Raw genomic sequence first — 72,089 nt, 5'->3', positions numbered from 1 at the left:
TCTTGTTACCACTTTACCTAGCGCTTCTAATACCTACAATTCCTAATCTTTCCTCATCCTTCACTTTCCCTCATCTCACCTCATCAAGAACTGTAAATAAATCTGCTGAATTCATCACTGCATCATCATTCTGGATTACCACGTGCAGGTCATGAGGAACAGAACCGCAGATCAGTGAGTTGACGCTATCTGCCATTGCTTATACAGAGATCTGTGTCACATCCCTCATACACATCTCGCCCCACGTACATCGGTGGCAGAATAGTAACAAGACACCTAAGTCTTCAGTATCTGTGTGCATATGCAAGTCTGCTAGCAAGTCTACCATCTTAGCTAAAGCATGTCTACAAAAGGCACAGTGGATCCATCTGTGGGAGAAGCACATCATGTTCCTGACACCACAGATGCTCCAGGAGCAGAGTCCACACTTACTGCAGAGCAGGATGTACGACCACAACGAGTAACCAAGCCAACACAAAAGGTCATAGAGAACCTGGAGACAACCAGAGATGAGCTCCATGATAACATAGATTATTTACGGGGCAGAGTTGAGCACTATTTAGCAGCTCTTCCACGTGCTAACAATGACGCAGCAGATTTAACCGCCAAATTGAAGAGTTTATCTGCCGCCTATGATCGCTACCAGAGACTGTCTGTTAAGTACATTGCATTCCCGAGTAACTGTGATATGGATGATGCCCCAGCAGAGCTGAAATGGAGACTCTTCTCCAAGAAAAGACCGTATTAGTGTGAGATGCCCAGGATAAGGCAGAACTCCGCATCGCACACCTCCAAGAGGTTAGATCACATCGTACAGCCTTGACCAAAATCACATCTCGGTCTTCCAGATCATCTCAGTCCAGGAAGTCAACATTGTCTGACAAGATACTGGAAATACGTGCATCTGCTGAGGAAGCTAGAGTAAGAAGCTCCTTTGCTAGGAAGGAGGCTGAAGTAGAAACCCAATTGAAAAAGCAGGAAGCTGAGATGGAAACTCAATTAAAAATACGCCAAGCAGAAAGGGAAGAAGCAGCAGCCCTCGCTAAACTGAAGGTCCTTGAACAAGCACTAGTTCAAGATGCTAATATGGACTGCTTTATTCCAGGAGAAATGGAGGACCCAGCTGATCGCACTACAGACTATGTGCTAAAACATTTACCATCTGTACCAATGCCACCTCCAATCCACCACACGGATGCACCCGTAAGCCAAGAAATGTTGCCACCTACTGCCGACAAGGTAACTTCCAGCACTATCCCACAATTTAGGCCGCAGCCAGCAGATCCTATAGAGACTAAACCACAACTTAACCCTCATGCCACATCATTCCGTCCTGACCTGTCTCAGTCATATAAGCCAGAGAATTTACATTCCCCAGGGATACCACAAGTTAATCCTGCAACTATGACTGGGAGGTCGGACATGTCTGAATTCGCCAGATATATGATTCGCAGGTAGTTAATAAACATCAGTCTCTCAAAGTTTGATGATTGTGCCGAAAATTATAGAGCCTGGAAATCAACCTTTCAAGCAGTAATCCAAGACCTTAATCTCACCGGCAAGGAACAACTTGATTTGCTTGTCAACTGGTTAGGCCCTGAATCAGCGGAGCGCATCGAGACAATAAGGGTAGTTCATGTGGACTATTCAGATGCAGGTCTTATTGCAGCATAGGAGAGACTGGAGCAAACCCACGGCAGCTCAGAAGCCATAGAGTATGCCTTATTTAAGAAACTGCAAGCCTTCGCAAAAATAACTAACAAGGACAATCGAAAACTTCAAGACCTGAGTGACCTGCTAAAGGAAATAGAATTGGCAAAATTAGACCCACGTCTTTCAGGACTGAGCTACCTTGATACTGCTCATGGCGTGACTCCAGTAATTCTCAGGCTGTGTGCCCACTATGCGTTTTTCAAGCATTTATGCTGCGGAATTTCCGCGGCATAAACGCTTGGGAAACACTTGGTAATCCGCCCCCCATGGTCCCCCATGACAAGCCGCACTGTTAATGTCCATGCTGCGGATTTTTTCGCAGCGTTTATGCTGCGCTCAAAAATCTGCAGCATGTCCATTAATTTTGTGAACACGCAGCATAATCGCCGCCATTGACTTGCATTGGACCGCGTCATATCCGCATCACAGCATCTCCACAAGCGGATATCACATGGTTCAATGTGCGGATGGTACCCAGGTCTGGAGGAGAGGAGACTCTCATCCAGACCTGGGTACCATTGTACCTGGAAAAAAAAGAATAAAATAAAAAATAAAGATTATATTTACCTTCTGGCGGCCCCCGCAGCGCTTGTTCTCCTTTGTCAGCAAATCGCGAAGGACTGAAGGACCTGCGCTGACGTCATAGTCATGTGACGGCAGGTCTTTCAGTGTACGGCGATCTCCCAGCAGCCAGAACGGAGCGAAGCAAGACACCGGGGACTGTCAGAAGGTAAGTATAATATTTATTTTTTACCATTCTCTCAGGTCACACTATATAAATCCATGCCGGTTGCATGCATTTATATAGTGTGACCAAGTTGTCAAGCACTTTCCAAGTGATGCTAAAATCGCTTGGAAAGCGCTCGACACCCGCATGCGGAAATGCATGTGAAGAACGCTTCATTTCCGCTTGTCCCTGGCAGGAAAAACACATGTACAATCTGCATGCGTTTTTTTCTGCCAGGGAGATGCAGAAATGCTGCAGAAATTTTCTGCTTCATTTCTGCATCGTGGGCACATAGCCTCAAGTTGCCAAAATGCATGCAGGATAAATGGGCAGACCATGGCTCACGGTATAAAGGACAGCATAATGTGTCTTTTCCTCCCTTTTCATATTTTTCCAGGTTCGTCAGTGATCAAGCTTGGAAGAAGAATGATCCCAGCTTTGACTTCACTGAACCTACTCCACCAGCTTCATCATCATCATGATCTACAAGGTATGATAACAATATCACCAAACGTAAAGAGATAAGGAGCACAGTATCTGTGAGAAAGACTGACGTTCCCCTTACTGCACCCTCTTTTAACAAAACAAACGCTGTTGCTCCTAAAACTATCACCCACTTAAGGAATGCCGTGGATTCAGGGCAAAGACTTTGCAGGAATGCAGAGATACTCTCAAGGAGCTAGGGATATGTTACAAGTGTTGCACCTCCTCAGACCACCTTGCTAAGGACTGTAAGGCTGTCATTAAGTGCACTGAATGCAGTAGTGACAAACACGTTACATCTATGCATCCCACACCAGCTCCACACAATTCACAATGCAGCACCCAATCCTGCTCAAAATCATGGCGGGGAGCCACAAGTTTCTGATCCAGCTGCAACTGCTGTTTCCTCCTCATATATGGAAGTATGTGGAGAAGGGACTGGTCCTAAATGCTGCGCTAAAGTATGTCTGGTCAAGGTCTATCCAGAAGGACAACCCGACAAGGCCTCTAAAATGTATGCCAAAATGTATGCCATAATAGATGAGCAAAGTAACAGGTCTCTAGCAAAGCCAAAACCCTTTGAGATCTTCAATATAAAAGGACAAACGGCTCCGTAACCCCTCATCACCTGTTCTGGTCATATTGAGACTTCTGGTAGGAGAGCCTCTGGGTACATTATCTCTTCAATCAAGGGGAACATGCACATACCCTTGCCAACTTTAATTGAATGTGACCAGATACCTGATAACATGGAAGAAATTCCCACGCTTCATCATCCCCACTTGAGGCACTTAACTAACGAAATTCCTCCTCTGGACACGAATGCTGATATTCTAATCCTACTGGGGAGAGACATTCTAAGGGTCCACAAAGTGCGCCAACAATGCAATGGCCCAGATGATGCTCCATACGCCCAAATACTTGATCTAGGCTTGGTAATCGTGGGCAATGTATGTCTGGATAAGAGTCACAAGGCATCCGAAGTCAACTCCTTTAAAACGTATGTACTTCAAAATGGTTGCACAACTCCCTTCAAACCATGCTCTCATCACTACGAGGTGAAAGAAAGGTTCTCTGACTTCATCCAAGAGCCTGACATCATTCCCACTCCCTATGGTGACGACTTAGGGAGAACAGTGTTTCGCACAACACAAGATGACAACAAGGTCGCCTTATCCATAGAAGACAAGGAATTTATTAAAATAATGGACAGTGGATTCTTCAAGAACAAATCTGACCATTGGGTCGCTCCCTTACCCTTCAAGGGTACAAGGGCCATGCTTGCTAACAACCAAGAACAGGCCTTATCAAGGTTCACCTCACTGCAGAGAACATTGCGAAATAAGGCTGAAATGAAGGACCATTTTGTAGCATTGATGGAGAAGATATTTCGCAATGACCACGCAGAGCCAGCTCCACCCTTGCAAGCCTATGAAGAATGCTGGTATCTACCTTCCTTTGGAGCATACCATCCAAGAAAGCCTAAACAAATCAGAGTGGTGTTCGATTCAAGCGCCAAACTTGATGGTGTATCTCTGAACGATGTTCTCCTCACTGGTCTCAACCTGACTAATAACCTGGTGGGAGTGCTCATGAGATTCAGAAAAGAGCCAGTCGCCATTACTGCTGACATTGAACAAATGTTCCATTGTTTGATCGTGCGACAAGATCACAGAAATTATCTCTGTTTTCTATGGCACCGAGACAATGACACCAGCAAGGAAATAGTTGAATACTGCATGAAGGTGCACGTGTTTGGAAACAGTCCTCCTGCAGTTGCTACATATGGCCTACGTAGGACCGCCTCTGATGGTGAAGCAGAATTCGGGAAGGACGCCCAACAGTTTGTTGAAAAGGACTTCTACGTGGACAACGGTCTCAAATCCCTGCCCACAGCGGACGAAGACATAGATCTGCTCAAATGGACACAAGGTATGCTTTCTAAAGCTCATTTAAGATTGCATAAAATTGCCTCCAATAGTGCTGTTGTCATGAAGGCCTTTCACTCTAATGATCATGCTTCAGAATTCAGAGACTTGAATCTAGGTTCAGACAACCCACCAGTACAGAGAAGTCTGGGCTTGAGATGGAACTTACTAAAGGACTCCTTCAGTTTTCAGGTTAGTGGTACAGAAAAACCATTTACTAAGCGTGGAGTTCTGTCAGTGGTGAACAGTCTATACGATCCACTCAGGTTTGTTGCACCCCTGACTATACAAAGCAACTTTCAGAGTCTATTAAGGACTGGGAAGCACCACTCCCTGCTGCCAAACAACTAAAGTGGAAGTCATGGAGGGAATCTCTTTGCGCCTTGGATAAAATCCACATACCACGTTGTTACACTCCAGCATCTCTTGCTATGAGTCAAAGGAAAGAGATCCATATATTCTCTGATGCCTCTACTGAAGCTATTGCAGCTGTTGCCTATTTGAAGGTTATAGACTCTAACAATGAAGCCCATGTTGGATTTCTATTTGGAAAGGCTAAATTGGCTCCTAAACCCGAGCACACCATACCCAGACTTGAGCTCTGTGGGGCTGTACTAGCCATGGAGATTGCAGACTTCATACAGAGTGAACTAGCTTTTCACGTGGTTGACATAAGATTCTACACAGACAGCAAGGTTGTTCTGGGCTACATATACAACCAGAAAAAATGCTTCTATGTCAGTAACCACGTTGAAAGGATCAGGAAATCCCCTAAACCTGAGCAATGGCAGTATGTTCCAACCCATCTTAACCCTGCTGACCTTGCTACTAGGCCAGTGTTTGTTGGTGCCTTCGTAAACTCTTCTTGGTTAACAGGACCGGAGTTCCTTTGCGACCAGTGTGAAGAGACTGCCGTTGAAGACAACTTCAGTCTTCAGGATCCAGATGTTGACCCAGAGATCCGTCCTGATGTCAGCACCCTCATCACCAATTCCAAGGAAAAGGATGGCTTGGACTGTCGGCGATTTGATCGCTTCTCCAGATGGACAAGGCTTGTTCGTGTTATTGCAAGGTTAGTCCACATCGCACAATGCTACTGCAATAAGGACAGTAACGCTGAGTGTCGCAGTTGGCACATCTGTCATAAGCCTCTCTCTGCAGAAGACATTATTCTGAGTGAACTGTTTGTGATACATAATGTGCAGCAATGAAATGGAATGTATACTTAAAAAGCAAGATGTCCCTTAAAACAGCCCTATTGTCAACTTAAATCCCGTAATTGATAAGAAGGGTTTACTGAGAGTCAGTGGTCATTTAAACAAAGCCAAGTTGGAGGAGGCAGAAAAGAATCCTCTAATCATTCCTGGCCATCACCACTCTGCTAATATGACATTACCATGAAAAGGTCAAACATCAAGGCAGACACTTCACTGAAGGTGCCTTAAGAGTTGCAGGCCTCTGGATTGTGGGAGCAAAGAGACAAGTTTCCCATTTAATTCATCTTTGTGTTCAGTGTCGCAAGGCAAGAGGAAAACTGCAACAACAACAGATGTCTGATTTGCCTGCTGATAGGACAAGCACAGAGCCACCGTTTACCTATATTGGTTTGGACGTTTTTGGCCCGTGGGAAGTCACTGCATGTAGGACTAGAGGCGGACATGCACAAAGTAAATGTTGGGCAGTGTTGTTCACATGCATGAGTGTACGAGCAATACACATAGAAGTAATAGAATCAATGGATTCCTCCCAGTTTTATCAATGCCTTAAGACGATTCCTCGCCATACCAGGACCAGTCAAGCAAATAAGGTCTGATTGTGGAACAAGCTTTGTAGGTGCCTGTCGAGAACTACAATTAGATTCAACAGCAGTCCAGGATTTCTTGGCAAACAATGGCTTTTCGTGGGTCTTCAACCCTCTTCACGCTTCCCATATGGGCGGATCATGGGAAAGAATGATAGGCATCACTCGTTGGATACTGGAGTCTATGTTGATGGACTCAAACCTCTCGAGACTCAGTCAAGAGACCTTAACCACTTTCTTAGCAGAAGTATCTGCTATTGTAAACTCAAGACCACTTGTTCCCATATCTATGGATTCGGAATCTCCTGCTATTCTTACACCAGCAACTCTCCTCACTCAGAAACTTGGAACCCTTCCTAACCCACCTGAAGACTCTGTGTCCGGTAACAAATATTAGAGACGTTGGAAACACGTGCAACATCTGGCTGTTTCTGGAGTAGATGGAAGAGGGAGTACCTTAATCTTCTTCAAGGACAGAGAAAATGGCAACAAGTTAAACCTAGCTCACAAGTAGGAGATTTTGTTCTCATGAGACCAGAAAGCAAAAAGAAACGCATGGCCTATGGGACTTATATCGAAAACCTTTTCAAGTGAAGATGGCAAGGTGTCCAAAGTGGAAGTAACAGTCAAGAAGCAAGGTGACCCCAAATCTTTCATTAGGCCTATATCAGAGGTCATCTTACTTATGTCAGTTGAGAATTAAGGACTATCCATTCAACCACAAGGAACTTTCCAAGAACTGTAACCACTGGATTACAATTGGGTTGGAGACAGTTTGGCCTAGTGCGGCTTCTCCAATCCGAAGATGGGCATCCTTTGGATTGCTTCAGGAACTGTTATAGACATTCGTCTACCTCGTTTGTTATTTGTTATTGTTGCTTTGTTGTTGTTTGTCTTTCAGGTTGAGGTATCCCTCAGTACTTCAGGAAAACACCTTCACCTCAAGACATTTAATATAGTGAAATCCAGGGATTTCAGACGGAAAGTGTGCTGTCCAGCTCTTTGTTTGAAAAGACTTTCAGCCATTTTGGGCATTACATAATGATTATTGTATTGTTGTGCTTTGCTGCCATCTACTGGCCATTGTTATAACATGTATTATTCCTGTGTTTTACCCACAACACCTTTCGGTCTGTAACTCCTCCTACCTCCTGCTCCTCACTTCCTTCTTCTTCACATCCATCTTGACTACACATGCTGCAGGACTGGAGAAAGGATTCTCTTGTTACCACTTTACCTAGCGCTTGTAATACCTACAATTCCTACCCTTTCCTCATCCTTCACTTACCCTCATCTCACCTCATCAAGAACTGTAAATAAATCTGTTGAATTCATCACTGCATCATCATTCCGGATTACCACGTGCAGGTCATGAGGAACAGAACCGCAGGTCAGTGAGTTGACGCTATATGCCATTGCTTATACAGAGATCTGTGTCACATCCCTCAGACACATCTCGCCCCACGTACATCGGTGGCAGAATAGTGAGTATCATTAATAGTTTAGTTTCTTCATGTATTTTGTCAATCCAAGGTTGAGATGTGAGTGTCCAGAGAGAGAGGTCCTCTTCCAGTTTCATCCACTGCTTATTTTCCATAGACCTAAACCAGTCCACTGTTCTCATAAGAATCGAAGATTGATGGGATTTTTTTTTTAGATCTGGCAGATTAGTACCCCATTTTATTCTTTGGGACGACACAATATTTTAACATGTATCCTAGGCCTTGATGTTCCCCATACAAACTTGCTGTTAGAATTGTTGAGATGGGAGAAAAAGGTCTGAGGAACGCAGCACGGAACGGTCTGGAATATATAAAGATTTGCCAATTTTTATCACATTAAAACGTCCAAACCAGGACAAGAGTTTTAAGTTCTAATTAATTAGATTTTGAATTGTTTGTTCAAGTATGGGGGATATAATTTAAATGATACAGATCATCCAAGTTCACCGGAATTTGTATACCCAGGTACTTTCTAGCATCTTTCTGCCACTTAAAGGGAAAGTTAGAAATAAATTATTGCGTCGGTTCAGCGTTAAAAGTTATGTTCATGGCTTCTGTTTTAGAGTAGTTGACTTTAAAATTGCTTACATGGCCGAATTCTTTTAAATCCTTTATTATAGAGGGAAATTAGATAAGTGGGTTTGAAACATAGAGCAACAAGTCGTGTGCATGGAGAGCTAATTTATAGTGATGTGAGTCTATAGTAACTCCACTAATATCTAGATTTATATGTAATGCTACCGTGAAATGTTCCATCACCAATGTGTATAGGAGAGGTGATAAGGGACACCCTTGTCTCGTCCCCTTTTTAATAGAAAATGTGTCAGATAGAAGGCCGTTTACCCTATCGCTTTAGGGTCAGTGTATAAGGATAGAATTTTAGATAACAAGAAAGAGTCCAACCTAATTTGTGGTAGGGTGCTCTTCAAGAAAGTCCAATGCACTGTGTCGAATGCTTTTTTAGTGTAGACAGAAACAAGGCTCATTGGGATCCCCTGGGCTTTTGCATGTGAATTTAACAACAATGTTTTATCTGTAGTATCACGAGCTTCTCTACCCTAACAAAACTAACCTGATCGTTGCTAACAATTGAGGGTAGATAGTGGGAGAGCCATGTTGTAATTATTTTAGAAAATATTTTGACGTCTACATTAATGAATAATATTGGATGAATATTAGGGCAGGTACAGTATTTGGTCCTTTTCCAGGCTTTGATAAAACCATTATATAAGCTTCAAGTGATTGGGGGGTAAAGTCTGCTGAGATTTTATTGAACACTTTAGTTAAAAAGGTAATAACAGAGGTGCAAACATGTTATAAAATCTATTACTGAATCCATCTGGCCCAGGGCTCTTCCCGATAGGAGAGGCCATTAAATCATTCCCTATCTGTTGTTCAGTGAAAGCTTTGTCTAGTATCTCCTGCTCAGGGGTCTGTAAGGAAGGAAAGTCAGTGTCCATAATATATTTGTAAATTTTTGTTTCAAGAGTATTAGTGGTATTGTCCATGAATATTATATAGCGAGCTATAATAGCAATGAAATGCTTCCGCTATGTCAGAGGGGTTATGAATTTATAGCCGCGGTGCTCCTTTTATTTTGGATACGTATGTCCTTTGCATCCGTGGATGTAACCTCCTTGTCAATGAGAGACCACATTTATCTGTGAATTCATACGAGAACCTTCACATGCGATCTTGATATTTTGTGTACGTTTGATCTAGTAAAGACCTTCGCTCCTTTCTTTTTTTCAATCAGATCATTTTTATTTAACAAAAGAAAGACCAACATTTTGTTTTTGTCATATAAACTTTGTGACAAAAAAAAATAAAAAGAAAGAAAAACCAGTAAACAATACAAGAACCGGTTTACAATGATATAAATCCCAATATCGCTCTATAGTACAATGTTTTGGAATAGTAATTTTACATTTGTACATAAATATCTGAATACTTCCTGACGGCTTATTTTTTCCCCTATTGGGACATCAAAAGAAAAAGAATATATCTAAGAAGGGGCAATTGTGTGGACTGAGACAATTATTATTATTTGCTGACGCCTTCGGTATAAAGGATATAAATTCCTGGTTTACTGCAGGGATATGTACAAATGGTCCAGTATAGTATTTCTGAAGCAATACCTGGGGTAATTAACCATTGCTCCCATACGTGTATGAGTTTCTTGAGAGCGTTCCTTTTTATATAAGCTCCACTTTCCAAGCATAGAGTGTTATTTATCCTGGGTTTTAGTTCTGTTATCGTTGGAGGAGAATTGTCTATCCAGTGTAGGGCCAACAACTTTCTGGCTTGGAATAATATTATTGAGCTATCTATTGCCATATGGGAGTCAGGATCTACGTCCTCTCCCAGGAGTCCTAGGATACAGATTTTAGGTTCCAACTGAAGTAATATCCCAAATACAGATAGTACAAGAGCGATCACCCCCGTCCAGTAGTCGCCAATATTTACACATTCCGACGTCATATGCATCAGGTGCGCGTCCTTTTAACCACATCTAGGACATGTGTCATCCATTTGTATTTCAATTTTAAATAAAATACTTGGGGATCTATATACCCTATGAATGAGAAGAATTCGGGACAATCTTTGTGACTCTGACAATGAAAGTTTCGGCGTCAAAATCCAGTATTTCCCCCATTGCTCCTCAGATAAGGGACCCACATCCTCCTCCCATTTTGTCTTAACCATCAAAGGATATTTATCCAAATGTAACATAGTGAGATGTAGGTTTCCATGTAAGCAAGTGATGGCTTATTAAGGAAAAGTCTCTACAACTATATGTATTGTGTAAAGGAGAATAATACGTACAATCCTTTAAGTCTGGATGTAGTATCCTCCATACATCGACCAGTTGGAAAGAAAAGAGCATGTTTAGCAAAGCTTTTGATTGTGATTTAGATTGGTGATTCCGGTGCAGGGATGCATCTAAAGAAGGATCCAAGACAAAATTTAAGTCACCTCCAATGATGATAAGGTCCTTAGCAAAAAGTAAGTATTGACGGCCTGTCTTAATTTGGTCACAATTTGGGACATAGTTTACCAAAGTCAAAATTTTGGAGTAGAGATCTTAAACACATACCTCCTCTCCGTGTCAGAGTGTTTCTACAATAGTATGCGGCAGTGATATGTGCCGGCCTATACTCAGCACCTTAGACTTCGAAACAGCATTTTTCTGGGACGCCAAGATGAATAATATCTGTTAGAAAACTGAGGTACAGTATATGATCGCCTCTAAAGTGTGACTCCTGAAGAAAGAGAAAATGTACGTGTTGTTTATGCCTACGATAAAACACTTGAGCTCCTTTCTCTGGAACATTAAGTCCTCTGACATTTAATGAGCAAGTTTTCAGTTGTCATATTACAGTTATATGAAAAAGTTTGGGCACCCCTATTAATCTTAAGATTTTATAAAAATTGGTGTTTTTTCAACAGCTATTTCAGTTTGATATATGTAATAACTGTTGGACACAGTAATGTTTCTGCCTTGAAATGAGGTTTATTGTACTAACAGAAAATGTGCAATCTGCATTCAAACAAAATTTGACAGGTGCATAAGTATGGGCACCCTTATCATTTTCTTGTTTTAAATACTCCTACCTACTTTTTACTGACTTACTAAAGCACTTTTTTTGGTTTTGTAACCTCATTGAGCTTGGAACTTCATAGCCAGGTGTATGCAATCATGAGAAAAGCTACTTAAAGTGGCCACTTGCAAGTTGTTCTCCTGTTTGAATCTCCTCAAAACAACTGTAAAATGATCTGAAAACAAAGATTATTCAACATAGTTGTTCAGGGGAAGGATACAAAAAGCTGTCTCAGAGATTTAACCTGTCAGTTTCCACTGTGAGGAACATAGTAAGGAAATGGAATAACACAGGGACAGTTCTTGTTAAGGCCAGAAGTGGCAGGCCAAGAAAAACATCAGAAAGGCAGAGAAGAAGAATGGTGAGATCAGTCAAGGACAATCCTCAGACCACCTCCAGAGAGCTGCAGCATCAACGTGCTGCAGATGGTGTCACTGTGCATCGGTCAACTATACAACGCACTTTGCACAAGGAGAAGCTGTATGGGAGAGTGATGCGAAAGAAGCCGTTTCTGCAAGCACACCACAAACAGAGTCGGCTGAGGTATGCAAAAGCACATTTGGAGAAGCCAATTTCTTTTTGGAAGAAGGTCCTGTGGACTGATGAAACCAAGATTGAGTTGTTTGGTCATACAAAAAGGCGTTATGCATGGCGGCAAAAAAACACAGCATTCCAAGAAAAACACTTGCTACCCACAGTAAAATTTGGTGGAGGTTCCATCATGCTTTGGGGCCGTGTGGCCAATGCCGGCACCGGGAATCTTGTTAAAGTTGAAGGACGCAAGGATTCCACTCGGTATCAGCAGATTCTGGACAATAATGTTCAAGAATCAGTGACAAAATTGAAGTTACACAGGGGATGGATCTTTCAGCAAGACAATGATCCAAAACACCGCTCCAAATCTACTCAGGCATTCATGCAGAGGAACAATTACAATGTTCTGGAATGGCCATCCCAGTCCCCAGACCTGAATATCATCGAACATTTGTGGGATCAGTTGAAGAGGGCTGTCCATGCTCGGTGACCATCAAACTTAACTGAACTGGAATTGTTTTGTAAAGAGGAATGGTCAAAAATACCTACATCCAGGATCCAGGAAATCATTAAAAGCTACAGGAAGCGACTAGAGGCTGTTATTTTTGAAAAAGGAGGATCTACTAAATATTAATGTCACTTTTCAGGTGAGGTGCCCATACTTATGCACCTGTCAAATTTTGTTTGAATGCAGATTGCACATTTTCTGTTAGTACAATAAACCTCATTTCAAGGCAGAAACATTACTGTGTCCAACAGTTATTACATATATCAAACTGAAATAGCTGTTGCAAAAAACACCAATTTTTATAAAACATTAAGCTTAAGATTAAAAGGGGTGCCCAAACTTTTTCATATAACTGTATATGAAAAAAAGGGGGGAGGGGAGGAGAGAAAGATTAAAAGAGGAAGTATAGACGGTAGATAGTAACGTCTACCTCTCAGTGTCTAAGAAGTATAGATTATGAATATATCGAAACAGTAGGAAATTGCGAAACAAGCAGATCCCAATGCAAGTCCCTAACTGGGGGTTGTCTTTACAGGCGTAAGTCAAACCTTCAGTCCTAGGCTTCCTATTAGTGGAAACCATGGAATACATAGCGAGTAAAGTAATACAGCCTGATATTACAGTAATATAATGTGAAGTCAACTTAAATGCCGTTCTAAGATATGAAAGGAGACATTATGTATAGAGGAAGAGTGGCACCTAATGCTCTATTTACATATATCTTATATGCTTAAAGAAATAAGTAAGCATCGGCAAACTGTCTCTCATCAGGGAAGACAAGATTCATTTCAGGAGCTCATATGATTGGCAGGTTCCTTTCTCGTCTGGGTGCATCACCATAAAGTTCCTGATCCATTGAACACCTTCTGTGACGTGCTGGAACGCTCTGTGGCAATGGTGGAGCAGGTGGCCAGTCAGATATATGGATTCTGGGAATGTCCAGGACATCACAGAAAGGTCTCGTCACTTTAATCTTTCAAAGTATACAATGTTCCATTTTTTTTGGACCTGCAGCTGGAAAGGTACCACAGGGGTACATCCGGCCATTTTCCCGGATGGCATCAAATAGTGGTTTCAATACCCTTCTTTTAGCAAGTGTCATTCAGGATAGATCTATGATCGATTGTATACGTTTTCCATTGAAAATCACCAGGACCCAACTCCGCTGCTTTCCTCACTACGGCCTCTTACATTGAAAAAAATGTATGTGACAGATAATGTCCTTTGGATGCTCAGGATCTGAACCATAATTGCCTAATGTATGGTGCGCCCTGTCGGTCTCCAGCTCCTTATCAATAGGATCACCAAGGATATTATTGATTAATGTCAATAGTGTTGGCATAATCACTTGTGCATTGATGCTTTCAGGTATACCCCTTATCCAGATATTATTGTGATTTTCATGGCCATCAACCAAATTAAACAGACTGTTTATTTATGAGCATTTTGATGGTCCACGTCTTGTAGGACATCAGCCTCTAATCTCTGTACCTTGTCAGTAACCTGTGACAGGCTAGAAGTGAGGGGACGTATTTCAGTTTTGTATGTGGTCTCCAGCCTTTGTATATATTGCTGCATCTATTGTTTAGTAGGGATAGACGCAATCTGATATACAAATAAGTTATGTTGTTCTCCATATCAGAATTCCCTGTGGCTGGGGGGTAAATGTCCCTGTGAAGCAAGCACTGCTCAGTATGTGGGTTTCGGTGAGAGTACAGGGAGATTTATGGAGCTGTCTGGCATCATGAGGGTTAAGACTGCTTCTTGCTGAGCTGAGGCAGTAATAGCTCTGGAGCAGGAACATAAGACCTTCCATAATAAACTGCATACCAGACATGCTGACAGAGGTGGAGGACCTCAGATTAACCTCTGATCTCTTCTTTCTTTCCTATATCAGACGTCATGTTTGAGGCTGTAAATTGCTTATAATTCCCCCAGGAACACGGTCTGAAGAGAGTGTTTTCATTGTGTGCCTTCTCTCGGTGCTATGTCCATGCCATGTCCTTCCTGTTGATGTTCAATACATCCAAAGGTGGCGTTGATTGGAAGCAGGATTGTGTGATGTAAGAACCTTATGTGAGCACTGGAAACACAAGTGACACCAATGGAACGGTGCCAGAATGGGAGGTGCGTATCATTGTTTTTTATTTTAACATGGCCAAACATGAGGAATGAGAAGGAGTCGTCCTAGTAGTGGAAAACCCCTTTAAAAAGATACAATTTTAGATTAGAATGAAAAACGCCTCTCCCCTGTGTGACTTCTCTGAAGTTTAAAAAAAGTTGATTTCCAAGGAAACCATTTCCCACATTAAGAACATAAAAATGTCTTCTCTCATGTGTCTGTACTTTGGTGACTAAGAAGTGATGATTTATTCACAAAACATTTTCCACATTCTGAACATAAAAAGGCTTCTCCCTTGTATGAGTTCTCTGATGCTTGTTAAGATATGATTTATCAGCAAAACATTTCTCACATTCTGAACATGAAAAGGGCTTCTCCCCTGTGTGAGTTCTCTGGTGATTAACCAAAACTGACTTCTGGATAAAACATTTTTCACATGCTGAACAAGAAAAAGGCTTCTCCCCTGTGTGAGTTCTCTGGTGATTAACCAAAACTGACTTCTGGATAAAACATTTTTCACATGCTGAACAAGAAAAAGGCTTCTCCCCTGTGTGAGTTCTCTGGTGATTAACCAAAACTGACTTCTGGCTAAAACATTTTACACATTCTGAACAATAAAAAGTCTTCTCCCCTGTGTGAGTTCTCTGGTGATTAACCAAAGCATATTTCTGGCTAAAACATTTTCCACATTCTGAACAAGAAAAAGGCTTCTCCCCTGTGTGGGTTCACTGGTGTTTAACCAAATCTGATTTCCGGCTAAAACATTTCCCACATTCTAAACATGAAAAAGGCTTTTCCCTTGTATGAGTTCTCTGATGCTTGTTAAGAGTTGATTTATCAGCATAACATTTTCCACATTCTAAACAGGAAAAAGGCTTCTCCCCTGTGTGACTTCTCTGGTGTATAACCAAACCTGATTTCCGGCTAAAACATTTCCCACATTCTGAACAGGAAAAAGGCTTCTCCCCTGTGTGAGTTATCTTATGTCTGATAAAACTTGATTTCAGCTGTCCCTCTGATCTGCTGGTACAGTCATCTGGCAAGAATAAAATCAATCATTATTTATGAATAACATATCCTTAAAATTTATATTGATGAATATTTCTACTTCAACGCTCTTCAAAAATGCACTTTATGTAAAAGTATCATTATCTACCAAGAAAACATCGCAGAAAAATCAACCTTACCAACACCAATCAGATAACAAATGCACTAGCAATTTAGTGTTTGTTGGGTGTACTGGGGTGTCTGTCCATGTGGGGTGCACTTATATAGTGCTGGACAGCCCCCCTGATCTAATAGTATGGGCATCATCACTATCCTAAGCCAGACACTGCATCACACCTACCTGTGTGACTGGCGTCCTATGCAAGCTTCATCTGTGTGCATCTTTAATACTAGGCAACCACCCTCTCCATGAATTGGTAGGTTTGTGAGTGGTAGCTTCATCAGTATTTTGCACCTGCGCTGCCCCCACCTTTATCATGGGGGTCTTCGGCATCCTGTAGCATTTGTTATATGATTTGGTGTTAGTAAGGCTGTATCTTTTTCTGTGATTTTTTTAATTTTGCCCTATGTTAGCCGTCATTATTCACCAAGACAATAACAGTTCACAGTGTAATAGAAAACCTCATAGGATGAACCAGTGGATCGTAGTGTCCAACTGTTTGTTAATTCTGCCTCCCAAATATGGAATAAAAAGCCACCAAACAATGTTATGTAGGCAAAAATAATATCAATAAAAACTTCTACTAATCTCACAAAAAACAAGTCCCCACTCAGGTCCATCACCTGTCAATGGAAAACCAGAGGTTTCCACATTATTAGTGGCTCAAAGGCTTTTGAAAAGCAACATGGCTTCCATAAACCAATCCAGCAATATCCGCTCCCCCAAAGTCAGATCTCCCCCTCACTTCTGAGCCTTGCAGTGCGCCCAAAACACATTTAGCATCCATGTATTTAACATTACTATAGTGAGAAGAACCCACTTAATTGATGGTGTGTGTCTCCTGGAGCACAATCTGGTCACTAAGTGTTGGGTAATGAAACTATATATTTGTAATTTTCACTCTCCAACATCCACTGCGTGCTAATTTCTGGAAAGTGCCTGTGGAGTCAAAATAGTCACTACTCCTATAGATTATATCACTGAGGGTTATAATTTCCAAAATGGAGTCACTTTATGGGGATTTCTACTGCTCTGGTTTTCGGCAATTTGGTCACATTAGGGCTTCTACAAATGGTGGGTCCCATCTCCTCTGGGATCTGCTCCTGCGACGTCTGCTTCTCTCACCAGGAGCCGCCTTATTCATCCTGCAGGCGCTGGTGATGGAGGATACATCAGAATTAGAAGCTCTGGGCGGCGCAGGCTCTGTCCAGGGTTGCTAGGACCAGTAGTACCATCCAGTCTGGCAGTATGCTTCAGGCAACTCGAAAGCACCGCATCCTACTAAAGCTGGAAGCATATTGCCGGAAGCTGCCAGATACAGCCTTGTTCTCCTCTGGTTCAGTCCTCTGTGCTCAGCTCCCGGGTTGTGTATTTGTTTCCTGTTGTGACCTCGGCCCGTTTACTGACTACTTTTGTGTGATTTTGTATTTTCTCTGACCTCCATGTTCTGACCCGGCTATCTGACTATTCTTCTTGGCATCTCACACCACAGAACATTAGGTAACACGGTGGCCCAAGCCTAGGGGTCTCTGTCTAAGTCCAGATCCATGTAGAGGGGTTAAAGGCAAACCCTGGGATCTGGATAATGGAGTAGATAGCGCTAAGCCTGTTTGTGGTGGCCATCTTTTGAGCTGCCAGGTGACAACGAACAGTGCCCCCAATACATTGTGTCTGCACACTATCCCAGCAAGATCTGCATTCAAATAGCTAAATGGCGCTCCTTCCCTTAACCTGCCATGTGCCCAGACAGTAGTGTACAGCTGTATATAGGGTATTGTCAGATTCAAGAGAAGTTGGAATATTATTTGTAAGATCCATTTGTTTCCTATTATCCTTTGTGAAGTATTCCAAAGTTATCACCATATAAAGTCACACACTTCAGATTTGAAAAATGGGCCCAGATAGGAACACAAAACTGTCTGCAGGAAGGGGTTAAATCAGAGTATTTTGGGCACTAACTACTGTAGTCAAAACTGTGAGTAACAATAACACATCTACTGAAATGATCAAACTCAACAGTCTCCATCAGTAATAAATGAGTAACTAGTGGTGAAACCTCTCTGGGGTAATTAGAGTATGGGGCTCGGGGGCTCTTGGCAATCTAAACTATCGTAAGGGACAATATTTTCTGTCAGATGAGTTTCAAGAAGAAATATTAGACGTTCAAAGAGAACTTGTTATAATAGTGCAGAGATGAGACGTCTTAAATTTAGCTTAGAGATATATCATGGCACAGGTGTAATTTTTTTTGTTGTTTAGTTTATCACAATCCTGTTTGAAGTTAGTCGGTTTTAAAAGAAATTCAAAAGTCAGGATAAAGGGAAACTCTGTTGTTATTGTACAGAAATTCACACTTGGCCCTCACTGCACATTTAATGTTGTTGATCATAAAAGTGAAGTTTGGCCAGAAAGACTGGACCTGGCCTTGTAGGGACCATATGAGGACATTCAGCAGCATAGAAGGGAGAGAAGGTAGATTCATCCAATAATATATCAGGGATCTAGGAAGCCAACAGCATCATTACACTCCACTTTCTCTTACAGTCCCATCATAATATTTTTCTTCAAGTGATTTTCTGGCTTTGTGGTTTACAGATCTGGGCTGGTAACGTCTCCTAATCACACGGAGTAGGTGGATCCTCCAGGTTGTAAGTTCTATGGAAAAGGGTTTCAAGGCCCAAATCATTTGAACAGTTTTGGGTGGAAGAGAATGTTGTGGTCTAGAGGCAAAATGGTGATCACACGATTGTGATACGGCCGGACTCCACCACTGATAAAGCAGCCACAGCCGGTGACTGAGAAGAATCTGTGACTTCTGTGCATTTAGTGGTTACTACTCACCTGGGTAGTCATATGTAGGAATCTCCTCTTTACACCATTCATCACCCCTCACATATGTCTCTATAGTATTAATATGGGTCAGATCTTCACCCTGAAACAAATATTGTAAAAGTCACAGACAGATGGAGAAGTCCCATCTATGATCAGCTTTAATCCTGCCATCTCCACCGTTCTCATTACACAAATAGAAAACACATAATACTGGTGGATAAAACAAGACTGAACACAAGACCTTCACAGCCATCTACACATCATAGGGGAGATCTCATGACACCTTCTCTCCATCTACCTGATGATCCTGAGGAACATTGGGATCTTCTTGTTTACAGTCCTGTGGAAGAAGAGGACAGGGACATCTGTCTGGTGTTGTCCTCTTACTGGATAGATCTGGAGGAAACACATACAGGGACTGAATTCATTCTTTACATACAGATAATTATAGGCCGTGTGTATTTAGTCCTGTCCTATTACCTGGTGATGTGAGGGGCTGGGGAACCTCCATCATGACGTCCTTGTACAGATCTTTGTGTCCTTCTAAATACTCCCACTCCTCCATGGAGAAATAGACAGTGACATCCTGATATCTTATAGGAACCTGACACATACAATGATACAGTCATCCCCCCGATCCTTTCATTGTGTTACTGTATAATTTCCCAGTATTCCCAGCAGTGTCACCTCTCCAGTTAGCAGCGCAATCATCTTGTAGGTGAGTTCTAGGATCTTCTGGTCATTGATGTCCTCATGTATCAGGGGGTGAGGTGGAGGCCCAGTGCTTGGGCTCAGGGGTCTTCCCCATCCCTCAGACACAGGGTCCTGACAGCGCTCACTAGAGGTTTTCTTCACTACTGTGTAATCCTGGTTATGGAGAGACACATTAATAAATCTCACTACAGACATTTCCAGAGTCCTCATCTCTCCAGTTCTGTCCATCTGTTATTCCCATAGATAAGAATGATGTAATGTGACGTCATCAGAATCTCTCACCTCTCCAGTAAGCCGGAAGAGGATCTCTAGGGTGAGGTGTAATATCCTCTCCACCATCTTGTCTCTGTCCAAATCCATCTTTGATGGGTAAAATCAGGAAAATCATCTTTAATAGATCTTCACTGAGAGGATCTGATATTGTAGGGACCTGAATGAGAAGAAGATGAGCTGATGTAACATCATAAAAATCCTGTGTAAGAATACAATTACTGGAGATAATAAATGGAAACATATGAGGAGATTTATTATTTTACAGTATTTCGTTTTCTTTTTTACATCTAGTAATAAAACCTATATATTTTAGGCCACAGACAACAAGCAGTTTCTTCCTTGGAGTCGGCAGCTGAATACGTTTCTCATAGACTCATCTTCCATAAAGCTAATTCTCGTCTCATTTACCGACACTGGAATCGGCATTAGCAATACTGCAGGAGATATTCATTACACGTAACATGAGAAATAACTACTTCATGAGGACGACATCTTCATCTTCTACTACGGCTCTAGAAACATATTTAGCCAGAGTGCTTCACTGACTACATCTCCACCGGCCGTCTATATGAATGTTTCCCGTCTTCCCTGGACAGTAATCTTCTATCACATTAGATCTCATGTTTGATTCACACACAGAAGTTTGAGGCTTTGACACATGGTAAGGTATTTAATATTATACAGAGTAGGGCTATCCCGAATGGGTTCACCTTGCCATGGTGGGATAGCTTTCATGCTATTTTTGATCAAAAACAGACAGCCGGGGGGAGGGAGCCGCCTGAAAAATGCTAGAGTTTCCCATAGACTTACATTGGGCTCGCTGCTCGGGTCGAGCACCCGAGTATTCCAATATGCTCAACCCGAGCATCGAGCACCTGAGCATTTTAGTGCTCGCCCATCACTAGTTCTGAGTTTAAATCCCTGGTGCAGAAAAAATAAGCTTTTGTTTTTTAAACGATGTTGGCTAGCACACAAACTTCACTGATGCTTGGCTTTGATACCTGACTTTTCTCACACATCAGAATAAGAATCACAATTACTAAGCATTATCATGGATAATCTCATAAGCCAAGAAAAACCTGTAGGGACACTGAACTTTTTATTATTAATTATTATTATTATTACTATTATCCTTTCAAACCAAAACTATGTGACACAGATGCCTTACCATTAAACTGTAGGTTCATTATTTGATTATTTAGGTAGTGATATATAATTATAATAATTACATAGCAAAAGTAAATTGGGAGTTTGCAGCCAGTTCTTGTGTGGATGGAAAGAAAAATTGACAATAAAGAAATGTTATCATTAGACCCCTTTAAGAAATTATGCAAATGAACAGTCACTTGGAAATAGATATGTAGTAAATTAGTACCTCCCAATTTACTTTGGCTATGTAATTTACCATGCAAATACACAGCGTGTCTGAAACTCTTAACACGTCAGGATGACAATCAAAATGTCAGATATTAAAAGTAAAACACCCCTGTAGTTTGTGTACTAAACAGGGATAGTTAAAAAAAAATAATAATATTTCTATTGGGATTTGAACTATGACACTTTAGTTTCAGAGGCTGATGCCTTACCATTGAGCTATCCAGGCAAGTGATAGTAACTGGCAGCTTTTCTTGTCTTATGAGATCAACCATGAAAATACTCAGGGTGACTAAAAGTCATTGTGATTCTGATTCTGGTGTTTGAAAAAAGTCACACATCAGACTCACACATCAAAATCAAACATCATTTGAATTTGTCTTGCTTGCAGTCTGTGCATAAGTTCCAATGAGTTTCCATCAGATTTGCACTGAAAAGCATATAACCAGATGGAACTCCTAGGTTTCTTCAACTGAGTTAATAGCTCAGTGGTTAGTGCACTGGAGTCTTGATACAGAATTTTAGGTTCAAGTCCCAACAGCGAACAGTGACTTTTTTTTTTTATTATTATTATTATTACTACAGTTGTAAAAGTCACTTATCAAAATCACTTTTCAGAAACACTTGTCAGACAGGGTATTTAGCATCAAACTGACATCATTATGATGTTTGATTTTGATATCTGATCATGTCCTAAAATGGACACTGTACTCCTGTGACTGTGTTAACCCCTCTAGTTGCTGGATGCTTCTGGAGCACAACACTTCCTGTCTCATGTGCTTGTGTTACTGCTAATAGTTGCTGAATGCTTTTAAAGCAACAGCACTACTTCTGCATGTCACACTCTGCAACAGCACTACTTCTGCATGTCACAACGGGCATTGCAGAAAATGACCTTGGTGGATGACGTTCAGGCCTTCCTAACGTTGTTTGAAAGGGTCGCTGAGAGGGAGAAACTTGCGCCAGAGCAGTGGGCTGAGGTATTGGTGCCATACTTGACGGGAGAGCCCCAGAAGGTGTACTATGATTTAGCTTTGCAGGACGCCAAAGGGTATGGCAAGTTAAACACTGAGATTCTCGCCCACTTGGGGGTGACAATGACTATCAGGGCGCAGTGGGTTCACCACTGGGGTAATCACCGGGACAAACCACCTCGCTTCCAAATGTTTGACCTGTTGCACCTGGTCCAGAAGTTGCTGGTACCGGATTCCCCTACACCCGCGCAGATGGTAGAGCGGGTGGTGATGGACCGGTTTGTGCACTCCCTGCCAAGGCCCATACAGGCTTGGGTTGCCCAGGGTGATCCCTGGAATGCGGATGACCTGGTTGGACTGGTCAAGAGATACCAGGGGGTTGAAGGTTCCTTGGGAAGGCAGCCCACTCCATACTGGGGTTCCCAACAGGGGGCGGAGACTCAAAAGGGGGTGAGCCATCCAAGGTCCAAAGGGGCGGGGGAGGTGGTGCCTAAGGTCCCTACAGGTGATGTTGTTTACTGGAGGTGCCACGGCCCAGGCCATATAGCCGCCCATTCTCCGCTGAGCCGATGGACTGCAGCATATGACGCCATTGTTCATATTAAGCTTATCCGACCTGCAGTGTGAAATGTCAACCCAGCGAGGGGCCACAAACATGTTCTGTGAAGGCGAACAGACAGGAGGTAACGGCACTGCTAGAATCCGGGAGTCTGGTGACCCTTATGATGGCCACCCTTCCTCTTCAAACGATCCCGGGGAAAAAAAGTTGGCATTCGGTGCATTCATGGTAATGCTAAGGACTAGCCCATGGCCAGAGTAGACATTGAAATGGCTCACGGTACTGAGTCCCACGAGGTCAGCGTCATTCAGGACTTGTTGCACCCTATTACTATAGGCTGGGACTTTTGTTTGTTTTGGGATGTGTGGGGGAAGAGTTCCGGGTTTGCTGGCTCAGATAAGAAACCAGTTAACCCTGAGGAGGTATCACCACACCCAGAGTCAGACAGGTTTCTCTTTTGTGTCCTTGTTGGGGATAAGGAGGTAGTGCCCCCCGGGTCTGCCATTCCGGAGTTAGGGGTGACCAGCGAGAATTTTGGGCTTGCCCAACACAGGGACCTAACTCTGAAGGAAGCCTTTAATAATGTCACTGCTATAAATGGGGTTACACAGGAGCCGGGGGCTGACACAAGGTTTCCCCATTTTATGATGAGTGGGCAGTCGTTGTACCGGGTCAAGAAAGTGAGGGAGGAGCGAGTGGAGCAGTTAATAGTGCCGGGCCCCTATAGACAGAAGGTGTTGGACATGGCCCATTGACATGTCTTGGGGGGGATATCTGGGAGTGGAAAAAACACAGGAACAGATTGTGCAGAGGTTCTATTGGCCGGGATGTAAGTATTGCAAGTCTTGCCCTACACGCCAGTTAACCGCCCCCACCTCTCACTTTCAAAGTCCCCTTGTGCCTTTGCCCATTATTGTAGAGCATTCAAGAGAATTTTTATGGAAATTGGTTGGTCCCCTGATTGAATCTGCTCGTGGGCAACATCAATATACACTGCTCAAAAAAATAAACGGAACACTCAAATAACACATCCTAGATATGAATGAATGAAATATTCTCATTGAATACTTTGTTCTGTACAAAGTTGAATGTGCTGACAACAAAATCACACAAAAATCATCAATGAAATCAAATTTATTAACCAATGGAGGCCTGGATTTGGACTCACCCCCAAAATTAAAGTGGAAAAACACACTACAGGCTGATCCAACTTTGATGTAATGTCCTTAAAACAAGTCAAAATGAGGCTCAGTATTGTGTGTGGCCTCCACGTGCCTTGTCGAAAGGTTTAACAAGACTTTGAAGAGTATGCTGAGGAATGCCATAGAAAGGGCCGCAGAGACTGGGATTGTCTCCTACCGTATCTCTTGTTCTCCATCCGAGGGGTTCCACAGGTCTCTACAGGGTTATCGCCATTCGAACTCCTGTATGGCTGACATCCGCTGGGTCTCCTGGATGTTGCAAAGGAAACCTAGGAAGCGGAGGTCTCGCCCCACAGGAGCGTCATCGCGCACGTCGCTCTGATGCAGGAAAGGATTGCGAAGGTGATGCCCATTATGAAAGAACATCTCCTCCAGGCACAAGAAGCTCATGCTAGAGTCTACAACCGGTCAGCCAGAGTGATCCAATTCAATCCGGGAGACCGAGTGCTCGTGCTAATTCCTACGGTGGAAAGTAAGTTCTTGGCCAACTGGCAAGGGCCGTATGAGGTGGTGGAAAAAGTGGGTGAAGTGAACTACAAGGATCATCAACAGGGACGACGTAAGCCGTACCAGATATATCGCGTCAACCTCATCAAGCCGTGGCAAGACAGAGAGGCTGTGGAAGCTCCATGCTTGCTGGGCAAGCCAGAAGGTGACGTTGGAGGAGTCGCAATAGCGGAAATGCAACCGAAGGCCCAGAAACAGCAGTGTCGAGAGTTGTTGCAGAAGAACCGGGATCTGTCTACAATAATGTACTGCACCTACGCTACTTCTCATGAGCTAGAAGTCCAATAATGTCCATTCCCTAGTGTGCATGTTCGGAAGTGACGTATTTTACACTGAAACGCTAGATAAACATGGAATCAATGGCACTATATAAAGTAATAATAATAATAATAATAAAAAACTGATTGCCGCCGCTTCACTTGTACCTGTGACTGCGCATGCCCGTAGTTATCATTCCACACTGGAGCGCATCTAGGATCATTGTCACGAATGCGCATGCCCAGATGTCTGCGTTCCATGCCGGAGCGCATATGGTATTGGATTGCATTCCATCAAATGAAAAATCCTCTCTCTGAGATCAGCGTCATGGGAGACTAAAAACAACTATTGCACATCCTCCCATCATGCAATAGGCATGTAGATCTACTTTATCACTACAAAAAATAGGGGATGATGGCGCCCAGTATATTCCTAAATGGTCAAATTTGACCACTATTGCATAATTAGAGATACATAAGGAACACCACACTTGTTAGTTACTAAACAGTATAAGTGGGATATAACTGATAAGAAATAAGAAATAATTCTGATATAGAAGCTCAGATCTCTTGATGAAGTAAAACAATATGTGAACCTCATTCACAGGGAACTGAGCAGCAATGGGTAGAGTATAAAATCCAAAAATGTAATCCAGAATGGGGCTGTATTCACACAAAACAGGCATAGGAAATTTGCTCATTGAGTTCCTTTGGAGCTTGTGAATCCAGTCTGGAAATCCATTCACTTTCCATTTTGAGGATACATCTATTGTGATCACCTCCTCTCACATTGGGTTTAACCACCTCAATGATATAAGAGGAGATGTCTCCAGTTTCACCTCAATGTGCACTGTTCATGTGTCTCACTAATGAGGTGTCCCGGCCATGACGTATTTTGCCCAAATGCCCCCCCACAATCCTCTTGGTCGTGCATACATAATCTAGGGGGCAGTTGCATGTGGCCACATATACAAGTCCTGAGGTTTTACAGTTGGAATAATCCCTCTGGAAAAAGGCTTCACCTGTAGATGAACTTGAGAAAGATTTATATGGTCTCATCCAATTACATGTACAACTTTCTCCACAACTAAAGAAACCACAGATTCTTCTATCTAGCCAAGACCACTTGGGTGCAGGTTTTTATAGAAACTATGCACTAAACGGTCCCTAATTGACCAACCCTTTATGAAAGTTATTGTGGGAGTAGATCCCACAGCACCCTCAGGTCCGGGTCGACCACAAGTACATACTAGTGTTTTCCGAGGATATTAACCCCTTAACAACATCTGACGTACTAATACGCGTCTGTGCCCTGGGACTTAAGAGCCAGACCCGTATTAGTACGTCATGGCGATCGCGCGCGCACACAGGCTGTGCGGGCGCGATCGCCGCCGGGTGTCAGCTGTGACAATGTGCAGGGAGCGGTCCTGCACCGCTCCCAGCACATTAACCCCCGCTATGCTGCGATCGAAATCGATCGCGGCATTGCGGGGGCAAGGGGAGGTGATCGGCGATACTCACCTCCTCTTCCGGCTTCCAGCGCAGTCTGCAAAGGCTTCCCGGGTGTTGCCATGACGACCCGATGTTGTCATGACAACATCCGGGTCACCAGAGAGCAGGAAGATTGCTTGGACATGCGCAGTGCATCTCCAAGCAATCTTCACATTGTGCACCGCTGACAGCCTACATGGCATAGGGATGGTGCTCTGTCCCTATGCCATGCAGGCGATCAGAAAAAAAAAGTGAAAGTCCCAGAGTGGGACAAAGTAATAAAGTGTATAAACTGTGTGAAAGTGGAAAAAAAAAAAAAAAAAACATTTGCAAAAATATAAAAAAAATAAAAAATAAATAATCCACCAAAAATAAAAATATAATTATAATGTACCCATCAATAAATATTATTATAAAAAAAAAAAAAACAAAACAATAAAAGTACACATATTTGGTATCGCCGCGTCTGGAACAACCTGACCTATAAAACTGTCCCACTAGTTAACCCCTTCAGTGAACACGGTAAAAAAAAAAAAAAAAAACGAAGCAAAAAACAATGCTTTATCACCATACCGCCAAACAAAAAGTGGAATAACATGCGATCAAAAAGACGCATATAAATAAAAATGGTACCGCTGAAAACGTCATCTCGTCCCGCAAAAAACAAGCCACCATACAGCTCCATCAGCCGAAAAATAAAAAAGTTATAGCTCTCAGAATAAAGCGATGCTAAAAAATATTTTTTTCTATAAAATAGCTTTTATTGTGTATAAGCGCCAAAACATAGAAAAATGATACAAATGTGGTACCGCTGTAAACGTACTGACCCGAAGAATAAAGCTGCCTTATCAATTTTACCACACGCGGAACAGAATAAAAAAAAAAAAAAAACAATTCCTGAATTGTTGGTTTTTGTTTATTCTGCCTCCCAAAAATCGGAATAGAAAGCGATCAAAAAATGTCACGTGCCTGAAAATGGTACCAATAACAACGTCAAATCATCCCGCGAAAAATGAGCCGTCACATGACTGTCTGCCAAAATCTGGAAAAATTATAGCTCTCAAAATATGGCGATGCAAAAACTAGATTTTACAAAAAATGTGTCTTTTAGTGTGTGACAGCTGTCAGTCATAAAAACCCCATATGATTCTGGCATTGCTGTAATCACACCGACCTGAAGAATAAAGTCGTCTAATCACTTATACCGCAGAAGGAACAGCGCCAAAAATAAACTCTTGGGTTAGGATTGGGTTAGGGCTGGGTTTGGGGCTAGGGTTGTGCTGGGGCTAGGGTTGTGCTAGGGCTAGGGTTGCGCTATGGTTAGGGTTGTGCTAGGGTTAGGGCTGGGGTTTGGATTTTTTTCAAAAGTAAGAAAAAAAGATGACGATATGGCGACTAGTGTTGAGAGCAAGTGCTCGCTACTTGAGTTTGCATCGGGTGCTCTGGTATGCATTGAGTATCGTGGGTATTTGAGTGACATGCTCGAGTCTCTGCCCCATATGCTTCGCGGCCAAAAAACTTTACGGGGATTGCCTGCCATGCACGAGCGATCCCCGCATGTTTTTTTTTGGGTATCTAATAACCGTGAAACATGCGGAGCAGGGACTCAAGCATGTCACTCGAGCACACGCTGTACATGGTGCATACCTGAGTACCCGATGCAAACTCAAGTAGCGAGCACTTGCGCTCAAGAATAATGACAACTTATTCAATATGATGACCTAATGTAAATAAATTCTGTGCCGTACCTCTGGGTTTAAAATGTTCACTATACACCTTAATAAAATCCTTGAGGGGTATAGTTTCCAAAATGGGGACACTTGTGGGGGAGCTCCACTGTTTAGGCACATCATGGGCTCTCCAAACGCGACATGGTGTCCGCTAACAAATTGAATGGAAAATCGGCTCAAATTGTTAGCGGATGCCATGTTGCGTTTGGAGAGCCCCTGTGTGCCCAAACATTGGAGCTCCCCCACAAGTGACCCCATTTTGGAAACTAGACCCCCCAAGGCACCTATCTAGATGCATAGTGAGCACTTGGAACCCCCAGGTGCTTCACAAATTGATTCGTAAAAATGAAAAAGTGAAAAAAAAAACACTTTTTCATTTTTATGAATCAATTTGTGAAGCACCTGGGGTTCCAAGTGCTCACTATGAATCTAGATAGGTGCCTTGGGGGGTCTAGTTTCCAAAATGGGGTCACTTGTGGGGGAGCTCCAATGTTTGGGCACACAGGGACTCTCCAAATGCAACATGATATCCGCTAACAAATTGTCGGCTCAAATTGTTAGCGGACACCATGTTGCGTTTGGCGAGCCCCTGTGTGCCCAAACTTTGGAGCTCCCCCACAAGTGACCCCATTTTGGAAACTAGACCCCCCAAGGCACCTATCTAGATTCATAGTGAGCACTTGGAACCCCAGGTGCTTCACAAATTGATTCATAAAAATGAAAAAGTGTTTTTTTTTTCACTTTTTCATTTTTACGAATCAATTTGTGAAGCACCTGGGGGTTCCAAGTGCTCACTATGCATCTAGAAAGGTGCCTTGGGGGGTCTAGTTTCCAAAATGGGGTCACTTGTGGGGGAGCTCCAAAGTTTGGGCACAGAGGGGCTCTCCAAACGCAACGTGGTGTCCGCTAACAATTTGAGCCGATTTTCCATTCAATTTGTTAGCGGATATCATGTTGCATTTGGAGAGTCCCTGTGTGCCCAAACATTGGAGCTCCCCCACAAGTGACCCCATTTTGGAAACTAGACCCCCCAAGGCACCTATCTAGATTCATAGTGAGCACTTGGAACCCCAGGTGCTTCACAAATTGATTCATAAAAATGAAAAAGTGTTTTTTTTTTCACTTTTTCATTTTTACGAATCAATTTGTGAAGCACCTGGGGGTTCCAAGTGCTCACTATGCATCTAGAAAGGTGCCTTGGGGAGTCTAGTTTCCAAAATGGGGTCACTTGTGGGGGAGCTCCAAAGTTTGGGCACACATGGGCTCTTCAAACACAACATGGCGTCCGCTAATTATTCAAGCAAATTTTACAATCAAAAAGTCAAATGGCGCTCCTTCCCTTCCGAGCCCTGCCGTGCGCCCAAACAGTGTTTTTTCCCCAAATATTGGGTATCTGCGTGCCCAGGGGAAATTGCACAACAAATTTTGGGGTCCATTTTTTCTTGTTACCCCTGTGAAAATAAAAAAAATTGGGTCTAAAGTAACATTTTTGTGAAAAAAGTTAAATGTTCATTTTTTTCTTCCACATTCAAAAAATTCCTGTGAAGCACCTGAAGGGTTAATAAAGTTCTTGAATGTGGTTTTGAGCACCTTGAGGAGTGCAGTTTTTAGAATGGTGTCACTTTTGGGTATTTTCTGTCATAAAGACCTCTCAAAGTGACTTCAAATGTGATGTGGTCCCTAAAAAAATGGTTTTGTAAATTTTGTTGGAAAAATGAGAAATCGCTGGTCAACTTTTAACCCTTATAGCTCCCTAACAAAAAAAAATTTTGGTTCCAAAATTGTGCTGATGTAAAGTACACATGTGGGAAATGTTATTTATTAACTCTTTTGTGTGACATATCGCTCTGATTTCAGGGCTTAAAAATTCAAATTTTGAAAATTGCAAAATTTTCAAAATTTTTGCCAAATTTCCATTTTTTTCACAAATAAACGCAAGTGATATCAAAGAAATTTTACCACAATCATGAAGTACAATATGTCACGAAAAAACAGTCTCAGAATCAGGGGGATCCGTTAAAGCGTTCCAGAGTAATTACCTCATAAAGTGACAGTGGTCAGAATTGTAAAAATTGTCCTGGTCATTAACGTGCAAACCACCCTCGGGGCTTAAGGGGTTAAAGGTAAGGTCACTCTGATTGTGACAAGTTTCTATTACTTGTGTTATCCCATATTTTTCTTGCTCTCTTGGTTAGGTATGGAGGAGTGTCTGTCCCTCCTGTTTTTCTGCAAACAATCGTGTGGAATCCAAAATATACTATGGGTACCTTTTTCCTTGAATTTGGTGTTCATGTCTATTGCCTCTTTATTAATATCTGTGACATTAGAGCAGTTTCTACTCAACTGTAAAAATTAGCCCTTGGATATTGCTTGTTTTTTTTTTAGTAATTTAATAGTTTATTAATGCTCATAGGTTAATGGTAGATGAGTGTCCCTAGGGTCCCATCCTGTTCTTTCTTGATTGGTACATCCAGGAAAGGCAACTGGTAATAATTAAACTCTGATATAAATCTAAGGCCCAGTCTATGGATATTGAGTTCCCTGACAAATTCAAGAAATTGTTCACTCGTCTCTGACCAGATGATAAAAATGTTGTCAATATATCTATATCAAACCCCAATATATGGATGCCACCACTTATGATCATCCCTGAATATTGTGGATTCCTCCCACCAGCACAGGAATAGGTTAACATACGAGGGGGCACAGGAGCTCCCCATCGCAGTACCCCTGAGCTGGTGGAAGTACTTCCTGTCAAAAAGAAAGAAGTTGTAAGAGTGAATTTTAGAAGATCCTCTATGAAGTCATTATGTCTGCTACACTCTATTGATCTCGATTTCAAGAAACAACTTACTCCTCTGATACCATCATCATGCGGTATATTACTGTACAAAGCCTCGATATCTAGTAAGGCCTGCTCCCCTACATGCAAGTATACATGCTCGAGGGTCTACATGTAGGGGAGCAGGCAAAGGGAAAACCAACTCCAGAGGGATTATTCCAACTGTAAAACCTCAGGGGGTACTGAGGGAACATTATACTGTGTGTGGGGGGATGGTGGTAGTGTAGGAATATAATATACACCTGTTTATATGGAATGTGTTCATTCCCTTGTAATCTTGATATATTTCATGTTCATCCCATGTGCAAGATACACAAGAAATCCATAATATCTCTCCATATGTTTGGACCTGTAAGTTTTTGTGTTCATTCTTTTTATTTATTCCTGATCTTCATTCTTTTTAGTACGTCCGGAACATTAAACTGTGGGGGGGGCATCATACATCCTGCATAAGGGGAATAATGGGGGCATCATACATCCTGCATAAGGTGCATAATGGGGGCATTACACTGTGTGGGGGCATCATACATCCTGCATAAGGGGCATAATGGGGGCATTACACTGTGTGGGGGCATCATACATCCTGCATAAGGGGCATAATGGGGGCATTACACTGTGTGGAGGCATCATACATACTGTATAAGGGGCATAACGGGGGCATTACACTGTGTGGGGGCATCATACATCCTGCATAAGGGGCATAATGGGGGCATTACACTGTGGGGGCATCATACATACTGCATAAGGGGCATAATGGGGGCATTACACTGTGCGGGGGCATCATACATCCTGCATAAGGGGCATTACACTGTGCGGGGGCATCATACATCCTGCATAAGGGGCATAATGGGGGCATTACACTGTGGGGCCAGTAAAGGGGTCCTGTACTATGAGAACAATACGTTTCCTCCCTTCCTGTCTCCATAGTTGGGTCGTATGTATCTATTACAGGAAACAGAACAAAAACCTTATCTATATATATAATTGTCTTATCCCGTCTGTCTGTCTGTCTGTGTGTCTGTCTGTCTGTCCAGGAAATCTCGCGTCGCTCATTGGTCCGGCAGTGGCCAATCAGCGCTGCGGGATTTCTGAAAAAAGATGGCGGCCGTTAGCGGCTCATCTGCGGGACGGAGCTCAGCGGCGATGCAGCCGGGAGATGAGCGGCGTGTAGCAGAGCCAGGTGTGTACGGAGCGGCCAAAAGCAAAGCCCACGAGGTGTGAAGAACATACAACCCCCTAAAGTGACCCCATTTCGGACACTGTACCCACGAGGGAAGTCATCTGAGGGTGTAATGGACGTTCTTACATTCTTATCCCACAGGTGTCTCACTGATTTCTTTACCACTCGTTTGTGTGTAATGGTAGACTCCATACTAAATAAGGAAGGAGTCACTGACTGTGGTGGCCCCTCCCCGGGCCGTGGCAATTGGTGACCCCCCTTCGCTGCCCCTTACTGACCAGTGATCCTGAAGCCCCCGGAAGGATCCAATGAAGCGAAAGGGGACGCTACAAGCCGTCCCATGGATACATAAACACCGGGACATCCCACGTTACTTCCTTTCTTTGTTGGTCCCAGACTGGAACGTCATGGAGAATTCAGGATCAGGTCAGATTACTGAGGCCCTAAAGGCTGGGTTTGCACAGGGGGGCGAGCGCTGGTTACAGGCCCTCATCTTGGGGCTCAGCGCTCATCCCCCTGGCCCCAGCTCTAATTCCCCGGATAACCCTTCCCCTGGCCCTCAACCCCTTAAGGGTACATCACATCCCCCAATCCCCTCACCCCTTGGGCCCACTCACTCACCACTCAGCGTGCTGCATCCGGATCCTCTGGGACGAGGGGCTGCAGTTCTGCCGCTGTCTGGTCCTGTCCTCCATTCTCGCCCGGCCGCCGCAGACGCACAGCTGCAGGCCACTCATCGTGGCTCACCCCCTGTCTCGCACGACGTCGCGGCAGAGCGAGCATGTGGGGCGGTTTGGCAGGCGCCCCCCGGCGTTGGACGGAGATCGGCTGCGGAACCTCTTCGTGCTCTTGCCGGGGCGGGGGAGCGGGGGTCCGGAGCGAGGCGGTGTGTTCGCGCCGGCGTAGGGTTGGGGGGGGGGGGTTTCCTCTCGGCGGTCGCGCGCCGGAGCAGGGAGGCGGGCGAGCCACGCGACTAGGCTGCAGAGGCATGCTGGGGGAGGAGGAGCTAATGTACAGGAAGCGCAGGTCACGCCCCCAGTCCAGAATGCCGCGCGACGGAACAGGAAGCGGTGGCTGGTGCAGCGGTGGATCCTGCGCCGCACTCACAGCTGGCACGGGGCTCCGCTGCACTAGTCTACGATTGTGGGGTGTCTTCTGTGTCGGCAGCGGGCACAGCGGGGATTCAGGTCTCCTGGCTGCCGCCGGTGCTGAAGACAGCACCGAGCATATCAAAGCCCAAACCCCTAAAAACTCCCATCCCGCATCCTGCCGAAGGGCACCCTGGAGAGCGGAGGTCCAGCAGGCACTCCCGCCCTCCAGAGCGCTTTAGGCACAGCACCCCGCTGCCACAGAAAAGAAGTTGCGGGCCATACATTTATCCATCACCTCCCCCTCAACACACAGCAGGGGCTGTGGCGGAGCACAGCTTCGGACAGGAATCCTCTGGCGGGAGCTGTGCTCTGCCAACCCCACAAACACCCCCTCCCCGCAGAAAAACCCCTATTAAAAATAAAAGAAAAAGTTCCCAAAACAGCACACATGACCCTACACATCCAGGGGACATGGCTGCCCCTGTAATCACCGCAGCCCATCCAGCGCCCAGTCAAATGATCAATACCATATACCCCTTTGATAGCGCAGCGACGTACGCGCCTGACACCGATATAGCATCACCCTCTAGCTGGACACAAATAGCACCGCCACATCCCGGTGGGACACATGTATACTGCGCAGAACCCCACATACACCGTCAGGGACACAGAGACTCCAGGTGTACTCGCTGCAGGCGAACTCGCTGTAGTTCCTCCTCGACAGATCTACATCACAGCACACAAGTCACCGGCAAAGGAAGAGGTCGTCGCAAGCAAAGCGGAGATCGGCATCCCACAGGAGGGGTAACAGTTCGCGGTCCTCAAGGTGGCGCTCACCATCCTCCGCATCAGAGATGTCGGGCGCAACGTCAAACCACAGCTGCTTGCACCGATCCCGTCCTTCGGGGGGCAGAGATGATTCAAGGGCACCCTCCAGAGCTTACAGCCTGCACGATGAAGCGATTTCACGTAGGTCTACAAGCAGAGGCACGCAGCTCACCCCGAGCGAGACTGGTGTCGAAGTCCCTCCAAACATCGGAGTCCCTCCTCCAGCCGCAGAAATGGGTGAGTGCAATATAAGTATAACTGAAATGGGAAATATTAACAACAACTTAATAACGGCCCTTAAGGCCATAGTCTAAAAACTATCCGCGCCACCAGGTGTAATACATAATTCTACTAAAACAACTCCACCATTAGCCAGTGTACACAAGGACGCATTCTTTTGCGGAATTAGCCCATTAGGCTCACACATAGACGAGGAAACCAGAATGAAAATATGGAATAATGACTACATCGACATTTGGTCACTATTAACCACTGACCAACATACTATAGACAAAGAGAGAAGGGTAGCCGACCGACCATTCGACAGAAACAGACAAAAGGTCGCAAAGACAATGAGCAACTGGTTACAGGCGTTTTCTGTGCTGGGTTGCATCATGGGCCAAAAGCATCCGGAGCGCTGCTCGGAACTATTCATATACCAGGATACGGTGTATAACTCGTACAAAGCACACGGCGGTTCAGCATGGTGGCGCTACGATGAGGAGTTCTGGAGGCGGTTGGCTCTGCAACCACAGCTAGGCTGGGGGGTAAAAGCTACAGACGTATGGTTGCGATTAATGCTGTCACAGAAACAACATCCCTTTACAACAACGGCTACTGGACAACCGGCAACAGCAGGCCAAAATTCAGTGGTCGTACGTAGACCAGGGGCCTGCTGGCAGTTCAATGAGGGACACTGTCGTTTCTACACCTTATGCAGATATAAACATGAATGTTCAGCCTGCGGAGGAGCCCACCCTGCAGCGAGATGTTCTCGTCCCGCAAGCAAATTATCAATTAAACTCCCACAGTCACAAGCCAAGGACCCCGGTGAGCGTAAACGCGATGGGCCCCTGGCTAGACCAATATCCTAAGAAAGACACAGCGGGGCAGTTACGTTTTGGTTTCACATATGGTTTTTTCATCCCTTTCAAACTTAATAAATCGCCCACCTTTGCAAATAACCTTAAATCTGCAAAAGAACACCCTGAAATACTTAGACAAAAAATACAAAAAGAAGTAGCTCTAGGCAGAGTGGCGGGCCCTTTCCCAACACCACCATTCAGTAACCTAAGAGTTTCCCCTCTAGGAATAATACCAAAAAAAGAGCCAGGTTCATTCCGGCTTATCCATCATTTATCTTACCCAAAAGGAGAGTCTGTAAATGACAGTATTACGTCAGAAGATGCCTCGGTCACCTACGCGTCGTTCGACAGAGCAGTAATGTTAGTACGCGATGCTAGGCCCGGAGCGCTCCTCGCTAAATCCGACATAGAATCCGCTTTTCGCCTACTACCGGTGCACCCAGATTGCTACCACCTGTTGGGATGCCAAGTGAACAATGAATACTTCTACGACACTTGCCTCCCAATGGGTTGTTCAATTTCTTGTTATTACTTTGAACTATTCAGTTCCTTCCTAGAATGGGTGTTGAGGTATGAAACCGGCAATAGGTCTGTCACACATTACCTAGATGACTTCCTATTCGTCGGACCAAAAGACTCAAATCAATGGCAATCATTACTTAACGAATTCACAAATATCGCTCAACTGTTCGGAGTCCCATTATGCCCTACACAAACCATAGGCCCCACAACAAAGCTATCGTTTTTAGGCATCAAAATCGACACCACAGCAGGGTTGTTCCGCCTCCCAACGGAAAAAATACAAAAAACATTACACCAGATCGAGGGATTTTGCGCGGTACGGAAAGTAACTCTACAGCAGATGCAAGTATTACTAGGTCTCCTCGTGTTTGCCAGCCGGGTGATGCCAGTCGGAAGGGTTTTTTCTCGTCGTTTATCCCTTGCAACAAAAGGTTCATTAAAACCGAGTCATAGAATCAGAATCACCAGGCAGCTTCGAGCGGACTTAGAGGTGTGGAAAAACTTCTTACAATCATTCAACGGTCATACGTTATTTATGTCAGCAGAACAGTCCAACACTGAACTAAGATTATTCACCGGGGCGGCAGAAGCGGGCGGATATGCAGCGATACTAGATAACCAGTGGTGCACAGGCTTATGGCCTCCATATTGGTCTGAACAAGGATTAACAAAAAACCAGACACTCCTGGAACTCTTTCCAATATTGGTAACAATAGAAATATGGGGCACGTTCCTAGCTAACAAAAATATACGCTTCATAACAAATAACACCAGCCTAGCGCACTGCATTAATAAGATGGCATCATCGTCTCTCCCAGTGCTAGGCCTACTGCGCCGGCTAGCATTCCTGTGCCTAAAACACAATATATGGGTTCGCGCGAGCTACAATATTGAAGAGTCTAATGCTGCTGCTGCTAACGCTTTATCACAATTCAATTGGCAGGTTTTCAGAGAGCTCCTCCCCAACGCCCACCCGTCGGGCACCAGTTGCCCACCCTCCCTATGGGATATAGTGGCGAACAGCTGATGCCATTAATCAGAGCATCAGTCGCCCCGTCAACGTGGAAAGCATACGGTAAGGCATGGGGAGAGTGGACACGATTAGTAGCAGGCAGACGGGTTGACATATGTGAACAAGCCAGACTAGATGTAACCATAGAATTTCTCCACCAACTAATGATGAGGGGCATATCAGGGGCGTCAGCACAGCGGTGGCTAACTGGAGTGGCATTTCACTTTCAATTACTGAATTGGGAAGATGTGACAAAAAGATTCATCATCAGGCAAGCCTTAAAAGGGTGGAAAAGAGGTCAGCCAAGTCAGGAGTGCAGACGTCCCGTGTTAATAAAACTGCTGTCAGAAATCATATCCCTAACACCAGTAACACGCCACTCACAATTTGAAGCAACACTAGTGTCTACTGCATTTGCGATCGCCTTCTTCGGGGCGCTACGCATAAGCAAATTAGTCCCCCGATCCAAAATCACCACCAGTGGAGGCTTATTACACCAGGACGTAGTCATAGCCAATAATGCAATACGCATACGCAAATCCAAAACGGACCTAGCGGGCAGGGGCACTTGGGTGCTTTTACAACCCACTAACAGTATACTGTGTCCGGTAACAATAGTAAAAACATATACAGCCATCAGGCCACAAAGTAATTTCTTCCTATCACACATTGACGGAACTCCATTATCAAGATACCAGTTCCAAGCTATATTTAATAAATGCCTAACATCAGCAGGGAACCACCCCAAAGATTACGGGACACACTCATTCCGCATAGGCGCAGCCACGGAAGCAGCTAAAGCAGGACTGTCAGAGACGGAAGTTCAGAGGATAGGAAGATGGCGATCCGCGTGTTTTGCAAGATACATAAGACCGGACTTGTTATCCTAACGTGGTTTGTTTCTTTTACAGGTGACGCTAAGCCAACAGTGTGAGTGATAGGCCACTCGTATATATATTGGGCAGAAAAAAGGGCGAAAGTCCGCCCAGGCGGGAGGAATATAGGGTTTCATAACACATATTTCAACTGGAGAGGTATTAGAGGCCTGCGATGACCACATGTACTAATGGAGGTAATCGACATAGGCAGAGAAGCATCAGGTCCGGTCATCTTAGTTATACACGCCGGGGGAAACGACCTCGGTCATTACAAAAGTGCAGAACTAATGGCAATAATGAAGCTAGACACTGAGCGCTTCAGAGCATTTTTTAGTAAACTAACTATAGTATGGTCAGAGATTGTGCCGAGAGCTGTATGGAGAGGTGCGAGAGACATCACGGCCATCGAACGGACAAGGAGGCTAAGAAATATTCGGATGGCAAAATTTGTAAAGGAAAGAAGTGGTGTAGTGATACGACACGAGAGCTGGAAGGAGATAAAACAGGCCTCATACGGCCCGATGGTGTTCATTTAACGGATATTGGACTGGACATATTCCTGTCAGGACTCCAGGACGGAGTGGAACAAGCGTTAATGATGATGATGGGTGGGGGTCGGAGTCCTGCCTACGAGTATGCAGGATCCTCCGTGGCCTGGAAATAGAAAGGACATGTTGGAAAGTTATTCTTGTTGGCCAACTTGCCGGTGTGGAGACACAGGGCATGCTGCAACAAGCGGAATTATTTTTGGAAATAAAATGCCTTTCTAATGGAATGAGTTAAAGAGTTAATAAAGCTGTGACCGATCCTCACCCATCCAGTTGTAAGAGTTACATTATTGTATTGTTAAGGAAGGGGTGGCGGTAGGGGGGCTGAGCGTCTGGGTTTGGTTGGGGGTCCCCACAGTCTGGTAGACTCCATACTAAATAAGGAAGGAGTCACTGACTGTGGTGGCCAATATCCGGGCCGTGGTGATTGGTGATCCCCCTTCGCTGCCCCTTACTGACCAGTGATCCTGAAGCCCCTGGAAGGATCCAATGAAGCGAAAGGGGACGCTACAAGCCGTCCCATGGATACATAAACACCGGGACATCCCACGTTACTTCCTTTCTTCGCTGGTCCCAGAGTGGAACGTCCCAACCACCCTCCCTGATATGAAGACTGTAAGAAGGAGAATCATAGAATTTTTTAAAGTCACAGCGGCCTGGAAATAGAAAGGACATGTTGGAAAGTTACTCTTGTTGGCCAATTTGCCGGTGTGCAGACACAGGGCATGCTGCAACAAGCGGAATTATTTTTGGAAATAAAATGCCTTCCTAATGGAATGAGTTAAAGAGTTAATAAAGCTGTGACCGATCCTCACCCATCCAGTTGTAAGAGTTACATTATTGTATTGTTAAAGAAGGGGTGGCGGTAGGGGGGCTGAGCATCTGGGTTTGGTTGGGGGTCCCCACAGTCATGGCTGTTCTGTGCGCACAGGACCTGTGATGAGGTCACAGGAGGGGAGGAGTCAGGGGTCACATGATCAGGGGCCTCAGTGGATGCAGGACTCTGCTGTGCTGGTTGTCATGGTGCTGGATGAGCTGTTTATGTGTGGGGTCAGGGGGGGTTTACAGTGTGGATGTAGCAGAGCCGGGTGTGTACGAGGTGTACGGAGCAGAGCCGTGTGTGTACGAGGTGTACGGAGCGGAGCCGCGCGTGTACGAGGTGTACGGAGCGGAGCCGCGTGTGTACGAGGTGTACGGAGCAGAGCCGCGCGTGTACGAAGTGTACGGAGCAGAGCCGCGTGTGTACGAGGAGTACGGAGCGGAGCAGCGCGTGTACGAGGTGTACGGAGCGGAGCCGCGTGTGTACGAGGTGTACGGAGCAGAGCCGTGTGTGTACGAGGTGTACGGAGCGGAGCCGCATGTGTACGAGGTGTACGGAGCGGAGCCGCGCGTGTACGAGGTGTACGGAGCAGAGCCGCGCGTATACGAGGTGTACGGAGCGGAGCCGCGTGTATACGAGGTGTACGGAGCGGAGCCGTGTGTGTACGAGGTGTACGGAGCGGAGCCGCGTGTGTACGAGGTGTACGGAGCGGAGCCGCGTGTGTACGAGGTGTACGGAGCGGAGCCGCGTGTGTACGAGGTGTACGGAGCGGAGCCGCGTGTGTACGAGGTGTACGGAGCGGAGCCGCGTGTGTACGAGGTGTACGGAGCGGAGCCGCGCGTGTACGAGGTGTACGGAGCGGAGCCGCGCGTGTACGAGGTGTACGGAGCGGAGCCGCGCGTGTACGAGGTGTACGGAGCGGAGCCGCGCGTGTACGAGGTGTACGGAGCGGAGCCGCGCGTGTACGAGGTGTACGGAGCGGAGCCGCGCGTGTACGAGGGATACGGAGCGGAGCCGCGCGTGTACGAGGTGTACGGAGCGGAGCCGCGAGTGTGCGAGGTGTACGGAGCGGAGCCGCGAGTGTACGAGGTGTACGGAGCGGAGCCGCGAGTGTACGAGGTGTACGGAGCGGAGCCGCGAGTGTACGAGGTGTACGGAGCGGAGCCGCGTGTGTACGAGGTGTACGGAGCGGAGCCGCGTGTGTACGAGGTGTACGGAGCGGAGCCGCGTGTGTACGAGGTGTACGGAGCGGAGCCGCGTGTGTACGAGGTGTACGGAGCGGAGCCGCGTGTGTACGAGGTGTACGGAGCGGAGCCGCGCGTGTACGAGGTGTACGGAGCGGAGCCGCGCGTGTACGAGGTGTACGGAGCGGAGCCGCGCGTGTACGAGGTGTACGGAGCGGAGCCGCGCGTGTACGAGGTGTACGGAGCGGAGCCGCGTTTGTACGAGGTGTACGGAGCGGAGCCGCGTTTGTACGAGGTGTACGGAGCGGAGCCGCGTTTGTACGAGGTGTACGGAGCGGAGCCGCGTTTGTACGAGGTGTACGGAGCGGAGCCGCGTTTGTACGAGGTGTACGGAGCGGAGCCGCGTGTGTACGAGGTGTACGGAGCGGAGCCGCGTTTGTACGAGGTGTACGGAGCGGAACCGCGTTTGTACGAGGTGTACGGAGCGGAGCCGCGTTTGTACGAGGTGTACGGAGCGGAGCCGCGTTTGTACGAGGTGTACGGATCGGAGCCGCGTTTGTACGAGGTGTACGGAGCGGAGCCGCGTTTGTACGAGGTGTACGGAGCGGAGCCGCGTGTGTACGAGGTGTACGGAGCGGAACCGCGTGTGTACGAGGTGTACGGAGCGGAGCCGCGTGTGTACGAGGTGTACGGAGCGGAGCCGCGTGTGTACGAGGTGTACGGAGCGGAGCCGTGTGTACGAGGTGTACGGAGCGGAGCCTTGTGTGTACGAGGTGTACGGAGCGGAGCCGTGTGTGTACGAGGTGTACGGAGCGGAGCCGCGCGTGTACGAGGTGTACGGAGCGGAGCCGCGCGTGTACGAGGTGTACGGAGCGGAGCCGCGCGTGTACGAGGTGTACGGAGCGGAGCCGCGCGTGTACGAGGTGTACGGAGCGGAGCCGCGTGTGTACGAGGTGTACGGAGCGGAGCCGCGTGTGTACGAGGTGTACGGAGCGGAGCCGCGTGTGTACGAGGTGTACGGAGCGGAGCCGCGTGTGTACGAGGTGTACGGAGCGGAGCCGCGTGTGTACGAGGTGTACGGAGCGGAGCCGCGTGTGTACGAGGTGTACGGAGCGGAGCCGCGTGTGTACGAGGTGTACGGAGCGGAGCCGCGTGTGTACGAGGTGTACGGAGCGGAGCCGCGTGTGTACGAGGTGTACGGAGCGGAGCCGCGTGTGTACGAGGTGTACGGAGCGGAGCCGCGTGTGTACGAGGTGTACGGAGCGGAGCCGCGTGTGTACGAGGTGTACGGAGCAGAGCCGCGTGTGTACGAGGTGTACGGAGCAGAGCCGCGTGTGTACGAGGTGTACGGAGCAGAGCCGCGTGTGTACGAGGTGTACGGAGCAGAGCCGCGTGTGTACGAGGTGTACGGAGCAGAGCCGCGTGTGTACGAGGTGTACGGAGCAGAGCCGCGTGTGTACGAGGTGTACGGAGCAGAGCCGCGTGTGTACGAGGTGTACGGAGCAGAGCCGCGTGTGTACGAGGTGTACGGAGCGGAGCCGCGTGTGTACGAGGTGTACGGAGCGGAGCCGCGAGTGTACGAGGTGTACGGAGCGGAGCCGCGTGTGTACGGGGCGGAGCCGCGCGTGTACGAGGTGTACGGAGCGGAGCCGCGCGTGTACGAGGTGTACGGAGCGGAGCCGCGTTTGTACGAGGTGTACGGAGCGGAGCCGCGTTTGTACGAGGTGTACGGAGCGGAGCCGCGTTTGTACGAGGTGTACGGAGCGGAGCCGCGTTTGTACGAGGTGTACGGAGCGGAGCCGCGTTTGTACGAGGTGTACGGAGCGGAGCCGCGTGTGTACGAGGTGTACGGAGCGGAGCCGCGTTTGTACGAGGTGTACGGAGCGGAACCGCGTTTGTACGAGGTGTACGGAGCGGAGCCGCGTTTGTACGAGGTGTACGGAGCGGAGCCGCGTTTGTACGAGGTGTACGGATCGGAGCCGCGTTTGTACGAGGTGTACGGAGCGGAGCCGCGTTTGTACGAGGTGTACGGAGCGGAGCCGCGTGTGTACGAGGTGTACGGAGCGGAACCGCGTGTGTACGAGGTGTACGGAGCGGAGCCGCGTGTGTACGAGGTGTACGGAGCGGAGCCGCGTGTGTACGAGGTGTACGGAGCGGAGCCGTGTGTACGAGGTGTACGGAGCGGAGCCTTGTGTGTACGAGGTGTACGGAGCGGAGCCGTGTGTGTACGAGGTGTACGGAGCAGAGCCGCGCGTGTACGAGGTGTACGGAGCGGAGCCGCGCGTGTACGAGGTGTACGGAGCAGAGCCGCGTGTGTACGAGGTGTACGGAGCGGAGCCGTGTGTGTACGAGGTGTACGGAGCGGAGCCGTGTGTGTACGAGGTGTACGGAGCAGAGCTGTGTGTGTACAAGGTGTACGGAGCAGAGCCGCGCGTGTACGAGGTGTACGGAGCGGAGCCGCGAGTGTACGAGGTGTACGGAGCGGAGCCGCGTGTGTACGAGGCGTACGGAACGGAGCCGCGTGTGTACGGGGCGGAGCCGCGCGTGTACGAGGTGTACGGAGCGGAGCCGCGTGTGTACGAGTTGTACGGAGCGGAGCCGTGTGTGTACGAGGTGCACGGAGCGAAGCCGTGTGTGTACGAGGTGTATGGAGCGGAGCCGCGTGTGTACGAGGTGTATGGAGCGGAGCCGCGTGTGTACGAGGTGTACGGAGCGGAGCCGCGTGTGTACGAGGTGTACAGAGCGGAGCCGCGTGTGTACGAGGTGTACGGAGCGGAGCCGCGCGTGTACGAGGTGTACGGAGCGGAGCCGCGCGTGTACGAGGTGTACGGAGCGGAGCCGCGCGTGTACGAGGTGTACGGAGCGGAGCCACGCGTGTACGAGGTGTACGGAGCGGAGCCGCGCGTGTACGAGGTGTACGGAGCGGAGCCGCGTTTGTACGAGGTGTATGGAGCGGAGCCGCGTTTGTACGAGGTGTACGGAGCGGAGCCGCGTTTGTACGAGGTGTACGGAGCGGAGCCGCCTTTGTACGAGGTGTACGGAGCGGAGCCGCGTTTGTACGAGGTGTACGGAGCGGAGCCGCGTGTGTACGAGGTGTACGGAGCGGAGCCGCGTTTCTACGAGGTGTACGGAGCGGAGCCGCGTGTGTACGAGGTGTACGGAGCGGAGCCGCGTTTGTACGAGGTGTACGGAGCGGAGCCGCGTTTGTACGAGGTGTACGGAGCGGAGCCGCGTGTGTACGAGGTGTACGGAGCGGAGCCGCGTGTGTACGAGGTGTACGGAGCGGAGCCGCGTGTGTACGAGGTGTACGGAGCGGAGCCGCGTGTGTACGAGGTGTACGGAGCGGAGCCGTGTGTACGAGGTGTACGGAGCGGAGCCTTGTGTGTACGAGGTGTACGGAGCGGAGCCGTGTGTGTACGAGGTATACGGAGCGGAGCCGTGTGTGTACGAGGTGTACGGAGCGGAGCCGTGTGTACGAGGTGTACGGAGCGGAGCCGTGTGTGTACGAGGTGTACGGAGCGGAGCCGTGTGTGCACGAGGTGTACGGAGCGGAGCCGTGTGTGTACGAGGTGTACGGAGCGGAGATGCGCGTGTACGAGGTGTACGGAGCGGAGCCGCGCGTGTGCGAGGTGTACGGAGCGGAGCCGCGCGTGTGCGAGGTGTACGGAGCGGAGCCGCGCGTGTGCGAGGTGTACGGAGCGGAGCCGCGCGTGTGCGAGGTGTACGGAGCGGAGCCGCGCGTGTACGAGGTGTACGGAGCGGAGCCGCGCGTGTACGAGGTGTACGGAGCGGAGCCGCGTGTGTACGAGTTGTACTGAGCGGAGCCGCGCGTGTACGAGGTGTACGGAGCGAAGCCGCGCGTGTACGAGGTGTACGGAGCGGAGCCGCGCGTGTCCGGAGCGGAGCCGTGCGTGTACGAGGCGTGCGGAGTGGAGCAGCACGTGTACGAGGCGTGCATAGCGGAGCCGCATGTATGAGGTGTGGATGTAGCAGAGCCGTGTCTTTGTAAGTTGTACGGAGCACGCATGTGTACGAGGTATAAGGAGCGGAGCGCGCACTCTTCTACCTCCCAACTTTTGAAGAAGAGAAAGAGGGATAGATCCCTCTGCAATTTTTGGCCACGCCCCTGGCCGCACCCCATTCCACACCCATTTACCATTTATTTCTCCCCTGGCAGGAGGAGTTGTCACAGGGGCGCTGGTAATGAGGGGCATTCAGCAGACTGCCCTCATCCCCATTCCTGGTATGCATGGCCCCCTCATCCCCATTCCTGGTATGCATATCACCCTTCATCCTCAATCCTGGTATGCATGGCCCCATCAGACTCAATCCTGGTATGCATGGCCCCCTTAGACCCAATCCTGGTATGCATGGCCCCCTCAGACTCAATCCTGGTATGCATGGCCCCATTAGACCCAATCCTGATATGCATGGCCCCCTCAGCCCCAATCCTAGTATGCGTGGCCCCCTCCGCCCCAATCCTGATATGCATGGCCCTCTCAGCCCCAATTCTGGTATGCATGGCCCCCTCAGACTCAATTAGGGTATGCATGGCCCCCTTAGACCCAATCCTGGTATGCATGGCCCCATCATCCCCAATCCTAGCATGCATGGCCCCCTCATCCCCAATCCTGGCATATATGGCCCACTCAGACTCAATCCTGATATGCATGGCCCCCTTAGACCCAGTCCTGGTATACATGGCCCCCTCAGTCCCAATCCTGGTATATATGACCCTCTCAGACCCAATCCTGGTATATATGGCCCCCTCATCCCCCAATACTGGTATGTATGGCCCCCTCATCCCTAATCCTGGTATGTATGGCCCCCTTATTCCCAATCCTGGTATGCATAACCCCCTCATCCACAATCTTGATATGCATGGCCCCCCTATCTTGGTATGCATGGCCCCCTCATCCCCAATCCTGGTATGCATGGCCCCCCCATCACTGCACACATGAAAAAGATAAACACTTCTACACACGTTCCTTCCTCCCCTCTGCTCCAGCGCTGCATGCTGTCTGTCAGTAGCTGATCTCAACATCTGAGCAGCGCATGACATCACTGCCATGCGCCCTCAGACGCCGAGGTGAGTTGCGAGGATATTCACTCCTCTCCACGCCGGGATATGGGAGTGGAGAGGAGTGAATAGTCATTCTCCTTCTTATTGCGCACTGTCAGCACGGCCACAGCTCCTAATGCGGCTCAGCTATCCTTTGTGCCCGCTACTAAAGGGAATGAATATTCACTCCTCTCCATGCCCATAGGAGTGGAGAAGAGTGAATATTCATTCTCTCTAATAGCGAGCACACAGGATCGCAGAGCTGCAGCAGAAGCCAACGGCTACGATCAACAGTGTGCGCTATTAAGGAGAATGAATATTCACTACTCTCCACTCCCATGGGCATGGAGAGGAGTGAATATTCATTCACTTTAGCAGCAGACACACGTGGTAGCTGCAGCTGTCGGCTACTACCTGTGCCCGCTGCTCCACCTCCGCAACCCCCCCACCACCACCCTCCGCAGCCGGGAGAACAGCTGAGCCGTGACGGGACGCGGGACTTAGCCCTCAAAGCGCGACAGTCCCGCGGAATCCGGTACAGCTGGGAGCTATGCGCGTGTGTATGGAGCAGAGCCGTGTGTGTATGAGGTGTATGGAGCAGAGCCGTGTGTGTACGAGGTGTACAGAGCAGAGCCGCGTGTGTATGAGGTGTTCGGAGCGGAGCCGCGTGTGTACGAGGTGTACGGAGCGGAGCCGCGTGTGTACGAGGTGTACGGAGCGGAGCCGAGTGTACGAGGTGTACGGAGCGGAGCCGCGTGTATACGATTATATGTATTCGGAGCAGAACGTAGATAACGGAAGTAGTGAGTGTGGAGCACAGAGTGAAGCACTTGCTGTTCTTGATTGGTGTCAGAAGGAAATTGTGATAAGAAATGTCTAAAGTCGGTACAAATTTGCTCCTCTAGTCTGGAGGGTCGGCCGTGGTACCTGATGGACTTCAGAGATGTGTTCTCGGAATAAGAGGCGGAGATACTTCCTCACCATCGTCCTTATGATTGTGCTATTAATCTTGTCCCTAATGCTAAATTACCTAAAGCTCATATCATATAGAAAATGTACTTATGAACCAAGATGCATAAAATATGACAATGCTTTATTAAATACAAGATAAAATACATTACAATAAAAAATACAGTGGGAAACCACAAGATGGCGCCACAAACCCACAATATGGAATCATGTAAAACCAGATACTGGATCTCTATATCGCCAGGATTAATCATCAAGTGGGAACCCAGTGTCAGACACTATTATAGGAACCTGCAGAAGTCTCTGCTGTCCCAGCAAGTACATAGACACGTTGTAAGGTATCAATAGAGTATATACATCACCTTCTTGTGGGTGGTATTGCCAGCCCCTAATAACTCAATGTTAGACTATAGAAGAAATATATGTATAACCATTTGTCCATGAATCTACCACTTGAGTACTTCACACCACCATGGAAGCGGTAAGTGGTTCCCTACAGAAAACACTCATCATATAGAAAATGTACTCATGAACCAAGATGCATAAAATACTTATAGATCGTAAGCTCTTGCGAGCAGGATCGTCATTGTCTTTGCTTTAATTATTGTATTATCTTTAGCTATGTTACTTATGACTGTTGTATATGAACCTGTGAATTGTAAAGCGCTGCGGAATATGTTGGCGTTATATAAATAAAGATTATTATTATTATTATATTGTGGGTTTGTGGCGCCATCTTGTGGTTTCCCACTGTATTTTGTATTGTAATGTATTTTATCTTGTATTTAATAAAGTATTGTTATATTTTATGCATCTTGGTTCATGAGTACATTTTCTATATGATGAGTGTTTTCTGTAGGGAACCACTTACCGCTTCCATGGTGGTGTGAAGTACCCAAGTGGTAGATTCATAGACTAATGGTTATACATATATATTTTTTCGGGGTACTATAAACCATTGACACAACTTCTCTCTATTAACTTGAGCTCGCCTGTACAATTTGTCTGGACCTGAATGGACCTCCATGAAAAATTATGTAAAGGAAAGTTTACAGAAGGGTCATATCCGTCCTTCCTCCTCCTCTGGGGCTACTGGATTTTTTCTTTAAAAAAAAAAAAGATGGGGGTCTCCGTTTTTGCCTCAATTTCCAAGTACCGAACAAAAGCACAATCAAGAATACATACCCACTTCCACTCATCCTTGAGCTATATAATCAGCCTTTGGGGATAAATGGTTTTCTGACCTTGACCTTAGAGGGGCTTATTACAATTAGATCCGCATCATGACGGGTGATGAGTGAGAATCGGCGTCTTTATCGTCTGAGGGTTTACTCGATAATCTCGTCCTCCCATTCGGATTCTCCAATGCACCAACAGGATTTCACAACTTTCTGAATGATATTTCTCTGATTACTTTGGGAGATTTCTTGTGATTTATCTTGATGATATAGAATTTTCTCTCCTGATTTGGATTCTCACCAGGAACATGTCCGTGTTGTATTAGAAAGATTGAGGGAGAATTCTTTCTTTGCTAAAATTGAGAAATGTATTTTTTCTGTTCAGGAAGTTTCATTCCTGGGGGTCATTTTATCGGCTGATGGGTTTACGATGGATCCTGGGAAGGTAAAAGCCATAATAGATTGGGTCCAACCTAGTGACCTGAAAGTGTTGCGACGTTTTATAGGATTCGCCAACTATTATAGGAAATTCATTAGGCTTTTTTCTCAGATTGCTGAACCTCATATTGTCATCACATGGAAGGGGGCAGATATGAAGGTTTCGTCACCAGATGCTATTGGGCTTGTGAAAAATTGGAAGAGTGTTTTATGTCTGCTCCTGTTCTACATAATGCATCTAGTAGTGCGGGGCTATGTAAAATAGAAGGCAGGTCAGTGAATGATCAGTGAGCTGTCATAAGAGAATACAGATGAATATATAAGCAGAGCACCAGATAGAGCGCCCTCCACAGGCCACCCTGGAGCACAAGCATATCATTATCTCCAAGCTGAAAGTAAAGGTTACACAAGAACCACAGGACGGATTTCATCAACCAAGGTATCATGTTAATCAGTGTAATGTCGCCCACCAGACAGTGTATATAGTTTATTGAGCACAATCCTGCTGACGTGTGCTTTAAAGTACCTTATTATAATATAGGGGATTTACGAGAAGCCGGCAATAATAGTGAGAATTGTATGTATGATTCTCCTGGAATATGGTGGTGGTACGTAGATAGAGATTATGAAAAGTGATGGGCGATCCCGAACAGTAAAGTTTGGGGTCCATACCAAACAACTACTGTTCGGGCACGGTCCCTGAACACGGACTTCCTCGGGAAGTCCGTGTTACTGTTCGGGTCCAGGTTCGGGTGTTTCCCGGGCTGTCATCTGCGTGACAGCGCAGGAAACACAGGCTCTGATTGGCGGTAACATAGTTACCACGGTAAGAGCGCTGTGGCATCATGCTGACAGATGTCAGCATGATCCCACAGCTGTGACAGTGACCTACAGTAAAAAGCTTACTGCAGGTCATAGACGCCAGCTGATGTGACTACTACCCCCATCAGCCGGCACCTGCTGTCATAGAAAGTAGGGAGCACAGGCTCCGCTGGATGGAAGCAGTAGTCTCTTGTCAGCGGCGCCTGTGCTGAAAGTAAAAAAAACAAATGTCGAAATGAATAAAAAGAATTCAAATAAAAAAAACACATTATACTCACCTACACCCTGTCCCCGATGTCTTCGACCCCTACAAAAAATAAAAACACGCCATATACTCACCTTACACCTAATCCCCGAAGCCATTGTCTCCTGAAATAAAGATAAAATAATAAACGACCATAATCTTCACCTGTCCACCGTAGTCCATATAATCCCAAGTGTCCCACATCGATCTCATGAATAGAACGGCCACATCAGAAAATGTGACGTTTCTATTGTGCAGCCGCGATACACTGACAGGAGCGCGACCTCACTTACGGCACTACTGCTACGTGGGAATTTTTTGACAGTCTGTGTCAGGCGCAGCACTTCCTGTGATGCTGAAGCAGCCTGTGACATGCGCAGTACTATTTGAGATTCTTACTTCAACATACATGGCGCAGGATACACACAGGCGCTTAGAGCACATGCCCGGCCAGGACACTTCCTGGCGCTGACTCTGACATGTGCGGTAGCATTTGATAGACACTAAGTTTTGGCGCTATATTGTATGATCCAATGGGGTGAGTCATGTTATCTTATATTATTGAAAGCTACGCATCTGGTACTTGATTGCAATTAAATGTAATGTGTGTTTTGTGTAAATCTGCAATCCGTGTATCACCAGCACTTTATTTATAAATATACAATGAGGTTTGCACATGTCTTTTGTACTAGGCATTTTGGTTCTGTAAAGCACTTATGCACTTTATTTATATCATTGATTATCTGACGGATGACTTTATTTATATGATGTAACTTCACTTATTCACTGCTTGAGAAAGGCTCAAATCGGAGCCAAAACATCGCCACTAGCCCTTATGGGCCATTAAACCACATTATGTTTTCTACAGGGAGTGCAGTCCTTTATTTTTGGAGTAGATACATGGATAGATAGATATACAGATAACAGATAGATAATTGATAGATACATAAACTGATAGATAAATAGATATACAGATATTAGATAGATACATAGATAGATAATAGATACATAGACTGATAGATAAATAAATAGATAGATATATAGATAGCTGTCTGAAAGCAGGAAAAACGGTAATCTGTCCTGTGCGCTGACGGCACAGTCACTGTGTCTCTTGGACATCGTGTTCTGTATCTGCACTTCTGATTAGCTACAATACCTAGTCGCTGATAACAATGCCTCAAATAATAACCTGAAAAGTCCTCTGTATCTGTGTGAATAAAGTCCTATGTATCTGTGTGAATTAAAGTCCTCTGTATCTGTGTGAATAAAGTCCTCTGTGTCTGTGAATAAAGTCCTCTGAATTAGTGATGATCGAGCATACTCGCAAGTACTCGCCCGAGCATCTCAGTACTCGAGATGCTCGGAGCTCGCCGAGTACTTGCGATATGCTCGGGCGGATGCTTGGGTCCCCTCCCTGCATGTTTGGCGCCCTTTTTTGAGTGCCAATCAACATGCAGGGATTGCCTGCCACTCACTGTAATGCCGCAGCCATGTTGGTTGTGGCATTACAGTGATTGGCTGGCCGCACATCGTCATCAGGTCTATATCAGACCTGGCGCCGCTGTGCTCGTCAGTCTACTCCGCAATCAGTCAGTGTAGGGAGAGGTGCTGCTGAGCTAGGGAGAGATTTGGTTGTGTATTAGGTAGTGTAGGAAGAAAACAAGTACATTACACATATCCATCTCAACAAACAGTCCTGAGGACTAATCCATCTGCAGAGATATCAGGCAGGCAGTGTATATAGGCAGACAGGCAGTGTATATAGCAGACTGCAGTGCATATAGCACAAGAGGCTCCATTCCAATTCTGCCTTCTGCTGCTGTTAGATATTTCTAGAAGAAGGCCCAGGTCTCAGGGGCCAGGAATAATTTTTTGGTGGATCTTAATCCTCATTATTTGCTTAAAAAGCAATCCAGAGAACCCCGTTTTTCTGCGCCATGTGCTTGTTGGCACTGCAGAATACAACCAGGTCCTTTCCTTATTACAGCGCTAAAAATTCAGCTATTTAAAACTCTGGTTTGTCCGTCACACGGATCACATATAATTGCGCTGAAAATACAGCCATTTTTGGCCTCCATTCAAATTTTTTTTCAGTGTGTCAACAAAGTTTTTGACACCCATTTGCTGTTCAAAATACACTGCTCAAAAAAATAAAGGGAACACTCAAATAACACATCCTAGATCTGAATGAATGAAATATTCTCATTGAATACTTTGTTCTGTACAAAGTTGAATGTGCTGACAACAAAATCACACAAAAATCATCAATGGAAATCAAATTTATTAACCAATGGAGGCCTGGATTTGGAGTCACCCCCAAAATTAAAGTGGAAAAGCACACTACAGGCTGATCCAAATTTGATGTAATGTCCTTAAAACAAGTCAAAATGAGGCTCAGTATTGTGTGTGGCCTCCAAATGCCTGTATGACCTCCCTACAATGCCTGGGCATGCTCCTGATGAGGTTGCGGAATGTCTCCTGTGCGATCTCCTCCCAGACCTGGACTAAAGCATCCGCCAACTCCTGGACAGTCTGTGGTACAACGTGACATTGGTGGATGGAGCGAGACATGATGTCCCAGATGTGCTCAATCGGATTCAGGTCTGGGGAACGAGCGGGCCAGTCCATAGCTTCAATTCCTTCATCTTGCAGGAACTACTGACACACTCCAGCCACATGAGGTCTGGCATTGTCCTGCATTAGGAGGAACCCAGGGCCAACCGCACCAGCATATGGTCTCACAAGGGGTCTGAGGATCTCATCTCGGTACCTAATGGCAGTCAGGCTACCTATGGCGAGCACATGGAGGCTGTGCGGCTCTCCAAAGAAATGCCACCCCACACCATTACTAACCCACTGCCAAACTGGTCATGCTGAAGGATGTTGCAGGCAGCAGACTGCTCTCCACGGCATCTCCAGACTCTGTCACGTCTGTCACATGTGCTCAGTGTGACTCTGCTTTCATCTGTAAAGAGCACAGGGCGCCAGTGGCGACTTTGCCAATCCTGGTGTTCTGTGGCAAATGCCAAGAGTCCTGTTCGGTGTTGGGCTGTGAGCACAACTCCCATCTGTGGATGTCGAGCCCTCATACCACCCTCATAGAGTCGGTTTCTAACCGTTTGTGCAGACACATGCACATTTGTGGCCTGCTGGAGGTCATTTTGCAGGGTTTTGGCAATGCTCCTTCTGTTCCTCCTTGCACAAAGGCGGAGGTAGCGGTCCTGCTGCTGGGTTGTTGCCCTCCTACGGCCCCCTCCACGTCTCCTGGTGTACTCGCCTGTCTCCTGGTAGCGCCTCCAGCCTCTGGACACTACACTGACAGACTCAGCAAACCTTCTTGCCACAGCTTGCATTGATGTGCCATCCTGGATGAGCTGCACTACCTGAGCAACTTCTGTGGGTTGTAGAGTCCGTCTCATGCTACCACGAGTGTGAAAGCACAACCAACATTCAAAAGTGACCTAAACATCAGCCAGAATGCAATGGTACTGAGATGTGGTCTGTGGTCCCCACCTGCAGAACCACTCCTTTATTGAGGGTGTCTTGATAATTGCCAATAATTTCCATCTATTGTCTATTCCATTTGCACAACAGCATGTGAAATTGATTGTCAATCAGTGCTGCTTCCTAAGTGGACAGTTTGATTTCTCAGAAGTTTGATTTACTTGGAGTTATATTCTGTTGTTTAAGTGTTCCCTTTATTTTTTTGAGCAGTGTAGTTACCTACAGGCCAGGTATTTAAAACTGTGGTTTCTCCGTCACACGGATCACATTCACATATAATTGCGCTGAAAATACTGCCATTTTTGGCCTCCATTCAAATTTTTTTTCAGTATGTCAGCAAAGTTTTTGGCACCGGTTTGCTGTTCAAAATAGTTACCTACAGGCCAGGTATTTAAAACTGTGTTTTTTTCATCACACGGACTACATATAACTTCGCTCCAAATTCAGCCATTTGTAGTGAGCGTGGAAGATATTGTCATCCATTTAAAATGGGCAAGATGCGTGGCAAGGGAAGGGGAACTGGACGTGATGGTGATGGTGTATGCAGAGGCCGAGGTCGAGGCTGTGGGCAAGCTGAAATTGTGCCACAACAAACACCCGCATCTTCTCGCCTGACCTTCCTGTCCCAATTCCTAGGGGACCACAGCACACCACTACTGAACCCAGAGCAGTGTCAAAAGGTTGTTGATTGGATAGCGGATAATGCTTCCAGTCACTTAGCCACCACCACCACCCTGTCTTCCACACGGTCAAGTCTCAGTAGCCGTGAGTCTGGACCGCATATTCCTCACCCTGATCCTCCTTCCTCCCACCATGCCAAGTGCCCAGAGACAAATGATCCCACACATTCGGGCCTCTCGCCCGGACCACTTGAAGCGGGGCAAAAGGAGATTGCATGTAGCAATGTCCAAATATTTGAGCAGCCACGGTCACACGAAGGCAACGGTGGGAAAGTGTCACAAGAGGTGGACGATGATGAGACACAAATGCCAGAAATTCAGGAGGAGGACCAGGGTGCGGAAGTGGAAGACGAGGCGGTGGATGATATAGTAACTGACCCAACCTGGCAGGAGGACATGCAGAGAGAGGACAGCAGCACACATGGGGAGGGAGGCAGATCACCCCAACAGGCAGGAAGAAGCAGTGTGGTGGCCGCAGACAGAAGGCAGGCAACCGTTCCCCTTAACACCAACACAAAGGAAGTTGCCAGTTAGGTCTTCCCGAGTCTAGTTGTTTTTTAAAGACTCTGTTGATAACCCCAAAAAGGCCATTTGCACCACCTGCCAGGCCAGCCTCAGCAGGGGTGGCAAAACTAGCAGCCTGACCACCACCAGCATGATCAGGCACATGGCAGCAAAGCACCCGACTTTGTGGGCCGAACCCCAGGATCCAGGAAGAGTGTCTGTGGGTGGCACTATTGCTTCTTCCGCTGTTGGGCATGCAAGCCAATACCCTGTCCATGGTGCATGCGAAGATGCCTCCTGCCCTGCACACTCTCAAGTAGCAGCATCAGGAAGCACGCCCTTGTCCCAGGGCAGCGTTCATTTGTCCATACCCCAGTCCTTGCAACGCAAGCGCAAATACACAGCCAACACCCCACAGGTCACACTACTAAATTCTCACATTTCACGACTGCTTGCTCTCGAAATGTTGCCTTTTAGGCTCGTGGTGACAGAAGCATTCCGCAACCTGATGGTAGCGGCCGTCCCTCGGTACTCGGTCCCCAGCCACCACTATTTCTCCCGGTGTGCCGTCCCTGCATTACACAAGCACGTGTCCCAAAACATTAGCCGTGCCCTCAACAACGCATTTACTGGGAAAGTCCACCTAACCGCGGACACGTGGACAAGTGCTTGTGGGCAGGGATGGTACATCTTGCTGATGGCACACTGGGTTAATATAGTGGAAGCCGGGACCCAGTCGGACCTTGGGATGGAACACGTCCTCCCGACGCCAAGGATTGCGGTCCCTAGGTCAATCAGGGTTGCCCCCACAGTCTACAACTCCTACACATCATCCTCCTTAGCCTCCTCCTCCTCTACAGCCTCCATCTCCGAAATGACCACATCAGTCACAAGCAGGAAGCACTGTAGCACTGCCTTGGCCATGTGGCAACAGGCTGTGCTGAAGCTAATACGCTTAGGTGACAAACCACACAATGCTGAAGAGTTGTGGACAGCTCTGAAAGAGCAGGCAGATCTGTGGCTCACACCGCTGAACCTACAGCCAGGCATGGTCGTGTGTGACAATGGCGGGAACCTGGTGGCGGCTCTGAGGCGAGGCGAACTCACACACGTACCATGCCTGGCCCATGTGCTTAACCTCGTGGTTCAGTGGCTTCTCAAATCCTACTCAGAGCTGTCGGATCAGCTTGTTAAAGTATGCGCCGCCTGTGTGCCCATTTAAGAAAGTCACCTACAGCTTCCGCTGCCCTTGCCGTGTTTCAGCAGCATTTGCAGCTTCTGGCTCAATGACTGGTATGTGATGTTCCCACGCGTTGGAACTCTACACTGCAGATGTTGGGACGGATTTGTGAGCAGAAGAGGGCAGTTGTTGAGTACAAGCATCAACAAGGCAGTCGGTATTCAGTTCAGACTCCACACATAAGACCTCAGGAGTGGACATGGATGTCAGACATATGTACCATCCTCCAAAACTTTGATGACTCCACCAAGATGGTGATCTCGCTTCTCTGTCTTCTGAAATGCTCTCTGCTCACACTCAAAGAGGATGCATTGCAGGCGGAGCACGATGAGATGGAGCAAGGAACCATACAGGGTGATTACACACAGCCCAGCCTCATCTCATCCCAATGTGGATTGGGTGACAATGAGGAAGAGGAGGAGGAGGAAGAACAGGAGCTAGTTTCATGGGCTATAGATGGTACTACCTGCACAGCTGTCATACCGTCTGTTCAGCGTGGATGGCCAGAGGACTGAGAGGAGGAAGAGAGCATGGTCAGTCATCCTCTTGGTGAGGACATGGAAGTCTTTTCTGTTAGCAGTCTGGCACGTATGGCTGAGTTTATGTTACGCTGCCTTTCCCATGACCCTCGCGTTCTCAAAATTTTGGGTGACAGTCATTACTGGTTGGTGACCCTTCTAGACCCACGCTACAAGGAGAACTTTATATCTCTTATTCCTGAGCGGACAAGTCTACAAAAATGGGGCTATTCCAGAAGGCCCTTGTTGCGGAACTATTTAAAAAAATCCCATCTGAAAACGCTGGGGCAGGGGTCACAGTTCATTGGACAACCAAGGAGTACAAGCGAAAGAGACACAACTTCAATCCAGCAGAGGCAGGGGAACAGTGTCAAAGTTCTGGGAGAATTTTCTCAGCCCCTCCCATCGCACAGGCCCTGAGGCGCGGGGTACTCTCACAAGGAGTGCAAAGTTTGGGAAGATGCTGAGGGAGTACTTTGCTGACCGTACCAACGTCCTCCGTGATTCCTCTGTGCCATATAATTATTGGGTATCCAAGCTGGAAACGTTGATTGAACTGTCTCTCTATGCCTTGAAGGTCCTGGCCTGCCCTGCCGCCAGCGTTTTATCAGAGCGGGTTTTTAGTGCCACTGGTGGAATTATAAGTGATAAGCGCATCCGCCTGTCAACTGAAAATGCTGACAGGCTGACTCTTATAAAAATGAACAAGGGCTGTATTGGGCCAGACTTCTCAACACCACCGAATGATAGCAGCGTAACATAAACTCAAATCCAGTGTCTTTTCTTGAGAGGTGTATTCCCATGCACCTCCTCACACCCACACATGGGTATACGCTTCCTGATTTTGGCTATTTGCTCTTGTCCTCCTCCTTCTCCACATCCTCCACCACCATATCACCAGGGTGACCGTGGTCCGTGATGCAACATCCACATCATTTTTTTAAAGGTTGTTTATGATCAGGGCCGGCGTAAGCACCCGGCGCACCCGGGCAAGTGCCGGGGCCCTGAGCAGGCAGGGGGGCCCACTGGTGGTCGCGCACCCCGCCGGGCTATGGGCGGAGGAGAGCGGTGTCAGCGCCCGCCCTTCTCCGCCGCTTGCTCAGGGCCCCGGCAGCCGGATACTTACCTCTCCCCGTGCCTCTGCAGATCCGCTGTCTTCCTGCTCTGCGCTCCCTGTGACGTCTCAGGTCAGAGGGCGCGGTGACGTCTTTCCACCGCGCGCTCCCCTGAGCCGTCACAGGGAGCGCAGAGCGGGACGACGCCGGCAACGCTGGAGTCCGGACCCGAGCAGCGGGCAGCAGGTGAGGAGGAGGGAGGTGAGTATTTGATTTTTTTTTTTTTAATGTATGGAGGCATGGGGCATAATATGGGGGGGGGTGACATCCTGCATGGGGCATAATATGGGGGGGTGACATCTTGCATGGGGCATTATAAAGAGAGGGGGGGGTGACATCCTGCATGGGGCATTATAGAGAGAGGGGGGGTGACATCCTGCATGGGGCATTATAAAGAGAGGGGGTGACATCCTGCATGGGGAATTATAAAGAGAGGGGGTGACATCCTGCATGGGGCATTATAAAGAGAGGGGGTGACATCCTGCATGGGGAATTTTAAAGAGGGGGGGTGACATCCTGCATGGGGCCTTATAAAGAGGGGGGGTACATCCTGCATGGGGCATTATAAAGAGGAGGGGTGACAGCCTGCATGGGGCATTATAAGGTGGGGAACTGCCTGCATGGGGCATTATAAGGGGGGGGGGACAGCCTGCATAGTGCATTATGTGGGGGGAACAGCCTGCATGGAGCATTATAAGGGGGGGGGGGACAGCCTGTATGGGGTATTATGTGGGGGGTAACAGCCTGCATGGAGCATTATAAGGGGGGGACAGCCTGTATGGGGCATTATGTGGGGGGGTAACAGCCTGCATGCAGCATTATATGGGGGCCAGTATCCTGTATGGAGCGTTATAGGGGGACCAGTATCCTGTATGGAGCGTTATATGGGGGCCAGTATCCTGTATGGAGCTTTATAAGGGGACCAGTATCGTGTATGGAGCGTTATATGGGGGCCAGTATCCTGTATGGAGCTTTAGAAGGGGACCAGTATACTGTATGGAGCCTTATATGGGGGCCAGTATTCCGTATGGAGCCTTATATGGACGCTAGTATTCTGTATGAGGGCCAAGTATTCCGTATGGAGCCTTATATGGGGGCCAGGATTCAGTATGGAGCCTTATATGGGGGCCAGTATTCCGTATGGGGCCTTATATGGGGGCCAGTATTCCGTATGGGGCCTTATATGGGGGCCAGTATTCCGTATGGGGCCTTATATGGGGGCCTGTATTCCGTATGGGGCCTTATATTGGGGCCAGTATTCTGTGTGGAGCGATTCGCTGGTTTCTGAGCTATTGCGGAATTTACAATAGATATCGCTCATGTAATGTAAGAAGTGAAATCTTTGCATTGTACTATATATATATATATATATATATATATATATATATATTTCTCTGCGGTATCTGTGCATCATGAATCGTGGTATGTATTAAAGGGGCCCACTGAGACTCTTTCGCCCGGGGCCCAGAAAAACCTGGAGCTGGCCCTGTTTATGATGCCCATAAAACATTTTTTTTATACAGTATGTTCATGTATACCCCCCAGGGGTAAATGTTTGTCAGCCCATACACTTAGTGCATGGGCATTACAAGTATAGGAGGCCTTCTCCTTTCTAATAAGAACATTTTTTTTATGAGGCCCTCCTCCACGTCTCTTCCAAGGGGCATTGGAGTGCCTCCCAATTTTTGGGAGCCCTTGCATTCATTGCATAGGCAAACACAATGGGAGACCCACTTCCTAATAATGGGAACATTGCTTTCAGGAGGCCCTCCTCTAAGTCTCTTCAAAGAGGTATTGGGGTGCATCTAAATTTTGGGCAGCCCTGCCAATCACTGCATACAAAATAACAGTATAGGAGACCCACTCTTTAGTAATGGGAACAATAAAACATAGCTGGCTGATGGCTCTCTAAGAATAGTGATGGCCGACGACTGGCCCTTTATGAATAGTAAAGGCCACCTGATGGCCCTATAAAAATAGGCTTTGTGACTTTCAGAGTCTCTCCATCATAAATGAAACATGATGCGTCTGATGATATCTCACACACCACATGGCCAGATAAGGTTGTAAAATGTTAAAATGACATTACCTATTCTATGGGGCAGCTCAGATCACCGTTTTTTTTCTCAAGCGTATTAGGCGTTCATGCAAAATCATAGCATGCTGTGATTGTACGCGTATATCGTGCGAGACTCGACAATGCAAGCCTATGGGTGTAAGAAAAAAATTGGTCGCCACACGGACCATCCGTATGCCGTCCAATTTTTATGGATACATTACCATTCTGTAGCATAGAACACTGTAAATAGTCCTGTAAATGATTGGAGAATAATGATTGCAGAGAAAATAAATGCATTGCATACTGATGTCATACAGATACACGGGCGAGAAAATATCGCATCATCGCATTACACACGGATTACACATGCATTACCATACGGAGAACTCGTGTGACTCTCATCAGTGAGAATCGGAATGATTTTGTCTCCGTGTAGTGTGACTCCGGCCTGAAGCTTCTGTTCTGCTTCTATAGTCTCAGAGATTAACAAGAACACATCCTTCTCAATAAGACTTTATACACACAACACTTGTTTTATTGTGGAAATTTATACCTCAAACTGTGTTTTCATTTGAACTTTATGTCTATATCCATATATAGATGTATATATATTTAGAGATAGTTGTATATTTACATATATCTATGTGAGGACACAGCATTTCTTCTTAATTCTGCCAAACGCATTGCTAGTCAGTCGGCACAGGGACAGGAGCTATTGTCGGTGACTCTAGTTGTAGATGTAATTAATTGTTCGAATCTTGAATGGCTGCTGTGTACAGATTATAGCGCCCCCTACAGCTTATTGTCCTGCTCTCCTTGTGGAATAAAGGCACATGCTAACTGACCCATTGATCATTGTTAGTTTCCTGTCTACCTATTGTATTAGTGCATTCAAGGTTGTTCTCATGCAAATATTGAAGGACTGGCTATGAACACTTGGACAATGAGAGAGGACCTTCTCCCAATCCTGTTGGAAAATACCTGAATACAAGCTGTGACCAAGAAAAATAGGATCTGCCTCTTTTTCCACACACTCTACAGCAAGCCACCAACCAGCTGGAGGAACACAGATCTGCTCCACTGACCATCACTGAACCCTCGAAGACACTGGAGAATCCAGGTTGGGGACAATCAGGTCACCTGGCCACATACCTCACTGCACTCACTCAGCTTCCTAAGCTTGCTGCTACCTCCTCCCTGGTTGCCGGCCAGAAGTTGGGGTAGTCGGCCCTGGATGCTCCGAAGTCACAGCTGCTCAGAGCCAGTGGAAAGGTGAGACTATGTCATGTGCACCATCTCATGTACTTGCTGGGGTTGTACTGTATGTGACTGGCTGGTATTGGGGCAATAAATTATTGCCGCACTGTGTTACCCTCACCCTGTCTGGTCTGAGTAGTGTTCACGGGAAAGGAGATCGGGCGTTCAGTGGTGTGAGCCCTGGTCCATATGGTTTTCTAAAGATGAGACCACCCACTGACCCTCGTGTCTCCACTCTATCTATTTATTATATTTCAAAATGTTTATAAATTTCTCTATAAAATGCTATATGACAATGATTATATAATGTACATTGTGGACCATTCAGCCTCAGATGCAGAGTGTGAACATTGCCAAAAATCTATATTGTACATTTAACTGAAATAAATGATACAATCAGAAATGTTAACCATTTAGACGGTTTTCAAAAAGTTCCGGATAAATATGAACAAAATATAAATGTTCATTGATAAGCCGTGAATTCAGCGGGTCGGTCCTGAGGGAATTTACATCCCATGTAGGAATTCAGGGGATCTGGGAAGGGATTTCACACCATATGAACAACACCGGATGGAATGGGCCCAGATAACCAGGATCCCAGGCTGGAAAAGATCCATACGCTGGTTTTCTTCGATGCCGATATGAAAGAAATAAAAACAAATATTTTCTTTTTATAATTATTTGATATTAACCCCTTTACCACTTTGGGCTTCTCCATTTTTGCGTTTTCTGCTCCCCTTCTCTCCAGAGCCATAACAGTTTTATTTTTCCGACAATATGGCCATGTGAGGGCTTGTTTTTTGCGAGACGAGTTGTACTTTTGAACGACACCATTGGTTTTACCATATTGTGTACTGGAAAACAGGAAAAAAATTCAAAGTGCAGTGAAATTGCAAAAAAAGTGCAATTTCACAATTGAGACTCACCGGCGCCTGCGCACAAGTTTCCTGCTCCACAAGTCTACACAGACGGCGGGATCCGGCCGGGAACTGCACGTCACAGGCCCCTGTGACGTGCTGGGGAGGAGGGGGGATATGGGAAGTAAGCTAATAGGCGGGGATTTCTTCGCGTCCCCCAGACGTGAAACTTGCCAAAACTAATTTAATAAAAAGCTATTACACAGCAAGCAGACCTCTAATATGGTACATTCAGGTAAGTATAGATTCATACTTCACCTGTATCCCCATATTAGAGGTCTCATAGGTCCCAGGGGGTGACATATTCCCTGAAACATGTTAACTGCCATGGGAGGATCGCGACTCCACCTGTGGCTGTTAGGGGCATGTGACAGCTGTACAGATCAGCTGTCATGTCCTTGGAAAGGGGCGGTGTCATCACCGGAGTTCACACGCCTCGCACACGCGCAGCTCCACATGCCTCGCATACATGCGCGGCTCTTCTCCGTACACGCGCGGCTCTGCTCCGAACGTCTCGTACACGCGCGGCTCCGCTCCGTACGCCTCGTACGTGCGCGGCTCCGCTCCGTACACCTCGTACACACGCGGCTCCGCTCCGTACACCTCGTACACGCGTGGCTCTGCTCCGTACACCTCGTACACGCGTGGCTCTGCTCCGTACACCTCGTACACGCGCGGCTCTGCTCCGTACACGCGCGGCTCTGCTCCGTACACCTCGTACACGCGCGGCTCCGCTCCGTACGCCTCGTACACGCGCGGCTCCGCTCCGTACGCCTCGTACACGCGCGGCTCCGCTCCGTACGCCTCGTACACGCGCGGCTCCGCTACGTACGCCTCGTACACGCGCGGCTCCGCTCCGTACACCTCGTACACACGCGGCTCCGCTCCGTACGCCTCGTACACACGCGGCTCCGCTCCGTACGCCTCGTACACACGCGGCTCCGCTCCGTACGCCTCGTACACACGCGGCTCCGCTCCGTACGCCTCGTACACACGCGGCTCCGCTCCGTACGCCTCGTACACGCGCGGCTCCGCTCCGTACGCCTCGTACACGCGCGGCTCCGCTCCGTACGCCTCGTACACGCGCGGCTCCGCTCCGTACACCTCGTACACGCGCGGCTCTGCTCCGTACACCTCGTACACACGCGGCTCTGCTCCGTACGCCTCGTACACACGCGGCTCCGCTCCGTACGCCTCGTACACACGCGGCTCCGCTCCGTACGCCTCGTACACACGCGGCTCCGCTCCGTACACCTCGTACACACGCGGCTCTGCTCCGTACACCTCGTACACACGCGGCTCTGCTACATCCACACTGTAAACCCCTCCTGACCCCACACATAAACTTCAGCTCATCCAGCACCATGACAACCAGCACAGCAGAGTCCTGCATCCACTGAGGCCCCTGATCATGTGACCCCTGACTCCTCCCCTCCTGTGACCTCATCACAGCTCCTGTGCGCACAGAGCAGCCATATATGTGGTGGCGCCTCTGCAGGTGGAGTTATGTGGAGACCCCCATTACTGGGCGCAGGGGGCATTAACACCTTCAGCACGGAGACTCTTTTGGGGTCTTGTGTTGCCCCTTTATAAGAATCATAAGGTTTTTGTTCTGTTTCCTGTAATAGATACATACGACCCAACTATGGAGACAGGAAGGGAGGAAACGTATAGTTCTCATAGTACAGGGCCCCTTTACTGCTCCCACAGTGTAATGCCCCCATTATGCCCCTTGTGCAGGATGTATGATGCCCCCACAGTGTAATGCCCCCATTATCCCCCTTATGCAGGATGTATGATGCCCCCCACAGTGTAATGCCCCCATTATGCCCCTTATGCAGGATGTATGATGCCCCCCACACAGTGTAATGCCCCTTATGCAGAATGTATGATGCCCCCACACAGTGTAATGCCCCCATTATGCCCCTTATGCAGGATGTATGATGCCCCCACACAGTGTAATGCCCCTTATGCAGTATGTATGATGCCCCTTATGCAGAATGTATGATGCCCCCACACAGTGTAATGCCCCCATTATGCCCCTTATGCAATATGTATGATGCCCCCACACAATGTAGTGCCCCCATTATGCCCCTTATGCAGGATGTATGATGCCCCCCACACAGTGTAATGCCCCCATTATGCCCCTTATCCAGTATGTATGATGCCTCCACACAGTGTAATGCCCCCATTATGCCCCTAATGCAGTATGTATGATGCCCCCACAAAGTATATGCCCCATTATGCCCCTTATGCAGTGTGTATGATGCCCCCACACAGTATAATGTTCTCACAGTACCACCTGCAGTTGGAATAATCCCTCTGGAATTGGTTTTCCTTTGCCTGCTCCCCTCCATGTATACCCCCGAGCATGTATACATGCATGTAGGGGAGCAGGCCTTACTAGATATCGAGGCTTTGTACAGTAATACACTGTGTTCCAAATTATTATGCAAATAATATTTTCTCAGATTTTCCCAAATTACCTATATGAATTGCAGTCATTGTAATTTTCCAGTCAAATAACTATTAGAGTACAATTGAAAGGTTTTTGTACTAACTGCCTATGATAACAGTATATTTTTAAAAAAATAAAAAACTCAAACTGCACTCAAAATGCATGTTCCAAATTATTATGCACAGCAGAGTTTTCAACCTTTTCATTTTAATAAAGAACAAAAAAATGGTCATTTTTGAAATTATAAGCATTAGCAGGTTATTACAAACTGAAATCAAACAGTTTTCAACTCAAAACTTTATTCTAGGTGATGTAACATTTGCACATAGGACCCCTTGTTCGAAAGGAGCTTCTGAACTCTCTCGTCCATTGAATTTGTCAGGTTTTGGATGGTTTCTGCTTTAATTGTTTTGCATGAGGACAGAATACCCTCCCAGAGCTGTTGCTCAGATGTGAACTTCCTCCCGCTATCATAGACACTCCTTTTGATGATGCTCCAGAGGTTCTCAATGGGGTTGAGGTCAGGGGAGCATGGGTGCCACACCATAAGTTTGTCCCCTTTTATGCTCACAGCAGCCAGAGATGCAGATGTGTTATGTGCAGCATGAGACGGTGCATTATCATGCATGAAAATGATCTTGCTGTGGAATTCACGGTTCTTCTTCTTGAACTATGGCAGGAAGTACTGTTTGAGAAACTCAACATACATTATGGAGTTCATCTTTACCCCTTCAGGGATCCTAAAAGGGCCAACAATCTCTCTCCCCATGATTCCAGCCCAAAACATTACTCCACCTCCTCCTTGTTGGCACCGTAGCCGTGTTTGCATGGGGTGTCCATCAACCAGCCATCCTCCACTCCATCCATCTGGACCATCGAGATCATTTCATGCATGATGCGGTAATCCCCCGGTTCAGTGAGGGCTCCGGCGCTGAGCCCGCACTGAACCGAGCACATGTCAGCTGATTCTTACAGCTGACATGTGCCCACAACAGCCGCAGGTGGAATCGTGATCCACCCGTGGCTGTTAACCAGTTAAATGCCGCTGTCAATCTCCGACAGCGGCATTTAACTCGCGCTTCCGGGTAGCGCGTCACTTACCCCGCCCATCAGCGACCCCGTCACGTGATCGCGGGTCGACGATGGGTGGTCATGACAACCCTGGGTCTGCAGCAGACACCAGTGGTTGTCATGATCCTGTCGCTATGAGCGCCACCTAGTGGTCGGCGCTCATAGCACAGGACCATTTCTGCTACATGCAAGGGTTCTGCTCGTCCCCTGCATGTAGCAGAGCCGATCAAAAGAGTGCTGCTTCTAGTCTCCTATGGAGACTACAGAAGAAAGCAAAAAGTGAAAAAAAAAAAGTTTTAAAAAATATGAAAAAAAATAAAAAAATATAAAAGTTTAAATCACCCCCCTTTCGCCCCATTCAAAATAAAATAATAATAAAAAAAAAACATATACACATATTTGGTATCACCGCGCTCAGAATCGCCCGATCTATCAATATAAAAAAGAATTAATCTGATCGGTAAACGGCGTAACGAGAAAAAAATTCTAAACGCCAGAATTACGTTTTTTGGTCGCCGCAAAATTGCAATAAAATGCAATAACGGGCGATCAAAACATTGTATCTACGCCAAAATAGCATCAATAAAAACTTCAGCTCGGTGCGCAAAAAATAACCCCTCACCCGGCCCCAGATCCCGAAAAATGGAGACGCTACGGGTCTCGTAAAACGGCACCATTTTTTTTTTTTTACCAAACTTTGGAATTTTTTTTACCACTTAAATAAAAAAGAACCTGTACATGTTTGGTATCTACGAACTTGTAATAACCTGGTGAATAATAATATCAGTTTTAGTATTCAGTGAACGTGGTAAAAACATTTTTTTAAAAACATCTGTGGTATTGCACTTTTTTTTGCAATTTCACGGCGCTTGGAATTTTTTTCCCGTTTTACCATACGCGATATGGTAAAACTAGTAATGGTGTTGAAAAGTAAAACTCGTCCCGCAAAAAATAAACCCTCACATGGCCATATTGACCAAAAAATAAAAACGTTATGGCTCTGGGAACAAGGGGAACAAAAAACGAAATCTCAAAAACGGAAAATGCTCCGGGGCTTAAGAGGGTAATCAGCCGTGGGGTAGTCGGTGGAGTGGATTTCCTTTAATAAATACTCACTTAGCCCCATTCTTGGTGCAGGTACTAATTAATCCAGTACCTATGAGATTTTTACCAAATGATAGAGGTGTATCATCCATAGCGTCGGCCCACACGGCCACTATGGTGCCCGTGAAAAAACAGATTTTGAGCTTGGTTTAAATTGGTATCCATGCAGCACATAGACACATGTTTACTATGGCCATAAATCAGAAAAAAACTATAAAGAAAAATGATAATGAACCCCGCTGTAAATAAATAAATAAAAAGCAAAAGTGCATTTAAATAAAATAGGTTTCTTATCAACACTGTATTTGATCAAAAATAGCATGAAAGCTATCCTACCATGGCAAGGTGCACCTATTCGAGGTAGTCCTACTCTGTATAATATTAAAAACCTTACCATGTGTGAAAGCCTCAAACTTCTGTGTGTGAATCAGACATGAGATCTAAAGTGGTAGAAGATTACAGTCCGGGGAAGACCGGAAACATTCATATAGACGACCGGTGGAGATGTAGTTAGTGAAGCACTCTGGCCAAATATGTTTCTAGAGCCGTAGTAGAAGATGAAGATGTCGTCCTCATCATGAAGTAGTTATTTCTCATGCCATGTGTAATGAATATCTCCTGCAGTATTGCTAATGCTGATTGCAGTGTCGGTAAATGAGACGAGAATTAGCATTATGGAAGATGAGTCTTTGAGAAACGAGTTCAGCTACAGACTCCAAGAAAGAAACTGCTTGTTGTCTGTGGCCAAAAATATATAGGTTTTATTACTAAATGTAAAGCAAAAAACTAAATACTGTAAAATGATATATCTCCTCATATGTTTCCCCATATTATCTCCAGTAATTGTATTATTACACAGGATTTTTATGATGTTACATCGGCTCATCATCTTCTCATTTAGGTCTCTACAATATCAGATCCGCTCAGTAAAGATCTTCTATATAAGAGAATTTTCCTTATGGACCCATCAAAGATGGATATGGACAGAGACAAGATGGCGGAGAGGATATTACACCTCACCCTAGAGATCCTCTTCCGGCTTACTGGAGAGGTGAGAGATTCTGATGACGTCACATTACATCATTATCTATGGGAATAACAGATGGACAGAACTGGAGAGGTGAGGACTCTGGAAATGTCTGGAGGGAGATTTATTAATGTGTCTCTCCATAACCAGGATTGCACAGTAGTGAAGAAGACCTCTAGTGATCGCTATCAGGACCCTGTGCCTGAGGAATGGGGAAGACCCCTGAGCCCAATCACAGGGCCTCCACCTCACCCCCTGATACATGAGGACATCAATAACCAGAAGATCCAAGAACTCGCCTACAAAATGATTGAGCTGCTGACTGGAGAGGTGACACTGCTGGGAATGCTGGGACATTATACAGTAACGCTATGAAGGGATCGGGGGGATGATGGTATCATTGTATGTGTCAGGTTCCTATTAGGTGTCAGGATGTCGCTGTCTATTTCTCCATGGAGGAGTGGGAATATTTAGAAGGACACAAAGATCTGTACAAGGACGTCATGATGGAGGTTCCCCAGCCCATCACATCACCAGGTAATAGACAGGACTAAATACTCACGGCCTATAATTATCTGTATGTAAAGAATGAATTCAGTCCCTGTATGTGTTTCCTCCAGTTCTATCCAGTAAGAGGACAACACCAGAGAGATGTCCCCGTCCTCTTCTTCCACAGGACTGTAAGCAAGAAGATCCCAATGTTCCTCAGGATCATCAGGTAGATGGAGAGAAGGTGTCATGAGATCTCCCCTATGATGTGTAGACGGCTGTGAAGGTCTTGTGCTCAGTCTTGTTTTATCCACCAGTATTATATGTTTTATACTTGTGTAATGAGAATGGTGGAGATTGTAGGATTAGAGCTGATCATAGATGGGACTTCTCCATCTGTCTGTGACTTTTACAATATTTGTTTCAGGGTGAAGATCTGACCCATATTAATACTACAGAGACATATGTGAGGGGTGATGAGCGGTGTAAAGAGGAGATTCCTACATATGACTACCCAGGTGAGTAGTAACCACTAAATGCAGAGAAGTCACAGATTCTTCTCAGTCACCGGCTGTGGCTGCTATATTGGCTGTGTAGTCCGGCCGTATCACAATCGTGTGATCACCATTTCCCTCTAGATCACAACATTTTCCTCCATCCAAAAATGTACACATTACTTTGTGCAATTGTAATAGACCTTTTCCATAGAACTTACAACCTGGAGGATCCACCTACCCCCTGGGATTAGGAGACGCTGACCGTTACCTGCCCAGATCTTTAAACTACAAAACCAAATGACAGCGTACGTAGAATGTGCTGACAAGTGAGAAAATCACTTGAAGAAAAATATTATGATGGGCCTGTAAGAGAAAGCGGAGGGTAATGATGCTGTTGGCTTCCTAGATCCCTCATATCTTATTGGATGAATCTACCTTCTCTCCCTTCTGTGCTGCTGAATGTGCTCATATGGTCCCTACAAGACCAGGTCCAGTCTTTCTGGCCAAACTTCACTTTTATGATCTAGAACATTAAATGTGCAGTGAGGCCAAGTATTAATTTCTGTACAATAACAAGAGTTTCCCTTTATCCTGACTTTTCAATTTCTTTTCAAACCAACTAACTTCAAACAGGATTGTGATAAACTACATAAAAAACATTACACCTGTGCATGATATATCTCTAGGCTGTGCGTGGCTGATATATACATTTATTCACACCTGCAGGTGATGTGTTGGCATGGCTCAAGCCCTGGTTTCATGGATTCATTCCACGTCATAAATTACATTATTTTTCAATCCTAAGGAATTCCGATTACTACACAATCTCTCCTTAAATGGGGAGCACTAATACTTTCTCTACTCTTCTGCTCAGGAGTCATAGTAGCTCCAAAGGTCCACCATAAATGAGTGTAATTCCGGTTTAGATCTGAAGTTCTCTCCCCTGATACATACGTTGTTGTTAGGGATGTAACATATCTTTTATTCTGTATTTTTTTCCAGGTTCATTTTGTATGATAGCTTTATTGTGGTGGGATCGGCCTGACTCACTTATGTGACTCTGTAACTCCCTGGTAGTCTTTAAAAGAAGGTCTCCATTACCTCTTCCAAATGCCCGAGGGCTAAATTTAAGACAACTCATCTCTGCACTATTTATAAAAAGTTCTCCTTCAATGTCTAATATTTCTTCTTGAAACTCATCTGACAGAAAATATTGGCCCTTATCATAGTTTAGATTACGAAGAGCCACCGAGCCCCCTACTCTAATTACCCCAGAGAGGTTTCACCACTAGTTACTCACTACTTACTGATGGAGACTGTTGAGTTTGATCATTTCAGTAGATGTGTTATTGTCTATAGTCAGTTTTTGACTACAGTAGTTAGTGCCCAAAATACTCTAATTTTAACCTCTTCCCGCAGACAGTTTTATGTTCCCAATCAGGCCCCATTTTTTTAAATCTGACGTGTGTCACTTTATATGGTGATAACTTTGGAATTCTTCACAAATGATAATAGGAAACAAATGGACCTTACAAATTATTTTCCAACTACTCTTGAATGTGACAATACCCTGTATACGGTTGTATCCTACTATCTGGGCACATGGCAGAGTTAAGAAGGGGAGGAGCGACATTTAGCTATTTGAATGCAGATCTTGGTGGAATAGTTTGCAGACACAATGTATTGGGGGCAGTGTTCATGGTCACCTGACAGCTCAAAAGATGGCCACCACGAACAGGCTTGGCGCTATATACTCCAGATCCCACGGATTGCCTTTCTCATCACCCTTTAATGTCAAGACGAATAGTCAGGTAGCCGGGTCATAAGCTGGAGGGCAGAGAAAATACAAAATCAGAAGACACAAGAGTAGTCAGTACACGAGCCGAGGTCACCACAAAAAACAAATACACAAGCCGGGAACTGAGCACAGAGGACTGAACCAGAGAAGAACAAGGCTGTATCTGGAAGCTTCCAGCAATATCCTTCCAGCTTTAGTAAGGTGTGGTGCTTTCCAAATGGCTGAAGCAGGGAGCAGATTATTCCAGCTGGACAGCACACACACCCATACTGCCAGGCTGGATGGTACTACAGGTCCCAGGCACCCTAATCTTAGTGGCTGGACAGAGCCTGCGCCACCCAGAGCTTCTGGTTCTGATGTCTCCTCCATCACCAGCGCCTCCTGCAGGATGAATAAGGCTCCTGGTGACAGAAGCAGACGTCACAGGAGCAGATCCCAGAGGAGATGGGACACACCATTTGCGGAAGCCCAAATGTGACCATAATGCAGAAAACCAGAGCAGTAGAAATCCCCATAAAGTGACACCATTTTGGAAATTATAACTCTCAGTGAAATAATCTATAGGAGTAGTGACTATTTTGACTCCACAGTCACTTTCCAGAAATTAGCACGCAGTGGATGTTGGAGAGTGAAAATTGCAAATATGCCATTTTATTACCCAACACATAGTGCCCAGATTGTGCTCCAGGAGACACACACACCATAAATTAAGTGGATTTTTCTCACTATAGTAATGCCGAATACATGGATGCTAAATGTGGTTTGGACACACTGCAAGGCTCAGAAGCGAGGGGGAGATCTGACTTTGGGAGAGTGGATATTGCTGGATTGGTTTATGGAAGCCATGTTGCTTTTCAAAAGCCTTTGAGCCACTAATGATGTGGAAACCTCTGGTTTTCCATTGACAGATGATGGACCTGAGTGGGGACTTTTTTTGTGAGATGAGTAGAAGTTATTATTGATATTATTTTTGCCTACATAACATTGGTGGCTTTTTATTCCATATTTGGGAGGCAGAATTAACAAGCTGTTGAACACCACACTCTACTGGTTCATCCTATGAGGTTTTGTATTAGACTGTGATCTGTTATTGTCTTGGTGAATAATAACGGCTAACATAGGGCAAAATTTTAAAAAATCACAGAAAGATACAGCCTTACTAACACCAATAATCGTACCAATTCATGGAGGGTGTGGTTGCCTAGTATTAAAGATGCACACAGATGAATCTTGCATAGGACGCCAGTCACACAGGTAGGTTTGATGCACAGTGTCTGGCTTAGGATACTGATGATGTCCATACTGGGCAGGAAGGCTGCCCAGCACTATATAAGTGTACCCCACGTGGACAGACACCCCATACATAACTACATAAATAGTAAAAAACTAAAAAATGATAGTGTTGGCCCCCTTAAAAATAGTCTGGGTGAAATGGTGGATGAGGATGAGGAAAAAGCCAATATGCTTAATGATTTTTTTTCAACCGTATTTACACAAGAAAATCGCATGACAGAAAACATGATTAGTGATGACAAAAATCCTCCATTACATGTCAATTGCTTAACCCAGCAGGAAGTACGGCGGCTTCTAAAAATCACTAAAGTAGACAAATCCCCGGGTCCAGATGGGATACACCCACGAGTACTGCAGGAATTAAGTAACGTCATAGATAGACCATTATTTTTAATTTTTACAGATTCCATAATAACAGGGTCTGTACCACAGGACTGGCGTATAGAAAATGTGATGCCTATATTCAAAAAGGGGACAAAAACTGAACTTGGAAATTATAGGCCAGTAAGCTTAACCTCTACTGTGGGTAAAGTCCTGGAGGGTTTCCTAAGAGATGCTATACTAGAGTATCTGAAGAAGAATAACCTCATGACCCAATATCAACATGGGTTTACGAGGGACCGTTCCTGTCAAACTAATCTGATCAGCTTTTATGAGGAGGTAAGTTCCGGACTGGACCAAGGAAATGTAGTGGATGTTGTGTATATGGACTTTTCAAAAGCTTTTGATACGGTTCTGACGCGCCCCTGGGCCTGCTGTGTCGCGCAGCGTCTCGCGCACGGGGGCTTACCCGGAACCGGATCAGATGAGGGTTGTAGTCTCCGAGTGGCGGGGACCCGGTCCGTGCCCAGGGAGTCAAACTCAGTGTGTGGCAGTCTTGATAGATGTTATTTGAGTGTCGACTACGCCACCCGTTGATTTGCAGCTATGGAGCTGCCGCTGCAGGGCAGACCGCTGAGGCCGGTGTAGAATTGTGCAGCGTGATAGTATAACCCCCAACGGGAGGGGTATGGCCTCAGGGCAGCCGACGTGGAAGATGGGGGTAGCAGGAACCACTCAGAGACGGTGCGGTGTAATTCAGGGTCTTTACTGGTAACAACGATAGACCCTCCCGGAGTACTTGCTAGCGAACGGGGCCTGGTCAGTCCTTGAGCAGATGGGATCTCCCCTGGCCAGGCAGAGTTGTAGGCCTCCCAAACTGACTGTACTCTTCTGGCTACCTTGCTAGAAGCGGATATAAGTAGCCCACGTCCCTGAGTGTACCGTGTGGTGCTCACCCGTATGGCCGGTGACTCGGGGCCTTCTAATGGCTTCCGCTCCACGATGGCGGTGCTGGTCCCACGCGTGTGACCGTGCCTTCGGGTTTCTGGGCCTGAGGACCTGAAATCCCCTGCCGGTCGGCTTCTGCTGCTGGGTAAGAGTTAGTCCCCACAGCCTCGGACGCCGGGTCCGGTAAGAAAGCTTCTCAGTCAGGGCGAGCTCTGCAGCTGCCAGCCCCTGACTCGTAGTAGTACTGCTCCCACTGAGCTTCTGCTGTTTCTTCCTATGACTGTTTCTCGTCTCTACTTCTTCTCTACTTACTAACCCTGCCTCAGCCCTAGGTTTATATAGGGGAAGTCCTTCCCCTCCCAAGACTGGGCAGGAGGTGTGGCATGCACAGGATCCCTGACCAAAGGACCTCCCACCTGCTCTCAGACATAACACTACATTACCGTGGAAACCAGACCCCTGGGGTGCCACAGTTCCACACAAAAGGTTGATACATAAAATGAGAACAATGGGGATAGGGGAAAATATATGTATGTGGTTTAAGAATTGGCTCAGTGATAGGAAACAAAGGGTGGTTATTAATGG

General features: G+C 46.6%; 2 protein-coding genes across 2 annotated transcripts; one reads left to right on the top strand and one right to left on the bottom strand.

The window, feature by feature from the left end:
* Window positions 1–13,080: 13,080 nt before the first annotated feature.
* LOC141191532 (gastrula zinc finger protein XlCGF66.1-like) lies at window positions 13,081–38,941 on the bottom strand. The gene is made up of 7 exons (XM_073661424.1): window positions 38,803–38,941; window positions 19,917–20,064; window positions 19,608–19,787; window positions 19,401–19,524; window positions 19,219–19,316; window positions 18,930–19,020; window positions 13,081–15,956 (listed from the first exon to the last, which is right to left on the bottom strand). The coding sequence occupies exons 2-7, from the start codon at window positions 19,992–19,994 to the stop codon at window positions 15,646–15,648; spliced, it is 882 nt and encodes a 293-aa protein (XP_073517525.1). The 5' UTR covers window positions 19,995–20,064; window positions 38,803–38,941; the 3' UTR covers window positions 13,081–15,645.
* A 7,553-nt stretch (window positions 38,942–46,494) lies between these two features.
* On the top strand, window positions 46,495–71,206 carry LOC141191587 (uncharacterized). The gene is made up of 7 exons (XM_073661519.1): window positions 46,495–46,503; window positions 66,033–66,182; window positions 66,309–66,488; window positions 66,572–66,695; window positions 66,779–66,876; window positions 67,075–67,165; window positions 70,639–71,206. The coding sequence occupies exons 1-7, from the start codon at window positions 46,495–46,497 to the stop codon at window positions 71,151–71,153; spliced, it is 1,167 nt and encodes a 388-aa protein (XP_073517620.1). The 3' UTR covers window positions 71,154–71,206.
* Window positions 71,207–72,089: the final 883 nt, after the last annotated feature.

The sequence above is a fragment of the Phyllobates terribilis genome, unplaced genomic scaffold (assembly GCF_046119375.1).
Source record: "Phyllobates terribilis strain yellow unplaced genomic scaffold, ASM4611937v1 Scaffold_47__1_contigs__length_9908305, whole genome shotgun sequence".
Classification (NCBI taxonomy): Eukaryota; Metazoa; Chordata; class Amphibia; order Anura; family Dendrobatidae; genus Phyllobates; species Phyllobates terribilis.
The sequence above is the reverse complement of the archived record's forward strand: the minus strand, read 5'-3'. Positions and strand labels throughout refer to the sequence as shown.

Bases quoted from the DNA above. Each gene is read 5' to 3' on its own strand.
- LOC141191532 (XM_073661424.1), bottom strand. From the start codon at position 19,994: ATGGATTTGGACAGAGACAAGATGGTGGAGAGGATATTACACCTCACC. The intron at 19,317-19,400 runs GTAATAGGACAG...TGTTTCCTCCAG, and splicing joins CCAGCCCCTCACATCACCAG to ATCTATCCAGTAAGAGGACA. The intron at 19,021-19,218 runs GTAGATGGAGAG...TATTTGTTTCAG, and splicing joins ATGTTCCTCAGGATCATCAG to GGTGAAGATCTGACCCATAT.
- LOC141191587 (XM_073661519.1), top strand. The intron at 66,489-66,571 runs GTGACACTGCTG...TGTATGTGTCAG, and splicing joins TTGAGCTGCTGACTGGAGAG to GTTCCTATTAGGTGTCAGGA. The intron at 67,166-70,638 runs GTGAGTAGTAAC...TAATTTTTACAG, and splicing joins TCCTACATATGACTACCCAG to ATTCCATAATAACAGGGTCT.